We start from the raw sequence: 71246 nt of genomic DNA, 5'->3' as shown, positions 1-71246 counted from the left end.
TATTAATAAACCAACTAGTTCTTATGTAAGTGGTTTCCCTTAGGTGTTTTCGACACACCCCCACGTTACAATAGTTCTAGACCTGGGAGTGATGAATGAGTCACGGACAAATACCTCGGTCTCAACCGGCAATGCTTTTATTAAAGCTACCTCAACACAGCAAAACTACAAGTAAACACAGTGACGATGTAGTACTATCCAATACCCTGGCGTGTCTAAACTGCCCCTATCGCGAAGTACCCAACGTCTAAACCCTCTGCTCAATTCACAGTGTACCCCTGAATCTGTACCGACTGGCTGGGCGTACCCCTATGGTCCTTGCAGATAAACCTCCCCACTAAAACCCTGCTAAGGCTTGGTTGGGAGCACGCACGCCACCTCCTCACACAGTGGCTGTGGTCTTAAAGATGCGTGGGTGGGGATGATGCTCACCGATTTGTTGGCTTACTCGCCGCTTCTCCTGGTGAAAACGTGTCTCTTCTAGTTCCATACTGTCTATCCATCCCAGACGGAATGCTCGGTCCTTGTCGAGGTGGAGCAAGAGAGAGAGCTATGGCCACAAGGCCATCTTTTATCTCCCAAATCTGTTTGCCTTTTCTGGCCCAATAAAATTTTTCCTTGTTTCGAGGCTTCTGAGTAGCCCATGTGTTGGGGTTTTGCTTCCAACCGGTCTGGGCTTAATGGCTTTCTTTTGTTCTGGTTTCCCGCCTCTCAGGGTTATCTGATCCAGGTAATGGTTTGATCACTGACCAGATACATCTGATCTATCTCTGACGAGTTCACATTGTTTAACAATGGACCCTCCATCTTTGCTCATTACCTGTGATGAGTTGCCTTCTCCTGGCCATTGTAACTTCACTGCCCAGCCCCGCCCATCAGATGTGGAGTACAACAAGTACCTAGGCCCCTCCCACAACAGGTTTCCAGCTTTTTTCTGCAGTGGGAAATATTAAAACGCAATGTCCATATAATGTCCAACAATCCTTGGGGAGCTGATGCCTGCACTTAATAGCAATGTGTTGCTTTGAATTCTTAAGCGAAGAATCCCTGAAGTAAATACATTACAAGGTCTTCCCAGTGTGCTCGTCGATATTTGCTGTGTGTGGGATCTTGCTGTGCGCAAACTGGCTGCCACATTTCTTACATTACAACAGTGACTGCACTCCAAAAAGTACTTCATTGGCTGTAAAGTGCTTTGGGACATCTTGAGGTTGTGACCGATGCTATAAAAATGCAAGTCTTTTATTTTTGTTAAACATATCACCTTGAATAAAACTAGTCTAAGATAAAATTTCTTCCATTGATTTTCCCACAAGTGTTACAAACAGAACGCGCTGTGGTCAGTCGTGTATTAAAAGTATCCTGGGGGTCATTTCGCAAAGCTCTACCTTCGGCCTGGAGCCTCGCTGGATGAGAGCGGGGGGGGGGGGGTCCGCAGACTGGGCCTTAGAACCTCAGCTCCAAACCTCGCTCGAACGAGGCTCACTGGATTGTCCTTCCCTGCTCCTAAGGGAAGCATAGCCCACCCCTCCAGGACTGGCCTGGAGTCTCCAGGAATTGATGATTAACCTGCAGGGCACTGCAGTCAACAAAGGCTCAGGGAAAGAAAGCTATAGGGACATTAACAAATGTTTCCTCATTTTCTTTCAACACTTCCATTTATTAATTATAAAAATATTGGAGATGGGGTGGGGGGGGAAGGCTGTTTCACCTACAGTCAAGGTGGATCCAATTTGGTAACAATTAGGCTGTTCCACTTCCAATTGGTTGGGGGATGGACCAATGGCGGGCTCGAGGCGAGAGGTCACGTGATGAAACCTCCAGGAATAAGCCCAGAGTTGGCGACCCTGAACCCACGTGATTCAGTTAAGGTGATGCTCGTGACCTATCTTACGCGGTTTTGCATTAAAGGCCTTCTGTTCTTGCATTTACAGGGCCCTGTGTAACACGTGACGGAGTCACCAGTGATGCGACGATTTTGGAAAACGTTGCACACGGTCCAGCCGCCATTGAATTAAATCTCACGGCACTTCTTGCAATAAGAATAACTCATCTTCTTCATAAACTTGGGATTCCAAAACTGGCTTAGAGGCAGAGCCACCTCCTTCACTACAAGGGTTCCCTTTTTTCATCTACAGCCCTGTTTTTAATGTAACTTTTATAAAACTCAACAAGCAAGTACGGTTGTGATTTTTGTTTGTACAAACGGTTTAAAAGTTCATCAAGCTTGTAATAATAGAGCAGTTATCAATAAAGCACAGATACTGATGTCTTATTGAGGGGTGGCTTTATTTCATGTTTTGCTTTTATTGAAGGGTGTCGGAGCTGGATAAAGACATCAAAACACTCCCACATCACCAACGACTCCGCAAGATCCTGCAAATCCCCTGGGAGGACAGATGCACCAACGTTAGTGTCCTTGACCAGGCCAACATCCCCAGCATTGAAGCACTGACCACAGTCGACCAGCTCCGCTGGGCGGGCCACATTGTCCGCATGCCCCAGACATGAGACTCCCAAAGCAAGCGCTCTACTCGGAACTCCTTCACGGCAAATGAGCCAAAGGTGGGCAGAGGAAACGTTACAAGGACACCCTCAAAGCCTCCCTGATAAAGCGCAACATCCCCACTGACACCTGGGAGTCCCTGCCAGTTCACTGGATATATTCAAGAGGGAGTTAGATATGGCCCTTGCAGCTAAAGGGATCAAGAGGTATGGAGAGAAAGCAGGAATGGGATACTGAAGGAATGATCAGCCATGGTCTTATTGAATGGTGGTGCAGGCTCGAAGGGCCGGATGGCCTGCTCCTGCACCTATTTTCTATGTTTCTATGTTTCAAAGACTGCCCTAAGTGGAGGAAGTGCATCCGGGAGGGCGCTGAGCACCTTGAGTTTCATCGCCGAGAGCGTGCAGAAACCAAGCGCAGGCAGCGGAAGGAGCGTGCGGCAAACCAGTCCCACCCTCCCCTTCCCTCAACCACTGTCTGTCCCACCTGTGACAGGGACTGTGGTTCGCGTATTGGACTGTTCAGTCACCTCATTTTAAGAGTGGAAGCAAGTCTTTCTCGATTCCAAGTGACTGCCTATGATGGTGACAGCATAGGTTGTGTACGGTCATTCTGTGTATTGGTTAAAATAAGAATGTGCACCATCTACAAGATGCACTGCAGCAACTCGCCAAGGCTTCTTCGGCAGCACCTCCCAAACCCGCGACCTCTACCCCCTAGAAGGACAAGGGCAGCAGGCGCATGGGAACACCACCACCTCCACGTTCCCCTCATCCTTGCTGGATTAAATCCCTTCCTGACAGCACTGTGGGAGCACCTTCGCCACACGGTCTGCCGCGGTTCGAGAAGGCAGCTCACCACCACCTTCTCAAGGGGCAATTAGGGGGATGGGCAATAAATGCCGGCCTTGCCAGCAATGCCCACATCTCGTGAATTTTATTTTAAACTAGCAGGGCGCTCGTGGCATTGCTCATGAGGGACGAACAGACACATGGTACAGGGGCATCAAACCATGTAGCACACAATGGGGCTGGTAATTCACATTGGGCAAAGGCTCCCCATATAATCAGGCACAGGCGGCTGTGACCTTTTCTGTGCTCAGTGTCACCGGCCAGGGAACAGCACGCTGGGAACCTGAACACAAAGTATGCTCAAGGTTTATTAAGGGACCATCTCCCCATCTCTGTAATCTCCTTTAGCCCCACAGAGATGTCTGCGCTCCTCTAATTCTGCCCTCCTGACCATCCCTGATTATAATCGTTCCACCATCGGTGGCCGTGCCTTCTGTTGCCTGGGCCCCAAGCTCTGGAACTCCCTCCCTAAACCTCTCTTTCATCCTTCAAGACACTCCTTCAAACATTTAAAACATTCCTCTTTGACCCAGTTTTTGATCACCTGCGCCAATTTCTACTTATGCGGCTCGGTGTCAAATTTTTATCGCTTAACACTCCTGTGAAGCGCCTTGGGAAGTTTCACCACGTTAAAGGCGCTCTATAAATACAGGTTGTTGTTGTTTAGTTAAGCAGGCTCTCAGGTAAGCAGCACCCCCAGGGAGGGCCTGCAGAACTTGTTTCACTATTTTACCTGATTCCATACTCGGGCCGCCTAGCTTACCTTCAGCTTGACATTTTCGCTTCAGCGGGCTGATTTTCCTCGGGCACTATTCTTCTTAGTCCTCTCCCCTACCCCCTGCAATACTCTCCCCCCCTCCCCACAGAAGCTGCTTTCTTCTCCCACCTTCCATCCTCCAGTCATCTTAAGCTCCTCCAAAACTCTGTTGGCCGAACCCTAACTCGCACTGAGCCCCGTTCACCCATCACCCACTGTGCTCGCTCATCTACATTGGCTCCCGGTCTAGCAATGCCTCGATTTTAAAATCCTCATCCTTGTTTTCAAATCCCTCCGTGGCCCTCGCCCCTCCCTATCTCTGTAATCTCCTCCAGCCCCACAACCTCCGAGATCTCTGCGCTCCTCCAATTCTGGCCTCTCGCACATCCCTGATTCTCATAGCTCCACCACTAGCGGCCCTGCCTTCACCACCTGGGCCCTAAAGCTCTAGTATTACCTACCTAAACCTCCCTGCCTCTCTACCTATCTCTCCTCCTCGAAGATGCTCTTTGAAACCTACCTCTTTGACCAAGCTTTCGGTCACCTGTCCAGGCCCCTCGAGCATGCACCAGATTGCATTTGGCTTATATATAAATGCACAGACTGGAGATCCTAAAAGGTAAAGAAATGCCTCGACGTATCTACTCTAAACTTGCCCTCACAACCCTGAACCCGTGCCCATGTGTCCTGCTGGCCTGGTGTATCTGAACCTACTTCCCGGCCTGGCCAAGTATCTCATATCACCCTGTACGGCTATGTTGGAAATGTGAACATTAAATGTTGCCCAGCGCCCACAAGGTGCAGGAAATAACTCATCAACAAATTACAAAATGGTAACCTCTGTTGAAAGATATCGGATGAACCTCACTTTCTTCCAGCATTTCATTTCAGGCTATGTCCCGGCTTTCAAATACGATGCTTATATTCATCATAGGCAGTCCCTCGAAGCGAGGATGACTTGCTTCCACACCAAAAACGGATGAGTTCACAGCTATTTCAATGATATTCCGGATCCCGAACAACATCCTGAAGGGTGGAAGGTGCCTGTGGGTGGATTGTTTTAACGTGGGGTGACCGTTGTACACCAGCCACCACACGGGCTTGACAGAGCGAGGTCTTGGTCCAGGGGCAAGGGTTAACCAGGACGACTGGAGACCAGCTCTGCTGCACGGACCCAGTGCGCTCACATATCGCAGTGTGGGCTGGGCCCATGCTGCCCCTGGGCCCTGCCCAAACTGCAGTCAGCCCTCGCCCTCCTGCAGCAGCACGCGCTGCTCCCTGCAGTGGTATACCGCAGTACGCTGCTCCCTCTAATGGCCCCGGCCTGCCGATGGTCTTGCAGGCCGGGACTGCGTCTTTATTAGCTCACAATCCTACATAACCCAGTCCAAAACATGATCATATTCAGCCAAGTAGAGTCTGTCACAAGCAAGATCACAGAGTGAAATACAATTTAAATCTTCATCAGAGGCACCACAGTCAGACACAAAGCCGTCACGACCTTATTTAACAACTTTTATATGATGACCAGTATTATCACCTGGTTCAATACTAAGCACAATAAAAGTAAACATACTCAATAACCATGAATATCCATTGTGTGGTTCAGTGGGTAGCACCCTCGCCTCCGAGTCAAATGATTGTGGGTTCAAGTTCCACACCAGGCACAAAAATCTACATTGACACTCCAGTACAGTACTGAGGGAGTGCTGCACTGTCGGAGGGGCAGTACTGAGGGAGGGCCGCACTGTCGGAGGGGCAGTACTGAGGGAGCGCCGCACTGTCGGACGGGCAGTACTGAGGGAGCGCCGCACTGTCGGAGGGGCAGTACTGAGGGAGGGCCGCACTGTCGGAGGGGCAGTACTGAGGGAGCGCCACACTGTCGGAGGGGCAGTACTGAGGGAGCGCCGCACTTTCGGAGGGGCAGTACTGAGGGAGCGCCGCACTGTCGGAGGGGCAGTACTGAGGGAGGGCCGTACTGTCGGAGGGGCAGTACTGAGGGAGCGCCGCACTGTCGGAGGGGCAGTACTGAGGGAGCGCCGCACTGTCGGAGGGGCAGTACTGAGGGAGGGCCGTACTGTCGGAGGGGAAGTACTGAGGGAGCGCCGCACTGTCGGAGGGGCAGTACTGAGGGAGCGCCGCACTTTCGGAGGGGCAGTACTGAGGGAGCGCCGCACTGTCGGAGGGGCAGTACTGAGGGAGGGCCGTACTGTCGGAGGGGCAGTACTGAGGGAGCGCCGCACTGTCGGAGGGGCAGTACTGAGGGAGCGCCGCACTTTCGGAGGGGCAGTACTGAGGGAGCGCCGCACTGTCGGAGGGGCAGTACTGAGGGAGTGCCGCACTGTTGGAGGAGCAGTGCTGAGGGAGCGCCGCACTGTTTGAGGAGCAGTGCTGAGGGAGTGCCGCACTGTCGGAGGGGCAGTACTGAGGGAGTGTCGCACTGTCGGAGGGGCAATGCTGAGGGAGCGTCGCACTGTCGGAGGTGCCATCTTTCGGATGAGGCGTTAAATGTAAAAGATCCTATGGCCACTATTTCGAAGAAGGGGGAGTTCTCCCTGGGGCCAACAGTTATCCCTCAATCAACATCGCTAGAACAGATTACCTGCTCACCATCACATTGCTGTTTGTGGGAGCTTGCTGTGCGCAAATTGGCTGCTGCGTTTCCCACATTAAAACAGTGACTACACTCCAAAACAAAATGTACATCATTGGCTGTAATGCGTCCGGTGGTTGTGAAAGTCGCTATATCAATGCAAGTCTTTCTTTTAACAGAATCTGAATCATGCGTGTAATAGTATTTTAAGTGTGTGATGAAAATCTCACCAGTAGGTCTGCACTTTGCTCAGTAACACTGCACCGTGATTGCATTCGAAGTCCATGATTACAGTATAGATTTATCACGGTCGGGTTCACAGTCCCTACTCAATGCGTCACTGGTAGATTTACGGTGTGACAGGACCCTACAACCATGCAATCTCTTTTATTGGTAGCCTGGGCACGTCCAGCATTTGGGCAGATCCACTTTACCACCTGCGCCCTGGCTCCTCCTCTGGGAATGTCTGTAGCCATCTTCTTTCTCTGCTTTCTAGCTTGAGCACCCCTTCCACATACTGACTGGGGAGTGGGGGTGGCGTTCTCTGATTCTGTGGGTGTCTGCCCTCCCCATTCTCCATCCAATAAAACCTGAACGGATGCAAAGTCAGGGAGTGGCAGAAGTGGGAAATCCCAGGCACATGTTTCCTCTGTGACTATTATACTGCACTTTCTCTCTTGGGCGTAGAACTTACATTTACAGTCTCCACTTCTGTTTTTGATCTAGACAAGAATTAGGAGCAGGAGTCGGCCATAGGGAATGGAAGACCAGCAGGAAGAGTAGTGCAAGAAAGATAGTGCAGGGGTCCCCTGTGGTCATCCCCCTGCAAAACAGATACACTGCTTTGAGTACTGTTGGGGGAGATGACTCATCAGGGGAGGGCAGCAGCAGCCAAGTTCATGGCACCGTGGCTGGCTCTGCTGCACAGAAGGGCAGGAAAAAGATTGGGAGCGCGATAGTGATAGGGGATTCGATGGTGAGGGGAATAGATAGGCGTTTCTGCGGCCGCAACCGAGACTCTAGGATGGTATGTTGCCTCCCTGGTGCAAGGGTCAAGGATGTCTCAGAGCGGGTGCAGGACATTCTGAAATGGGAGGGAGAACAGCCAGTTGTCGTGGTGCACGTTGGTACCAACGATATAGGTAAAAAAAGGGATTTGGTCCTACGAAAAGAATTTAAGGAGCTAGGAGCTAAATTAAAAAGTAGGACCTCAAAAGTAGTAATCTCGGGATTGCTACCAGTGCCACGTGCTAGTCAGAGTAGGAATCGCAGGATAGCGCAGATGAATACGTGGCTTGAGCAGTGGTGCAGCAGGGAGGGATTCAAATTCCTGGGGCATTGGAACCGGTTCTGGGGGAGGTGGGACCAGTACAAACCGGACGGTCTGCACCTGGCCAGGACCAGAACCAATCTCCTAGGGGGAGTGTTTGCTAGTGCTGTTGGGGAGGAGTTAAACTAATATGGCAGGGGGATGGGAGCCTATGCAGGGAGACAGAGGGAGACAAAAATGAGGCAAAAGCAAAAGACAGAAAGGAGATGAGGAAAAGTGGAGGGCAGAGAAACCCAAGGCAAAGAACAAAAAGGGCCATTGTACAGCAAAATTCTAAAAGGACAAAGGGTGTTAAAAAAGCAAGTCTGAAGGCTTTGTGTCTTAATGCAAGGAGTATCCGCAATAAGGTGGATGAATTAAGTGTGCAAATAGATGTTAACAAATATGATGTGATTGGGATTACGGAGACGTGGCTCCAGGATGATCAGGGCTGGGAACTCAACATCCAGGGGTATTCAACATTCAGGAAGGATAGAATAAAAGGAAAAGGAGGTGGGGTAGCTTTGCTGGTTAAAGAGGAGATTAATGCAATAGTTAGGAAAGACATTAGCTTGGATGATGTGGAATCTATATGGGTAGAGCTGCAGAACACTAAAGGGCAAAAAACGTTAGTGGGAATTGTGTACAGACCTCCAAATAGTAGTAGTGATGTTGGGGAGGGCATCAAACAGGAAATTAGGAGTGCATGCAATAAAGGTGCAGCAGTTATAATGGGTGACTTTAATATGCACATAGATTGGGCTAGCCAAACTGGAAGCAATACGGTGGAGGAGGATTTCCTGGAGTGCATAAGGGATGGTTTTTTAGACCAATATGTCGAGGAACCAACTAGGGGGGAGGCCATCTTAGACTGGGTGTTGTGTAATGAGAGAGGATTAATTAACAATCTCATGATGCGAGGCCCCTTGGGGAAGAGTGACCATAATATGGTGGAATTCTGCATTAGGATGGAGAATGAAACAGTTAATTCAGAGACCATGGTCCAGAACTTAAAGAAGGGTAACTTTGAAGGTATGAGGCGTGATTGGCGAATGATACTGAAGGGGTTGACTGTGGATGGGCAATGGCAGACATTTAGAGACCGCATGGATGAATTACAACAATTGTACATTCCTGTCTGGCGTAAAAATAAAAAAGGGAAGGTGGCTCAACCGTGGCTATCAAGGGAAATCAGGGATAGTATTAAAGCCAAGGAAGTGGCATACAAATTGGCCAGAAATAGCAGCGAACCTGGGGACTGGGAGAAATTTAGAACTCAGCAGAGGAGGACAAAGGGTTTGATTAGGGCAGGGAAAATGGAGTACGAGAAGAAGCTTGCAGGGAACATTAAGGCGGATTGCAAAAGTTTCTATAGGTATGTAAAGAGAAAAAGATTAGTAAAGACAAACGTAGGTCCCCTGCAGTCAGAATCAGGGAAAGTCATAACGGGGAACAAAGAAATGGCAGACCAATTGAACAAGTACTTTGGTTCAGTATTCACTAAGGAGGACACAAACAACCTTCCGGATATAAAAGGGGTCAGAGGGTCTAGTAAGGAGGAGGAACTGAGGGAAATCTTTATTAGTTGGGAAATTGTGTTGGGGAAATTGATGGGATTGAAGGCCGATAAATCCCCAGGGCCTGATGGACTGCATCCCAGAGTACTTAAGGAGGTGGCCTTGGAAATAGCGGATGCATTGACAGTCATTTTCCAACATTCCATTGACTCTGGATCAGTTCCTATCGAGTGGAGGGTAGCCAATGGAACCCCACTTTTTAAAAAAGGAGGGAGAGAGAAAGCAGGGAATTATAGACCGGTCAGCCTGACCTCAGTAGTGGGTAAAATGATGGAATCAATTATTAAGGATGTCATAGCAGCCCATTTGGAAAATGGTGACATGATAGGTCCAAGTCAGCATGGATTTGTGAAAGGGAGATCATGCTTGACAAATCTTCTGGAATTTTTTGAGGATGTTTCCAATAAAGTGGACAAAGGAGAACCAGTTGATGTGGTATGTTTGGACTTTCAGAAGGCTTTCGACAAGGTCCCACACAGGAGATTAATGTGCAAAGTTAAAGCACATGGGATTGGGGGTAGTGTGCTGACGTGGATTGAGAACTGGTTGTCAGACAGGAAGCAAAGAGTAGGAGTAAATGGGTACTTTTCAGAATGGCAGGCAGTGACTAGTGGGGTACCGCAAGGTTCTGTGCTGGGGCCCCAGCTGTTTACATTGTACATTAATGATTTAGACGAGGGGATTAAATGTGGTATCTCCAAATTTGCGGATGACACTAAGTTGGGTGGCAGTGTGAGCTGCGAGGAGGATGCTATGAGGCTGCAGAGTGACTTGGATAGGTTAGGTGAGTGGGCAAATGTGTGGCAGATGAAGTATAATGTGGATAAATGTGAGGTTATCCACTTTGGTGGTAAAAACAGAGAGACAGACTACTATCTGAATGGTGACAGATTAGGAAGGGGGAAGGTGCAGCGAGACCTGGGTGTCATGGTACATCAGTCATTGAAGGTTGGCATGCAGGTACAGCAGGCGGTTAAGAAAGCAAATGGCATGTTGGCCTTCATAGCGAGGGGATTTGAGTACAGGGGCAGGGAGGTGTTGCTACAGTTGTATAGGGCCTTGGTGAGGCCACACCTGGAGTATTGTGTACAGTTTTGGTCTCCTAACTTGAGGAAGGACGTTCTTGCTATTGAGGGAGTGCAGCGAAGGTTCACCAGACTGATTCCCGGGATGGTGGGACTGACCTATCAAGAAAGACTGGATCAACTGGGCTTGTATTCACTGGAGTTCAGAAGAGTGAGAGGGGACCTCATAGAAACGTTTAAAATTCTGACGGGTTTGGACAGGTTGGATGCAGGAAGAATGTTCCCAATGTTGGGGAAGTCCAGAACCAGAGGTCACAGTCTAAGGATAAGGGGTAAGCCATTTAGGACTGAGATGAGGAGAAACTTCTTCACCCAGAGAGTGGTGAACCTGTGGAATTCTCTACCACAGAAAGTAGTTGAGGCCAATTCACTAAATATATTCAAAAGGGAGTTAGATGAAGTCCTTACTACTCGGGGGATCAAGGGGTATGGCGAGAAAGCAGGAAGGGGGTACTGAAGTTTCATGTTCAGCCATGAACTCATTGAATGGCGGTGCAGGCTAGAAGGGCTGAATGGCCTGCTCCTGCACCTATTTTCTATGTTTCTATGTTTCTATGTGGCCTCCTCGAGCCTGCTCTGCCATTCAATGAGATCATGGCTGATTTACCGCAGCTCCACTTTCCCGCCCAATCCTCAAATTCCTTGATTCGCTTGGTGTACAAAACATAACCTCCTTGAACTGTCTAATTTTACAATTGTAAACCTTCTCTCCGGTTTTGAAGACCTTCCCAAGCCTTCTGAAAATCTTCTTCAAAGGCTTCACAAAACCATTTAATATAATTAAACGATGTTTGACCTTAAATAATTAAAAAATATCCCAAAGAAAGTCCTATTTTAGGTGACATGACCAACCAAAGTGACCACGTTGGCCCAAATGGATCATTTTCAAAAATGTAATTCAACTAAATGGGCAGATTTTACAATTCATTTGTTTTACAAAAATGACTTCTAATTATTAATTTCACGTTTTTCTTCTCCTCGCATTTAGATCATGGGCTTGACTCCCGAAACAAGTGCTCTACCCCGAGCTATGTCACGGTAGGTGAGCCCCAGGAGGGCAAGAGAAAACACTTCAAGGACACCCTCAAAACCGCCTTGAAAAAATGTAACATCCCCACCGACTCTTGGGGGAATCCCCGGCCCAACACGGAATCCCCGGCCCAACACGGAATCCCCGGCCCAACACGGAATCCCCGGCCCAACACGGAATCCCCGGCCCAACACGGAATCCCCGGCCCAACACGGAATCCCCGGCCCAACACGGAATCCCCGGCCCAACACGGAATCCCCGGCCCAACACCGCTCAAAGTGAAGGAGGAGCATCCGGAAAAGCAGCGAACACTTCGAATCTCTTCGCGGGAGCACGCGGTAGCCAACCAGAAATAGCGGAAGGAGCGTACAACAAATCAAACACCCCACCCATCCGTCCCTTCAAACAGCGTCTGCCCCACCTGTGACAGGGTCTGTAGATCCCGCATTGGTCTCATCAGTCACCTGAGAACTCATTGCAGTGTGGGAGCAAGTCATCCTCGAGTCTGGGGGGCTGCCTAAGAAGGAGAGGAGATCATGGGCAGTGATAACATTAACAATCCAAAAAATCACAATATATTATTCTCGATCTAATACAAGGGTATTTATTTAGATGCACCTTGCTGTAAGTGTATGTTTGCAAGGACTAATCTTTTCATTTTAGAATGGCTTACCACCCCCTACTAACACTTGCTAACTTTTAGTCACCAATATCTCCTCCTTTGGTTTGGCGTCCACTTCTTCCTCTCATCGGCGAGGTTTTTCTACGTTAAGGCGTTATATAAATACCAATTCTTATTGTAAAATACAAGAATTCACGTAGACGATTAATTTGCAGTAATATGAAAACAAACAAAGATACATTTAGATGGAGAAAATGTCCAGATAAACTCGAGTTTCATTCAAAGGGATTTATTTTTCATGCACAAATCTCCTTTTACAAGTAAAATGTTGTTGAAATAAAATAGTCGAGACATACAGATCCTAGTGTTGGATCCACAGAGTAATCTGTTGCAATGGACAAGCAGATCTCCAGTGCAATTAAAGAAAGACTTGCATTTATTTTGCGCCATTCACGTCCCCCGGATGTCTCAAAGCGCTTTACAGCCAATGAAGTACTTTTGGAGTGTAGTCACTGTTGTAAACGCAGCAGCAAATTTGCGCACAGCAAGCTCCCACACACAGCAATGTGATAATGAGCAGATCATCTGTTTTTGTTACGTTGATTGAGGGATAAATATTAGCCCAGGACACCAGGGAGAACTTCCCTGCTCTTCTACGAAATAGTGCCGTGGGATCTTTTACGTCCACCTGAGAGGGCAGACGGGGCCTCGGTTTAACGACTCATCCAATTGCTCTCAGGTAGTCCAGAGATCTGTAATATGTGGCGTTTAGCTCTTGAGATGGAGCTGTTTAACCTGGCCTGACTTTAAGATCACAGCTCCTGTGGAGAAGTGGCCCATACAGGTACATCACAAGGCAGCTACTTTTACATCACCGCCTTTAAGGAGTGGCCAGATTGCCAAGGTCAGAAAAACCAGCAGGAAATAACCTGCTTTGCTTCTTTTCATATCTCTCAATGCCCTTACCTGTCAAGCAAATTCTTATTTAAATGGAGAGAGGCTACAGAATGCTGCGGTAAAGTGATCTGGGGTCCTTGTACATGAAGCACAAAAAGTTAGTACACAGGTACAGCAAGTGATCAGGAAGGCAAATGGAATGTTGGCCTTTATTGCAAGGGGGATGGAGTAGAAAAGCAGAGCAGTCCTGCTCCAACTGTACAGGTATTGGTGAGACCACACCTGGAGTACTGCGTACAGTTTTGGTCTCCGTATTTAAGAAAGGATATACTTGCATTGGAGGCTGTTCAGAGAAGGTTCACTCGGTTGATTCCTGAGATGAAGGGGTTGCCTTATGAGGAAAGGTTGAGCAGGTTGGGCCTGTACTCATTGGCGTTTAGAAGAATGAGAGGTGATCTTATTGAAACATATAAGATTCTGAGGGGGGTTTGACAGGGTAGATGCTGTGAGGATGTTTCCTCTGGCTGGAGAAGTCTAAGACTAGGGGTCACAGTCTCAGAATCAGGGATCTGGCATTTAGATATGAATTGATGAGCAATTTCTTCATTCAGAGGGTTGTGAATCTTTGGAATTCTCTGCCCCAAAGGGCTGTGGATGCTCAGTCGTTGAGTATATTCAAGGCCGAGATAGATTTTTGGACACTAAGGGAATCAAGGGATAGAGCGAGAAGGTGGATTTGAAGTAGAAGATCAGCCATGATCTTATTGAATGGCGGAACAGGTTCGAAGGGCCGATTTCCTGCTCCTATTTCTTATGCTCTTAATACAAAGGCAAAATACTGTGGATGCTGGAAGTCTGAAATAAAAACATAAAATGCTGGAAGTAGTCAGCGGGTCGGGCAGCATTAGCGGAGAGAGAAATAGAGTTAACGTTTCAGGTCGATGACCTTTCGTCAGAACTGGAAAAAGTTAAGAGATACAACAGGTTTTAAACAAGTGTGGAGGCAGGGAAAGCAGAGAGAGGAGGAACGAGCAAAGGGGGAGGTCTGTGATAGGGTGGAAGGCAAGCGAGATTACCATCTCCTTTTGCTTCAGACGTTTTGTTATTTAATCACAAAAGATGGGCCGAAGGGCCTGCTCCTGCTCCTATTTACGGTCTTATGCTCTCCAAACTTGGGGAGGGGGGTCGTAAGTACTATGTAACGAAGTAAAAGCTACAGTAAATCAGCTGTGGCTCAGTGGGTAGCCCCCTCCCCTCCGAGACAGAAGGTTGTGGGTTCAAGTCCCACTCCAGAGACTTGAGCACATAAATCGACACTGACACTCCAGTGCCGTACTGAGGGAGTGCTGCATCGCTGGAGGTGAGACGTTAAAAACCGAGGCCCTGTCCGCTCCCTCAGCTTGACAGAAAAGATCCCATGGCCACTATTTCGAAGAAAGAGCGGGCGGGGTTGTACCGGGTGTCCTGGGGCCAATATTTATCCCTCAATCAACATCACTGAAACAGATTATCCGTTCATTATCACATTGCTGTTTGTGGGAGCTTGCTGTGCGCAAAACTGGCTGCCGCGTTTCCTACATCAGGGCAGTGACGACACTTCAAAAAAAAAGTGCTTCGTTGGCTGTAAGCTGCTTTGGGTGGTCGTGAAAGACACTGTAAAAATGACAGTCTTTCTTTAAATGTATTCTTGTGGTTTTTCAAACAAACAAACCCCCCCCCACACACACACAGGAGTCCTGCAGCTCTGCTTGTCAAAAGCAGCCAAGAGGGGAGCAGAGCTGTGGGGCAGGGCCAGGGGCTGGAGGTCTTCTCCAAGGAAGGGAAGAGAGGGGGAGCCAGGTCCCAGACACACACACACACACACAGGGCAGGGGCAGGGGCAGGGGCTGGAGGTCTTCTCCAAGGAAGGGAAGAGAGGGGGAGCCAGGTCCCAGACACACACACACACACAGGGCAGGGGCAGGGGCTGGAGGTCTTCTCCAAGGAAGGGAAGAGAGGGGGAGCCAGGTCCCAGACACACACACACACACAGGGCAGGGGCTGGAGGTCTTCTCCAAGGAAGGGAAGAGAGGGGGAGCCAGGTCCCAGACACACACACACACACAGGGCAGGGGCTGGAGGTCTTCTCCAAGGAAGGGAAGAGAGGGGGAGCCAGATCCCAGACACACACACACAGGGCAGGGGCAGGGGCTGGAGGTCTTCTCCAAGGAAGGGAAGAGAGGGGGAGCCAGGTCCCAGACACACACACACACACAGGGCAGGGGCAGGGGCTGGGGGTCTTCTCCAAGGAAGGGAAGAGAGGGGGAGCCAGGTCCCAGACACACACACACACACACACAGGGCAGGGGCAGGGGCTGGAGGTCTTCTCCAAGGAAGGGAAGAGAGGGGGAGCCAGGTCCCAGACACACACACACACACAGGGCAGGGGCAGGGCAGGGGCTGGGGGTCTTCTCCAAGGAAGGGAAGAGAGGGGGAGCCAGGTCCCAGACACACACACACACACAGGGCAGGGGCAGGGCAGGGGCTGGGGGTCTTCTCCAAGGAAGGGAAGAGAGGGGGAGCCAGGTCCCAGACACACACAGGGCAGGGCCAGGGGCAGAGCATGTGTCCCAGAGAGTGTGCCGGATGCATCGCGGTTTCACTCTTCCCCGTCATCTTCTTCTGCGTGGTGGCCAATCTTCTGCTTTTCTTCCCAAACTGGAGCCTGGTGTACATCCAGGAGCAGCACCTGACGGTGGAGGTGCTGTACCTGGGTGGAGCGGTGGGAGGAGGCTTCCTGGTGAGAGCGGGACGGGACGGGACGCCCTCCCCTCCCCATGGGACGGACGGACGGACCGGGGACGGGGACGGGGACGGGGACGGGACCCCCTCCCCTCCCCGTGGGACGGACGGACGGACCGGGGACGGGGACGGGACCCCCTCCCCTCCCCGTGGGACGGACGGACGGACCGGGGACGGGGACGGGGACGGGACCCCCTCCCCTCCCCGTGGGACGGACGGGACCCCCCCTCCCCGTGTCCATGTTGTTTCTCGAGCCACATCTTGTCCGGCGGCTGAGGGCGGGAGGCGCCCAACAATGTCACTTTTATATCTCCCTCCCTCCCTCCCTCCCCAAAATCTCCCTTTCATCACAACTTCTACTTTTAATCTTATGTTCAAGTCTAAACTCTTACTGCTTTCATTTGGCTTTTTAAAAAAAAACAGTTAATTTTCCCCATATTTGTATTTCTTGACAATTTTATCGTTAGTTTGGCGATTATAAAGTTTAATTTGAATTTCTTGACGTTTTTATCCAGTTAATTTATCTTATTTATATGTTTCATTTAACTTTTTTTATCCCGTTAGTCTTCCTTTATTAATGTTTACATTTGTAATTCTTGGCATTTTGAATCCAGTTTAGTTCATCTCATTTACTTTTCATTTGTAATTATTGTCTTTTTTAAATCCAGTTTTCCTCATTTATGTTTAATTTGAATTTCTTGAATAATATAAATTGACGGGATAAAAATGTTTATTTTTGTATTGCTTGACATTTATCTCCAGTTAATTTTCCCAAAGTTATATTTTTGGACGGTTACTCCCATTTATCTTTATTAATGTTTAATTGGAATTATTGACAGTTTTTATCCAGTTAGTTTATCATTAATAATGTTTAATAAGCATTTTAAAGTTGGTTTATAGTTATTAATGTTTAACTTGAATGAATTGAGCATTGTGTTATTTTGACTGGTGTGACAGGCTTTGTGTCTCACTCACGGCCTGTTGTTGTCGAGAGACTTTGATTTTCCGATGTGATGGCGGCGGCCCGGTGAGCCGACCGTCTCCCCGAGGGGATTTATTGTGTCCCCCAGGGGGAGGCCGCCCTTTGCTGAGGTGATTGCCGGCCTCGTTCCCCCGCCATTGCCGGGCCCCGGGCGGCCTCCCCTCCCCTCCCCTCCCGCCCGCCGCCATTTTGTTCCCAGCCTCCCTGGGCCTCCATCACTTGACATCTTTTTCCTAGCTCACCCATCTGGCTCTCACCGCCAAGGATTTACAAAGGAAGGCCTCGCATTCCTACAGCGCCTTTCACACCCTCGGGACCGGCCCAAAGCGCTTTGGAAAGAAACAAATTTCATTTCTATAGCGCCTTTCACGCCTTCATTTTGTTGCAAAGTGCTTTTAGATACAAAGAAATTGCATTTCTATAGCGCCTTTCATGTCCTTGACGTCTCAAAGCATTTTAGAAAAAAAAGACATTGCATTACAATAGAGCCTTTCACGTCCTCAGGTCGTCACAAAGCACTTCAGAAAGACTTGCATTTAGATAGCGCCGTTCACGCCCTCATGACATCCCAAAGCGCTTTACAGCCAATGAAGTACTTTTTGGGGTGTAGTCACTGTCATAATGTGGGAAACGCGGCAGCCAATTTGTGCACAGCAAGCTCCCACACACAGCGGTGTGATAATGACCAGATCAGCTGTTTTTGTTTTGTTGATTGAGGGGTAAATATCGGCCCCAGGACACCGGGGAGAACTCCCCTGCTCACCTTCCAAGAGTATCCGTGGGATCTTTTACATTTGCCCGAGAGAGCAGACAGCGCCCTGGTTTAACGTCCTGTCTGAAAGTCGGCACCTCCGACAGTGCGGCGCTCCCTCAGTACTGCCCCTCCGACCACTCCCTCAGTACTGCCCCTCCGACAGTGCGGCACTCCCTCAGTACTGCCCCTCCGACCACTCCCTCAGTACTGCCCCTCCGACCACTCCCTCAGTACTGCCCCTCCGACAGTGCGGCGCTCCCTCAGTACCGCTCCTCCGACAGTGCGGTGCTCCCTCAGTACTGCCCCTCCAACCACTCCCTCAGTACTGCCCCTCCGACTGCGCGGCCCTCCCTCATTACTGCCCCTCCGACAGTGCAGCACTCCCTCAGTACCGTCCCTCCGACAGTGCAGCACTCCCTCAGTACCGCCCCTCCAACAGTACGGTGCTCCCTCAGTATCACCCCTCCGACAGTGCAGCACTCCCTCAGTGCTGCCCCTCCGACAGTGCGGCGCTCCCTCAGTACTGCCCCTCCGACAGTGCGGCGCTCCCTCAGTACTGCCCCTCCGACAGTGCGGTGCTCCCTCAGTACTGCCCCTCCGACAGTGCGGTGCTCCCTCAGTACTGCTCCTCCGACAGTGCGGTGCTCCCTCAGTACTGACCCTCCGACAGTGCGGCACTCCCTCAGTACTGCTCCTCCGACAGTGCGGTGCTCCCTCAGTACTGCCCCTCCGACAGTGCGGTGCTCCCTCAGTACTGACCCTCCGACAGTGCGGTGCTCCCTCAGTACTGACCCTCCGACAGTGCGGTGCTCCCTCAGTACTGACCCTCCGACAGTGCGGCGCTCCCTCAGTACTGCCCCGCCGTCAGTGCGGCACTCCCTCAGTACTGCCCCTCCGACAGTGCGGCGCTCCCTCAGTACTGCACTGGGAATGTCAGCCTAGATTTTTATACTCAAGTCCCTAGAATGGGCGCTTGAACCCACGACCTTCGGACTCAGGTGAGCCACAGCTGACACGACAGCCAATGACGCAGTTTTGAAGTGCCGTCGCTGTCGTAACGTAGGAAGTCCGGTAGAAAATGCGGCAGCCAATTTGTGCACAGCAAGCTCCCGCAGCCATGTGATAATTACACCGGATATACGGCACAGAAACAGGCCGTTCGGCCCAGCCAGTCCATGCCCGCGTTTATGACCCACTCGAGCCTCCTCCCCTCTTTCCCCATCTAACTCTATCAGCTTAACCCTCGATTCCCTTCTCCCCCATATACTTGTCCAGCCTCCCCTTAAATACATCGATACTATTCGCCTCAACCCCTCCCTGTAGCAGCGAGTTCCACATTCTCACCGCTCTCTGGGTAAAGAAGTTTCTCCTGAATTCCCCGTGGGATTTCTGGATGACTATCTGATATTGATGGCCTCTAGTTATGCTCTTCCCCACAAGTGGGAACATTCTCTCTGTATCCACTCCATCAAAACCTTTCATAATTTTATAGACCTCTATTAGCTCACCCCTCAGCCTTCGTTTTTCAAGCGAGAAGATCGGTATACCCAGATAATGACCAGATAATCTGTTTTAACGATGTTGGTTTCCTTTCTTGTGATTTTATGTCAATGCTCTTATGTTTCAATCACTCCAAAGTACACATTCTCGCCAATCACCTGTATAAAGGAATCCCTCCAAATCCTTTCTTTAATCTGTTAGTGGGTGACTTACATTGATAACCCCTTATCCAGACTCGCCCACAAGTACACACAGTTGCTCTGCATCCACCCTATCGAACCCTTCATCATTTTCACCACCTCTATCAGTCAGAGCAAAAACACCCCTTCCTTATCGTGTTTTTCTGGATATGTACATGAGGAGTCCACACTTAAAGATTGTTGCATAATCCATGTTGTGCAAGTTTATAATATGATAAACTATTGATCACCATGCAGCGCAATCGATAAATGTACAGTGCTAATCGATTTATACCTCTTAATAAGCTACCCATTTGCTGTCACTTACTTATTTTTATTTCCTGCTTTGTTTTTGCACAGGTTTTGTTCCCGGCCATGCATTTCTTAGCAATAAGCAAAAAGCAATATTGTGGAGAAAGATGTGGGGTGAGTTGGCAGCTAGCTTTACAACTGTGCACTGCCGTAATAAATACATTACATTTGTCTTTGCTTCTGTCACATTAAGAATATCGAGTAAAGTTCTAAACTTCTGTTTATAAAAAGGTACGTATAAATCAGGGTGATTTTAGTCAAAATTAGTTTTGGTGTTCTAGAAGGCCAACAGGCTACACTTAGAAAGTTTTGAGAGAGTAATGTCTCCATGCTAAATCGTTCTTCCCACCACTCTACACACTCAGCGCATAATCCAGGCCGATACTCCCAGTGCAGTGCTGAGGGAATGCCGCACTGTCGGAGGGGCAGTACTGAGGAAGCGCCGCACTGTCGGAGGGGCAGTACTGAGGGAGCACCGCACTGTCGGAGGGGCAGTACTGAGGGAGCGATGCACTGTCGGAGGGGCAGTACTGAGGGAGCGCCGCACTGTCGGAGGGGCAGTACTGAGGGAGCGATGCACTGTCGGAGTACAGTGCCGAGGAAGTGCCGCACTGTCGGAGGGGCAGTACTGAGGGAGTGCCGCACTGTCGGAGGGGCAGTACTGAGGGAGCGCCGCACTGTCGGAGGGGCGGTACTGAGGGAGCGCCGCACTGTCGGAGGGGCAGTACTGAGGGAGCGCCGCAGTGTCGGAGGGGCAGTACTGAGGGAGCGCCGCACTGTCGGAGGGGCAGTACTGAGGGAGCGATGCACTGTCGGAGTACAGTGCCGAGGAAGCGCGCACTGTCGGAGGGGCAGTACTGAGGGAGTGCCGCACTGTCGGAGGGGCAGTACTGAGGGAGTGCCACACTGTCGGAGGGGCAGTACTGAGGGAGTGCCGCACTGTCGGAGGGGCAGTACTGAGGGAGCGCCGCACTGTCGGAGGGGCAGTACTGAGGGAGTGCCACACTGTCGGAGGGGCAGTACTGAGGGAGCCTTGCACTGTCGGAGGGGCAGTACTGAGGGAGTGCCACACTGTCGGAGGGGCAGTACTGAGGGAGCGCCGCACTGTCGGAGAGGCAGTACTGAGGGAGCCTTGCACTGTCGGAGGGGCAGTACTGAGGGAGTGCCGCACTGTCGGAGGGGCAGTACTGAGGGAGTGCCACACTGTCGGAGGGGCAGTACTGAGGGAGCCTTGCACTGTCGGAGGGGCAGTACTGAGGGAGTGCCGCACTGTCGGAGGGGCAGTACTGAGGGAGTGCCACACTGTCGGAGGGGCAGTACTGAGGGAGCCTTGCACTGTCGGAGGGGCAGTACTGAGGGAGTGCCACACTGTCGGAGGGACTGTACTGAGGGAGCGCCGCACTGTCGGAGGGGCAGTACTGAGGGAGTGCCGCACTGTCGGAGGGGCAGTACTGAGGGAGCGCCGCACTGTCGGAGAGGCAGTACTGAGGGAGTGCCGCACTGTCAGAGGGGCAGTACTGAGGGAGCCCTGCACTGTCGGAGGGGCAGTACTGAGGGAGTGTCACACTGTCGGAGGGGCAGTACTGAGGGAGCCTTGCACTGTCAGAGGGGCTGTACTGAGGGAGCGCCGCACTGTCGGAGAGGCAGTACTGAGGGAGTGCCGCACTGTCGGAGCAGCAGTACTGAAGGAACCCTGCACTGTCGGAGGGGCAGTACTGAGGGAGTGCCGCACTGTCGGAGAGGCAGTACTGAGGGAGCCTTGCACTGTCGGAGGGGCAGTACTAAGGGAGTGCCGCACTGTCGGAGGGGCAGTACTGAGGGAGTGCCACACTGTCGGAGGGGCAGTACTGAGGGAGCCTTGCACTGTCGGAGGGGCAGTACTGAGGGAGTGCCACACTGTCGGAGGGGCAGTACTGAGGGAGCCTTGCACTGTCGGAGGGGCTGTACTGAGGGAGCGCCGCACTGTCGGAGGGGCAGTACTGAGGGAGTGCCGCACTGTCGGAGGGGCAGTACTGAGGGAGCGCCGCACTGTCGGAGAGGCAGTACTGAGGGAGTGCCGCACTGTCAGAGGGGCAGTACTGAGGGAGCCCTGCACTGTCGGAGGGGCAGTACTGAGGGAGTGTCACACTGTCGGAGGGGCAGTACTGAGGGAGCCTTGCACTGTCAGAGGGGCTGTACTGAGGGAGCGCCGCACTGTCGGAGAGGCAGTACTGAGGGAGTGCCGCACTGTCGGAGGGGCAGTACTGAAGGAGCCCTGCACTGTCGGAGGGGCAGTACTGAGGGAGTGCCGCACTGTCGGAGGGGCAGTACTGAGGGATTGCCGCACTGTCGGAGGGGCAGTATTGAGGGAGCGCCGCACTGTCGGAGGGGCAGTACTGAGGGAGTGCTGCACCATCGGAGGAGCAGTACTGAAGGACTGCCGCTCTGTCGGAGGGGCAGTACTGAAGGACTGCCGTACTGTCGGAGGGGCAGTACTGAGGGAGTGCCGCACTGTCGGAGGGGCAGTACTGAGGGAGTGCCGCACTGTCGGAGGGGCGGTACTGAGGGAGTGCTGCACTGTCAGAAGGGCAATACTAAGGGAGACATCATCATTGGCGATCCCTCGAAGCGAGTGTGACTTGCTTCCACACCAAAAAGGATGAGTTCACAGGTGTTTCAATGAAGGACCTAATATTCCGGATCCCGAACTACATCCTGAAGGGTGGAAGATGCCTGTGGGTGGATTGTTTTAACGTGGGGTGACCGTTGCACACCAGCCACCACACGGGCTTGACAGAGTGAGGTCTGGGTCCAGTGACAAGGGTTAACCAGGACGACTGGAGACCTGCTCTGCTGCACGGACCCAGTGAGCACACATATCGCACAGTGTGGGCTGGGTCCGTGCTGCCCCTGGGCCCTCGCCTCTCCTGGGCCCCTGGATATTTACATGCATCCTAACACCTGGAGGGCAATAGGCAAATTCTAAAAAGCTACATTTTTTTCTGCATCTCTCCTGCCTTCCCTCTTTAAGATCTTCCTGTCGTTGGCTCCCAGTCGAGGACAATCAGACAACCTGCTTAGAGGTCAGGAGCTGCCCAGGAGGATTGCAGGGTCCGGGAGAAACCTGCTCCAGGCAGCAATCGAGAACTCACCCAGTGGGGTAACAGGGGGTAACATTGCCAACTCCCCCATTGTTATTTTAGGTATGGGAGCTCAATAACCATCAGCCCTGTAGAATTTACCAATATCTCGCAAAGATTCCAGGTACCTTTCCCCTACAGAGGAGAAGAATCCCTTTCTGGGTTTTTAAAATGAGTTTAAAGGGGCAGACGCAGCCTGCGGGGGATAAAAGGGGATGCATTCATGGAGACCCCCCCCCCCCCCAGTGTTTGGGCTCATAGGAAAGGGAATTCAAAATGGAGCTAAATTACAGAAGTTTGAGATCCCCTAAACATCTATGGGAAGGAGCATATCAATTTTAAGATTCTACAACATTTTGGCTGCAAAAAAAAAAGTTACCAAATACAGGAGGTGGGGCCAAATTCGTGTATTAAAGACCCCAGACTGTCTGGGGGAACTATTCACCCTCTAAGAGATAATCGAATTACCCAATCAAGCACAATGGAAATCATGGTCAAGAAACTGGACAATTCTAAAATAATGCAAAACCAGTGATAGCACACTCTCACATACTGCTGACAAAGGAGACATTTGAAAATCAGTGGACAGAACAGTTCAAACAGAGCCCAAGAGATTTGATGGAAGATAACGGAGCCTTTTTTTTGGAATATATCTATCCCCCAGTTTTTACAAGGAAAGAGCAGCAAGGAGCAGCACGCAGACTAGCAGAACACAGAAACTAGCAGAAGATAGGAGAGAAGCAGAGCACAGACTGGAACACAGACACAAGCAGCCGGAGCTGGGGAGTGAAGAAATGGAGCAATGAAGGAAACTACTAGAACTCATCTCGAACTGACTGAGCACGAGGCCCACGAAATGGAAGGTTGTCAGCAGCCAAATTGACAAACCCGGGCTACTACAACCAGCGAAACGACCAACCGAAACCAAATCAGCAAAACCTGAAGAATCGACCTTTATTTCCACTCTACAATCTACTTCGGAACGACCAACGGATGAGAAATTACCAAAAGGGACTAACTAAACTATTCCTAACCAAAGAAAGTGGGTATTTACCCCATACATCCAAAACGCAACTTACCGCATCAACGGATGCACCCCAACCGAAGACTACGCAGTCCGAAGTCCTCTCCTCCGTCCGGGGTACGGCTCGCCTAGAAGGCCAAGTGCAGCGAACCCCGAAACCACGATTCACCGGCAACTGTCTAAAGGGATTGGTGAACATAGCCCCTGAACCCTCAGAGCTATAACTTAGTTAGTTAGGGGAATTGGGAGCGGGGAGGCTGGGATAACTTGTGTAAATGTATCTGCATTCTCCTCTTTACCCCATTTAGAGTTTAAGCTGTATTCTTTTCCCCACAGACTGTAATTGGACAATTTATTCAATGTGTTGTACCCTTCAGTGTGTATTGGTCTGTGTGTGTGTTATTAAAGGTGTGCCTTTTTACTTCTTTTTAAACACAATAAAGCCATACCTGCTTCCTACCTTGAAACCGATTGTCTGTCCAAGTCTGTCACAGTCCCTTCATAATTCCAGTGTCTAGAACCAAGGGTGTGGGAGCGATTCGGAACCACTCATATAAGGTCAGAAGGGAAAGCTGACCCCCTGAAAACCACCCCTTACAGCCCGCTGAACTTAATATATTCTAAGAAAACTGAAGAGATAATTTCTAACATGTGTGCGACAAGTAAATGGGCATCATCAGTCAGAGACCAAGGACAATATCCTTGGGCAACAACCATGTATTGCAGCTAACTCCCTGAGACCTTTTGTGCGATTTTAGTGACACAATACACATTTATAGTAGCAGAAGCTGCATTCCCTCAATAGCATCAATGCACATCTTAGCAATCACACAAAAAAATCTGAGGGAGCGCCGCACTGTCGGAGGGGCAGTACTGAGGGAGTGCCGCACTGTCGGAGGGGCAGTACTGAGGGAGTGCCGCACTGTCGGAGGGACAGTGCTGAGGGAGCCCCGCACTGTCGGAGGTGCAGTACTGAGGGAGTGCCGCACTGTCGGAGGGGCAGTACTGAGGGAGTGCCGCACTGTCGGAGGGACAGTGCTGAGGGAGCGCCGCACTGTCGGAGGGGCAGTACTGAGGGAGCGCCGCACTGTCGGAGGGGCAGTACTGAGGGAGCCCCGCACTGTCGGAGGGGCAGTACTGAGGGAGTGCCGCACTGTCGGAGGGGCAGTACTGAGGGAGTGCCGGTCGGAGGGACAGTGCTGAGGGAGCCCCGCACTGTCGGAGGGGCAGTACTGAGGGAGTGCCGCACTGTCGGAGGGGCAGTACTGAGGGAGTGCCGCACTATCGGAGGGACAGTGCTGAGGGAACCCCGCACTGTCGGAGGGGCAGTACTGAGGGAGCGCCGCACTGTCGGAGGGGCAGTACTGAGGGAGCCCCGCACTGTCGGAGGGGCAGTACTGAGGGAGCCCCGCACTGTCGGAGGGGCAGTACTGAGGGAGCCCCGCACTGTCGGAGGGACAGTGCTGAGGGAGTGCCGCACTGTCGGAGGGGCAGTACTGAGGGAGCCCCGCACTGTCGGAGGGGCAGTACTGAGGGAGTGCCGCACTGTCGGAGGGACAGTGCTGAGGGAGCCCCGCACTGTCGGAGGGGCAGTACTGAGGGAGTGCCGCACTGTCGGAGGGACAGTGCTGAGGGAGCACCGCACTGTCGGAGGGGCAGTACTGAGGGAGTGCCGCACTGTCGGAGGGACAGTGCTGAGGGAGCCCCGCACTGTCGGAGGGGCAGTACTGAGGGAGCCCCGCACTGTCGGAGGGGCAGTACTGAGGGAGTGCCGCACTGTCGGAGGGGCAGTACTGAGGGAGTGCCGCACTGTCGGAGGGACAGTGCTGAGGGAGCCCCGCACTGTCGGAGGGGCAGTACTGAGGGAGCGCCGCACTGTCGGAGGGGCAGTACTGAGGGAGCCCCGCACTGTCGGAGGGGCAGTACTGAGGGAGCCCCGCACTGTCGGAGGGACAGTGCTGAGGGAGTGCCGCACTGTCGGAGGGGCAGTACTGAGGGAGCGCTGCACTGTCGGAGGGGCAGTACTGAGGGAGCCCCGCACTGTCGGAGGGGCAGTACTGAGGGAGTGCCGCACTGTCGGAGGGACAGTGCTGAGGGAGCCCCGCACTGTCGGAGGGGCAGTACTGAGGGAATGCCGCACTGTCGGAGGGACAGTGCTGAGGGAGCCCCGCACTGTCGGAGGGGCAGTACTGAGGGAGCCCCGCACTGTCGGAGGGGCAGTGCTGTGCGCAAATTTGCTGCTGCGTTTCCCACATTACAACAGTGACTACACTCCAAAAGTACTTCAATGGGTCTAAAGCACTTTGAGACCTCAGGTGGTCGTGAAAGGCGCAATATAAATGCAAATCTTTCTTTGGGCCTCACTTTAATGGTATTTCAATGTAAAAGTTGGGATTTTGTTTAACAATGTCGTGTACTTACTGTCTTGCAGATGTGTCTCTCAGTGCTGTTTGCCCTCATTAGTGTTCTGGGTGCAACCTACTGCTTTGGTATCTCTGCGTTGGGCTTGATTTACGGACCCTTCTGTCAGCATTCCCAAGGTTCCCGCGACTTAAAATGGGGAAGACCCTTTGAAGATAACCTCACGGAATTCGGGTAGGAGTGGGGAATGGTTTGAACGAACGGTCTCCTGGCTTAGCTTGCGTTTCTTCTTCTTTGATTATAAATCATCTTCTACTTTTCCCTTTGGCGATCTTCCCCTGGCGAGCTGCCAAAGGATGTAGCCACGAGGGGGACCTGTTGCCTGTCCTCTCTGCTAATGCCAACCTTGAGTTTCGGAGGAAAGATGGCTTACTACAATTATACAGGGCCCTGGTGAGACCACACCTGGAGTATTGTGCACAGTTTGGGTCTCCTTACCTAAGGAAGGATATACTTGCCATAGAGGGAGTGCTGCGAAGGTTCACCAGACTGATTCCTGGGATGGGGGGATTGTCCTATGAGGAGAGATTGAGCAGACTAGGCCGATATTCTCTAGAGTTTAGAAGAATGAGAGGTGATCTCATTGAAACATACAACATTCTTACAGGGCTTGACAGGGTAGATGCAGGGAGGATGTTTCCCCCCGGGCTGGGGAGTCTAGAACCAGGGGTCACAGTCTCAGGATAAGGGGTCGGCCATTTAGGACTGAGATGAGGAGAAACTTCTTCACTCAGAGGGTTATGAATCTTTGGAATTCTCTGCCCCAGAGGGCTGTGGAGGCTGAGTCTTTGAGTATATTCAAGGCTGAGATCGATAGATTTTTGAATATTACGGGAATCGCGGGATATGGGGACAGTGCAGGGAAGTGGAGTTGAGGTCGAAGATCAGCCATGATCTCACTGAGTGGCAGAGCATGCTCGAGGTGCCGAATGGCTGACTCCTGCTCCTAATTCTTGTGTTCTTAACCTTGAGATGGTCGCCCTCGGAGGTGACCCTCTTGTTTTTCTCTGGGAAGCAACTCGCGTATACTTAACATAGAAAATAGGTGCAGGAGTAGGCCATTCGGCCCTTCGAGCCTGCACCACCATTCAATGAGTTCATGGCTGAACATGCAACTTCAGTACCCCATTCCTGCTTTCTCGCCATACCCGTCTCTGCACAACAAGAAGGCAGAGGTGGAGAGGGCAGTGTAACCAGAGATACCACTCTGGATTCCGTCACATGTAATGCAGCTCACTACCATATCTACCACTGCTTCAGAACGAGGTCGTCACAAAAACCACACACACTCCCATCCCCCGTGTCCAGGATTAGTACAGATGAGTATTTGGTACAACGTGTGGCTCTCCTCTTGGTTTCTTCCTGAATGGCCAGCACCACCGGGTGTCGATGAAGTCTATATTTGTACCGTCATGGACAGGTTGCTCATTTGAGTAACTATTGCACCGCGAGGAGGGGCTAATGATCATTGTGCTCCGTCTTTCTGATTCTGACGTGTCAACTGTTGAAATATCACAACCAGCTCAATCTTTCCACGTCTCCGGTTTTGGTTGGCTGGAAAACTTTACCGATGAAAATCTGTTTTCTTTCCCTAAATTGGCTCCAAATTTCACTTCCAAAATGGAATTTAGAAATCAGAAGGAAAGATCCAGACAAAAGCTTTAAAATCTGATTTATCTTTTTCACAAAATAATCGATGGTCGTGTTCTCTTGCACCGGTTATTGTTCTGCTACAGTGGAACGGGCTAAAAGTCTTAAAGTTAGAAAGGCTAATTGCTGTAAGTCTGATGTCCCTCAGAATTTAACTGCACGTTGGTTGGGGAACTCCCTAAATTGTAAAATGCTTTGGACTGCTTTGGACCTTAAAGGGATAGCACAGAGTACTTTTCTAAATGGTGAAAGGCTAAAAACAGAAGGTCCAAAGGGACTTGGGGGGGGGTCCAGGTACATCGATCATTAAAAGCCTTTATAGCTCGAGGGCTAGAATACAAGGGGGTAGAAGTTATGCTACAGTTGTACAAAGCCCTGGTTAGACCACACCTGGAGCACTGTGAGCAGTTCTGGGCCCCACACCTCAGGGAGGGTATATTGGCCTCTGAGGGAGTGTGGCGTAGGTTTACCAGAACTGTACCCGGACTGCAAGGGTTAAGCTACAAGGAGAGATTACACAAATTAGAGTTGTATTCCCCGGACTATAGAAGGTTAAGGGGTGATTTGATCGAAGTTTTCAAGACATTAAGGGGAGCAAATTGGGTAGCTAGAGAGAAACGATTCCCGCTGGTTGGGGAGTCTGGGACTAGGGGCACAGTCTAAAGATTAGAGCCAGACCCTTCAGGAGTGAAATTAGGAAACACTCCTACACACACAGGACGGGAGAAGGTTGGAACTTTGAAAACGGCAATTGGTGCTGGGTAGTTGTTTATTTTAAATAAGGGATTGACAGATTTTCGTTAACCAAAGGTATTAAGTGATATGGGGCAAAGGCGGGTTTATGGAGTTAGGTCGCAGATCCCATTAAATGGCGGAGCAGGCTCAAGGGGCTGAATGGCGGCCTGTTTCTATGTCTGGCTGCGTGTTTTGGCACAGTTCAGATTCACCAGCACTAAGTAACTGGCTCATTCTAAAGATTATTTTGTGCATCTGTAACCAAGCGTGGCTGTGATATTTGTCTATGATTGTAAAAGCATGTATCTAAGTACACAGTGTTTTATGTAATTTCACACCATCCTTTCTAATCTGTTCTGTCCAGGCCTGGCAGCTACCTGTTCAATCAAACGCTATGGAGTCAATGCATCGAGCCAAAGAACATTGTCCTCTTCAATCTGGTGTTGTTCACCGTACAGCTGGGTTCCAGTGCCATTGAAGTCTTCTTGTGTTTCATCCAGATGATCAACGGTCTGGTTGGATGCATCTGTGGGGAGCGCAGGTAGAGGACCAGTTCTTCTTTTGATTTGTTCCTGGGATGTAGGCGTCGCTGGCAAGGCCAGCATTCTATTGCCCGTCCCCAATTGCTCTTGAGAAGGTGGAAGTGAGCTGCCTTCTTCAGCCTGTGCCGTCCGTGTGGTACAACGTCTGCAATCCAGCAACCTCGGGACCGAGACCGTTCCGGTTTTCCGGATTCTGTCAGATTTCGGACCTCGCTGTTGGTGCTCGTCGCCGCCGCTGATTCTCGGCACCCCAGCGCTGCATTTTCTGCCGGTTTCCTCGTCCCTCGATGTCACCATCTTGGCCGCCTCAAAAATGTCCGGTTTTTGGGGCAGCTGGATTAAAGATGTTGTACCTGTACTTCTTTGTGGCAGTTTGGGACAACGGAGTGTCTCGCTGGGCCATTTCAGAGGGGCAGTTAAGGGTCAACCACATTGCTGTGGGTCTGGAGTCACATATCGGCCAGACCAGGTAAGGACGGCAGATTTCCCTCCCTAAAGGGGCATTAGTGAACCAGATGGGTTTTTACGACAATCCGTGGGTTTCATGGTCACTATTACTGACACTGGCTTTTTATTCCAGATTTATTTAATTAACTGAATTTAAATTCCCCGGCTGCCACGGTGGGATATGAACTCGGGTCTCTGGATCATTAGTCCCGGTCTCTGGATTACTAGTCCAGTAACATCACCTAGCCTACCGTACCCTGTAAAATGGGGTATATTTAGTGTCATGCAGGCAGAATAATATATTTAGCATGGATTAAATGACATTAAATTGTCCAGTGTTGTCACTTGGCTTAGTTAATGAGTCGATACCAATTCCCTGCAGAATAAATAAAATCAGACTCGGTGTTGAGCCAATATGTTGCGTGTGCAATATACTTAATGTGTCACTGTGTAGTACACCCCACCCCACCCCACCCCACCCCACCCAATGGAAGCCCTGTATCTACCAGTACTTTCATCCTAGTGTCATACAGCTCAAAATACTTGCTCCGTGCATGTTGGAAGGACAGAATCGATAATTGTTGCAGTAAATTTCAAGCATCTGCCCACTATGTTTTACAGAAATCCTGGAGATGGCACGGCTGCATAGGGACGGGAGGAGTCCATTCAGCCCCCTCGAGCCTGGTTCCCCCATTCAATTAGATCATGGCTGATCTGTATCTCAACTCCATTTGCCCGCTTTGGTTCCATAACCCTTAGCACCCCATGCCAAACAAAAATCTGTCTATTGCGGCTTTGAAATTTTCACTGACATTCAAAGGCGATGTGAGAAGATAAGTTTTTACGTAGCGACTGGTTATGATCTGGAATACGCTGCCTGAGAGGGTGGTGGAGGCAGACTCAATCGTGGCTTTCAAAAGGGAGTTGGATAAGTAGCTGAAGGATCAATATCTGCGGGGAAAGGGCAGGCGGGTGGGACGGGCTCAATCGACTGAATGGCCTCCTTCCGTGCTGTAACCATTCCGTGATTCTGTGACCCCTCCCCAGCCTCGACAGAGTTTGAGTTCCACCACCCTGTTTGTGAAGAAGTGCTTTCTCACATCGCCCCGTGAACGGCCTGGCTCTGATATTAAGGTTACGCTCCCTTGTTCTGGACTCATAAGAGCATAAGAAATAGGAGCAGGAGTAGGCCATACGGCCCCTCGAGCCTGCTCCGCCATTTAATACGATCATGGCTGATCTGATCATGGACTCAGCTCCACTTCCCTGCCTGCTCCCGACTTCCCCCACCAGAGGGAATAATTTCTCTCCATCTACCTTATCAAATCTTTTAATCACTTTAATACCTTTACCTAACAAAAATCTATCAATCTCACTGTTATAATGAACTGATTATATTGTATTGTAACCTATTTAATGGTCTATGTGTAAATGGTGAATAGATCAGACACAGAACACATGTCAAAGCATGAGTAGATGCTTGCCTTTAATGATTCATTTTGTTTTATGATTTTTTTTGATTCTGAATCTACTTTATCTTCTCTCCCTTTCCACATCGTTTCCTGTTATTCTCCCTCAAGTTCCCTTCCCCACTCTCGATGCTTTCTCTGTTGAGCCAGGCAGCCCACATCTCTCTTTCCTCGCTCATCTTCATTGCTCTCTGCTTCCCTTCCCGTGTTTGATTAGGTAGCTGCCAAAACTCACTTTCACAGCCACCTCTCTTTCCTCAGCCACTGCCTCCGACTTAGTCCAGGTGGATTCCACCCTTTCTCTCTCGGATCCACCCACGATTGGAGATCTCTGCCATGTTCCTCGAACCACCGCTCTGGCCGGTTCCTGGGATCCACGCTACGCGCCGCCGCACGCACGCACGCTCCCTCCGTCCGTCTCTCTTCAGCAGCAGCGACTCACTCTGTCTCCGAGCTGTCCTGGTCGGCAGTTCCTCGCCCCACAACCCCACCTTCCCTGCCTCTGTACTTGCTTAATAACCTGCTGCGTCTCGAACCATTGCCGGTTCTGACCAAGGGTCAGCGACCTGGAACGTTAACTCTTGTTTCTCTCTCCGGAGACGCTGAGTGTCCCCGGCGTTTTCTCTCATTTATTTTCGCCCTGATACTAATTTGTTCTGTTGCTGCAGATCCTTTGCCAGTCCAGTGAGCGGAGCACTCGGCGATTGCAGATTTAAACTCCTCACTCTACAATCGATCTATAATCACCTCACTCTATAATCAAACTGAGGAAACTGCACACCTTTTCATCAGGAGACATTGGGTTGCCACAGTGTCATCAGACACTAACAAAAATGCCGCCCTTTTTAAGTGGGGCATAACTAATAAAAAGCTACGGCAAAAAACAAAGGAAACATATACAATTCAATAATATCAGCAGTGTTCACTGTACCCTTCAGTCACTGCGCTGCCCGTCGGTCGCAGAAAGCCTCAAGCGTCCCAAAGGACGCCCCACGCTCCTTCTCCAGGGCCACGGGCAGGTTCGCAGAAGATCTGCAGGCAGTCGCCACCACACTGACGCTCCAGCTAAGCCGTGTGGCGATCCATAATCATAGATTGGTTACAGCACGGAAGGAGACCGTTCGGCCCGTCAAGCCCGTGCCGAATTAGAAACATTTCATTCACATTATAAACACCCACCCAAAAAAAAACAACTGGAGATTCCTATCCAATCACCAAAAAGGAAAATCAGCCCAAAAATCAACTCGATGATAGAAGCATTATCGATGACTAAAAACACCGACAACAGCCAGTCACAATCAGTCAGTCAGCACAGAATCCCGGGTTGCTTCTGAACAGATGCGCCCAGCGACACAGCAAGTCCCGATTCTAGTCCCAGTGAACCTCGCTTCGGGATCAGCCTCAGGCCGGGGCTGATGAGTGCGAGGATGGTTCTCCTCCTGCAGCAGGGTTTGTCGGGCTATAACCAGATTTCTTCTCTCCTCTTCCACATAACCCCGCCGATGACCAGAGCAATCCGGGCGATGGAGAACCCACGCCTGCACAGGGGAAAAAATCGCGCGCCCGCCTGAAAATTTGAACAGGGCCGCACAGCCAGTTTAAAAAAAAAACACAATTGAGAGGGAACATTGTTCCATGGGCTGTGGGCGGCCACCTTAGCCAGGCCCGCGAACAGGTCCTTCGACTTGCCTCCGCACCGCTTGACCAAAGGTCAGAGGCGGGGCTAGGGGGTGGGGCGGTGGGGGGGGGACTGAGGTGGAGCCAGAAGTTGAGGAGCAGTCCAGGAAGTTCTGTCTGCAAGCTGGGATTTATGAAGTTCACTACGGTACCTACAATCACGTCCGTTTGCTTTCTCTCCTTACAGAAGACCACAAAGGTGAATAGATGAGCCGAGAAGATATGCTGCAACCAACGTTCGATTAATAGACTGTTCCTTCCTCGCCCACCACCAAATATGTTAACATTTCTGTACAGTTAAATGCGTTGTCACACCACATAAAACTACTAGGGAAAAAAAATCTTGTCCCAGTACCTGTGTAAATGTTCCATTAAACAGCGAGACACGATCTAGTTAATGGTCTTGATTTCATTTTAGTTTTCGGAATGCCTACTTTAGTTAGTTCTCCATTTCCCATAATCATCGTCGCCTCTTCAGGTTGCCTTCTCTGGCTCTGAGCTGAGCTGCCCTGAGGCTGTTGGCGCAGTTCACCTGCCCGTCCGGCAGGAGGCGCCCTTCAGCACATAGAGCGATTATTATTTTGGACGCGACTGCCGCCCATGAGATGAAGTAAAGATAGACGCGTATTTATATAGCGCCTTTCACGACCACAGGATGTCTCAAAGTGCTTTACAGCCAATGAAGTGCTTTTTGAAGTGAAGACACTGTTGGAATGTGGGAAACACGGCAGCCAATTTGCGCACAGCAAGCTCCCACACACAGCAATGTGATAATGACCAGATAATCTGTTTTAGTGATGTTGATTGAGGGATAAATATTGACCCCAGGACACCCGGGAGAACTCCCCCTGCTCCTCTTCGAAATAGTGCCGTGGGATCTTTTATGTCCACCTGAGGGAGCAGACGGGGCCTCGGTTTAACGTCTCATCTGAAAGACGGCACCTCCGACAGTGCAGCGCTCCCTCAATACTGCCCCTCTTGTCAGTGCAGCGCTCCCTCAGTACTGCCCCTCCGACAGTGCGGCGCTCCCTCAGTACTGCCCCTCCGACAGTGCGGGGCTCCCTCATTACTGCCCCTCCGACAGTGCGGGGCTCCCTCACTACTGCCTCTCCGACAGTGCGGCGCTCCCTCAGTAATGCCCCTCCGACAGTGCGGCGCTCCCTCAGTAATGCCCCTCCGACAGTGCGGCGTCCCTCAGTACTGCCCCTCCGACAGTGCGGCGCTCCCTCAGTAATGCCCCTCCGACAGTGCGGCGCTCCCTCAGTAATGCCCCTCCGACAGTGCGGCGCTCCCTCAGTAATGCCCCTCCGACTGTGCGGCGTCCCTCAGTACTGCCCCTCCGACAGTGCGGCACTCCCTCAGTACTGCCCCTCCGACAGTGCGGCCCTCCCTCAGTACTGCTCCTCCGACAGTGCGGCGCTCCCTCAGTACTGCCCCTCCGACAGTGCGGCGCTCCATCAGTACTGCCCCTCCGACAGTGCGGAGGTCCCTCAGTACTGCCCCTCCGACAGTGCGGCGCTCCCTCAGTACTGCCCCTCCGACAGTGCGGAGCTCCCTCAGTACTGCCCCTCCGACAGTGCGGGGCTCGCTCAGTACTGCCCCTCCGACAGTGCGTCACTCCCTCAGTACTGCCCCTCCGACAGTGCGGCACTCCCTCAGTACTGTCCCTCCGACAGTGCGGCACTCCCTCAGTACTGCCCCTCCGACAGTGCGGGGCTCCCTCAGTACTGCCTCTCCGACAGTGCGGCGATCCCTCAGTACTGCCCCTCCGACAGTGCGGCACTCCCTCAGTACTGCCCCTCCGACAGTGCGGCGATCCCTCAGTACTGCCCCCCGACAGTGCGGCGATCCCTCAGTACTGCCCCTCCGACAGTGCGGCACTCCCTCAGTACTGCCCCTCCGACAGTGCGGCGATCCCTCAGTACTGCCCCTCCGACAGTGCGGGGCTCGCTCAGTACTGCACTGGGAGTTTCAGCCTGGATTTTGATGCTCAAGTCTCTGGAGCGGGGTTTGACCCTGCAAGTGACTCAGAGACGAGATTGCTACCAACTGTTTCACAGCTGACACCTTGGTGAGGGGAACCAGCAGATCCAAAGGTCCAGGTCTAGTTATTGGTCTGCACTGAGTTTCCTGATGTCGAACGGGTAGGGGTTGGGGCGCCACAATTCAGCTCAGGGTCCCTGGGCCAGGAGAGGGACAAGTGTTGGGGTTTCTGCCCACTGCTCGCCATTCTCCCGCTGGATGTGTGAGCCTCTCAGTGTGGAGGGAGCGGGCTTTAGAATCAAGGAACCCTGTGCCAAACCAGTCGGGGCCCCCGAACGGATCCGGTGATAAGTTGAAGGACCGAGGTAAATGCGATCTTTTTATAGTAACGATCACAGGATGGCATGTGTGAGGATTTGACAGCAGGTTAAGTAGGTAGCATTTGGTACTGTTAGCGAGGAAAACCTAGGGGACCCCAAATTGAGCCAATATTTATCCCTCCACCAACCTGACTTGAAGAAAACATTATCTAGTCATTATTACACTGTTGTTTGTGGGAGCTTACTGTGCGCAAATTGGCATTTCCTGCATTACACTTCAAAAAACTTGCTGGGCTGTAAAGCGCTTTGGGACGTCCTGAGGTGGTGAAAGGAACGGCAGAAATGCAAGTTCTCTCAACACGCCAATCACTTTTGTAAACTTTCCCAAACTTTTTCCTTCTCCTCTCGGGACGTGGGCGACACTAGCAAACAGACAGGTTAGTAATCTCGGTGGGATGGCTTACTGCTTGACAATAACCAGTGCTGTTTAAACTGCTTTTTGAGCCCCACAGTTGTGTGTGGATCGTAGGCAGACTGAACCCTGTCAATAACACTTCCATCCAGCGCCGCACTCGTCTCAATTTCGCCAGCGTCGCATGTTACGCCCCTCCACCGACCAATCACAGAACACGTCGCGAACAATTGAAGTCCAGTTGCCAGGGACGACGAGTTAAAAAAAAAACTTTCATTGAAAAAAATGAACAAACAATTCTTTTTCACGGATAGGATGAGCAATGGTTACTTATGGCTACCTTACGCGAGGTCGAAGGTGAGTAAAAAGGTGGCCCTTTGTCACAAACATGCCCCAGGGGGGCAGAAAGTGACTTGATCAAGAATCGGAGTAAGTCAGTGCAGCTCAGATTGCCACGTGTTAGTTAAAACCCACGCTGCAGCTCAGAATGGCTTGAGTGGAATGTTTTGTCCTGAGAATTGGAAATCTTAATAGTTCCACCCTCCATAAACTTGAGGTCATCCAAACCTCTGCCATCCGTGCCCCTACTCACACCAAGCCCCAATCTCTCCTGTGCTCGCTGACCTACATTGACTCCCACTTGGGAGCACTGCGTGCAGTTCTGGCCACCATATTATAAAGAGGATATAGAGGCACTGGAGAGGGTGCAGAGAAGATTTCATAGAATCCTAGAAATTTACAGCACGGAAGGAGACCATTTCGGCCCATCGTGTCCACGACGGCCGACCAAGAACTACCCAGCCTAATCCCACTTTCCCGCTCTTGGTCCTTAGCCCTGTAGGTTACGGCACTCTTAAGTGCACATCCAAGTACTTTTTAAATGTGGTGGAAGTTTTTGCCTCTACCACCCTTTCAGGCTGTGAGTTCCAGACCCCCACTACCCTCTGGGTGAAGACATTTCCCCCCCCCCAATTACTTCAAATTTTACAAGGATGATACCACAAATGCGAGGTTATACACAATCAGGAATGGATGAACAGGCTGGGTCTCTTCTCTTCAAACAAGAAGGCTGAGGGGTGAGCTAATAGAGGTCTTTAAAATGATGAAAGGTTTTGATGGAGTGGATACAGAGAGAATGTTCCCACTTGTGGGGAAGAGCATAACTAGAGGCCATCAATATAAGATAGTCACCCAGAAATCCAATAGGGAATTCAGAAGAAACCTCTTTACCCAAAGAGTGGTGAGAATGTGGGACTCGCTACCACAGGGAGTGCTTGAAGCGAATTATGCATTTAAGAAAGAAAGAAAGACTTGGATTTATAGAACACCTTTCACGACCACCGGACGTCTCAAGGCACTTTGCAGCCAGTGAAATACTTTTGAAGTGTAGTCACTGTTGTAAGGTAGGAAACGCGGCAGCCAATTTGTGCACAAGCAAGTTCGCACAAACAGCAATGTGATAATGACCAGATAATCTGTTTTTGTTATGTTGATTGAGGGATAAATATTGACCAGGACAACGGGGATAACTCCCCTGCTTCGAAATAGTGCCATGGGATCTTTTACGTCCACTTGAGAGACCAGTTGGGGCCTCGGTTTAACGTCTCATTCGAAAGGCGGAAGGGGAAGCTAGACAAGCATATGAGGGAGAAGGGAATAGAGGGTTATGCTGATAGATTTAGATGAGGAAAGACGGGAGGAGGCTCGAGTGGAGCATAAACAGCAGCATGGTCTGGTTGGGCTGAACGGCCTGTTTCTGTGCCGTATATCCAATGTAATCCTATGTATTTCAGCAGTGCCACCATTTGAACATTTTCATCCTTATTTTCAAATCGCTCCATGACCTCGCCCCCTCGCCCTCTCCCTACCTCTGTAATCTCCTCCAGCCCTATAATCCCCCTACATCTCCGCGCTCCACCTATTTTGGCTTTTTGAACATCCCCATTTTTAATCGCTCCACTATTGACAGCCGTGCCTTTAGCTATCTATATCTGCGTTCATCTGAATTCTGACGTCTTGAGCAGTCCTGATTATATCTGCTCAGCCATTGGTGGCCGTGCCTTCAGCTGCCTGGGCCCTAAGCTCTGGAATTCCCTCTCTAAACCGCTCCGCCTCTCTACATCTCTTTTCTCCTTAAAACCTACCTCTTTAACCAAGCTTTTGGTCGTCTGCCGTAATTTCTTCTTATGTGGCTCGGTGTCAAATTTATCTGTTTTGTCTTAGACAGATTATCTGGTGATTATCACATTGCTGTGTGGGAGCTTGCTGTGCGCAAATTGGCTGCTGCGTTTCCCACATTACAACAGTGACTTCATTGGCTGTAAAGCATTTTGAGATGTATGGTAGTCGTCAAAGGCGCTCTATAAATCCACGTCTTTCTTTCTCCTGGATGCTATAATGCCCCATATGGAGAATAGCCTGCCAGCACTCGATATTGAGGCACGCACATGAAGAGTGGTCACTTGTGCGGAGGAGTCAGGAAGCACCTTGCTCCCAAGGAACTGTACCACAGCAAGTGCCCCAAGTCATTAGGAAAGAGCAGGTGAAGGAATAGATCATTGCAGCTTGGCCCCTTCAAAACCTGGACCGTCTGGTCTAACACTATATGGGTGGAAAATGATGGCCTGCTCTGTGAAAGCCAAGCACCATTGCAATCTTGCAATACACGTTCTGAAGAGATGTAATAGCGTGAGGAGGGCTTGAAAGAAGTGCTTGTGTTTCATTTGTTCTCGGGATGTGTGCAGCACCAACAAGAGCAACTTTAGTGCTTATCCCGTTTGCCCCAAGGAGATGGTGCCTTTCTGATTCATAGGGGTTTTATTTACAAATAGGCCTCTTCAGAGAGGGTCAAGGGTCAACCGCATGGATTGGGAGTGGGACTGGAATCACCTGTAGACCAAACCGAGGGGGGTAGGCAGATGAAGGACATTTGTCAACCAGCTTGGTTTTCAACACCAGTCTTTCACACTGCCAGCCAACAAATAGCAGATTTATTGAATTCAGCTTCTGGCCATGTTGGGATTTGAAGTTGCATCCTTTGGATTCACTAGTCGCATAACATAACCACTGCACTAACATAACCCTATTACTACACTAATTGTACCTGTAGGATTATTACGAGAGAGTACTCTACATCCACATACAGTATTAGGAACATGAATGGGCGATTCAGCCTCTCCACCCTGCTGCTCCATTCAATTAGATCTGTACCTCAACTCCATTTACCCACCTTGGCTCCATATACCTTGATGCCCATATCCCTTGTTTTCCCAGCATCAGCTAACGCAATTCTGGTAGTCAGCGTAAAGCAACATGTACAAAATGGACGAAATATGAAAAGTAGTTAAGTTAGCACCCCTCGTCCTCCAGTTTTCTCCTCTTCTGCCTTCTCTTGTCCTGAAGATGTTGGGATACTGTTCCACTGCTTCCAACAGTCCTCGCCTTGTTCAATTGTCCATACTCATGTGTGAGCCAAGATGTTTGATAAACCTAAAAATCTGATAGGATAGACATAGAGAAGATGTTTCCACTTGTGGGGAAGATCAAAACTAAGGGACCATAAATATAAGATAGTTATTAATAAATTCAATAAGGAATTCAGGAGAAACCTCTATACCCAGTGGGTGGTGAGAATGTGGAACTCGCTACCACAGGGAGTGGTTGAGGCGAATAGCATAGATGCATTTCATAGAAACATAGAAAATAGGTGCAGGAGCAGGCCATTCGGCCCTTCTAGCCTGCACCGCCATTCAATGAGTTCATGGCTGAACATTCAACTTCAGTACCCCATTCCTGCTTTCTCGCCATACCCCTTGATCCCCCTAGTAGTAAGGACCTCATCTAACTCCTTTTTGAATATATTTAGTGAATTGGCCTCAACAACTTTCTGTGGTAGAGAATTCCACAGGTTCACCACTCTCTGGGTGAAGAAGTTCCTCCGCATCTCGGTCCTAAATGGCTTACCCCTTATCCTTAGACTGTGACCTCTGGTTCTGGACTCCCCAACATTGGGAACATTCTTCCTGCATCTAACCTGTCTAACCCCGTCAGAATTTTAAACGTTTCTATGAGGTCCCCTCTCATTCTTCTGAACTCCAGTGAATACAAGCCCAGTTGATCCAGTCTTTCTTGATAGGTCAGTCCCGCCATCCCGGGAATCAGTCTGGTGAACCTTCGCTGCACTCCCTCAATAGCAAGAATGTCCTTCCTCAGGTTAGGAGACCAAAACTGTACACAATACTCCAGGTGTGGCCTCACCAATGCCCTGTACAACTGTAGCAACACCTCCCTGCCCCTGTACTCAAATCCCCTTGCTATGAAGGCCAACATGCCATTTGCTTTCTTAACCGCCTGCTGCACCTGCATGCCAACCTTCAATGACTGATGTACCATGACACCCAGGTCTCTTTGCACCTCCCCTTTTCCTAATCTGTCACCATTCAGATAATAGTCTGTCTCTCTGTTTTTACCACCAAAGTGGATAACCTCACATTTATCCACATTATACTTCATCTGCCATGCATTTGCCCACTCACCTAACCTATCCAAGTCGCTCTGCAGCCTCACAGCATCCTCCTCGCAGCTCACACTGCCACCCAACTTAGTGTCATCCGCAAATTTGGAGATACTACATTTAATCCCCTCATCTAAATCATTAATGTACAGTGTAAACAGCTGGGGCCCCAGCACAGAACCTTGCGGTACCCCACTAGTCACTGCCTGCCATTCTGAAAAGTACCCATTTACTCCTACTCTTTGCTTCCTGTCTGACAACCAGTTCTCAATCCATGTCAGTACACTACCCCCAATCCCATGTGCTCTAACTTTGCACATCAATCTCTTGTGTGGGACCTTGTCGAACGCCTTCTGAAAGTCCAAATATACCACATCAACTGGTTCTCCCTTATCCACTCTACTGGAAACATCCTCACAAAATTCCAGAAGATTTGTCAAGCATGACTTCCCCTTCACAAATCCATGCTGACTTGGACCTATCATGTCACCTCTTTCCAAATGCACTGCTATGACATCCTTAATAATTGATTCCATCATTTTACCCACTACCGATGTCAGGCTGACCAGTCTATAATTCCCTGTTTTCTCTCTCCCTCCTTTTTTAAAAAGTGGGGTTACATTGGCTACCCTCCACTCCATAGGAACTGATCCAGAGTCAATGGAATGTTGGAAAATGACTGTCAACGCATCCACTATTTCCAAGGCCACCTCCTTAAGTACTCTGGGATGCAGTCCATCAGGCCCTGGGGATTTATCGGCCTTCAATCCCATCAATTTCCCCAACACAATTTCCCGGCTAATAAGGATTTCCCTCAGTTCCTCCTCCTTACTAGACCCCCCGACCCCTTTTATAACCGGAAGGTTGTTCGTGTCCTCCTTCGTGAATAATGAACCAAAGTACTTGTTCAATTGGTCCGCCATTTCTTTGTTCCCCGTTATGACTTCCCCTGATTCTGACTGCAGGGGACCTACGTTTGTCTTTACTAACCTTTTTCTCTTTACATATCTATAGAAACTTTTGCAATCCGTCTTAATGTTCCCTGCAAGCTTCTTCTCATACTCCATTTTCCCTGCCCTAATCAAACCCTTTGTCCTCCTCTGCTGAGTTCTAAATTTCTCCCAGTCCCCAGGTTCGCTGCTATTTCTGGCCAATTTGTATGCCACTTCCTTGGCTTTAATACTATCCCTGATTTCCCTTGATAGCCATGGTTGAGCCACCTTCCCTTTTTTATTTTTATGCCAGACAGGAATGTACAATTGTTGTAGTTCATCCATGCGGTCTCTAAATGTCTGCCATTGCCCATCCACAGTCAACCCCTTAAGTATCATTTGCCAATCCATCCCAGCCAATTCACGCCTCATACCTTCAAAGTTAGCCTTCTTTAAGTTCTGGACCATGGTCTCTGAATTAACTGTTTCATTCTCCATCCCAATGCAGAATTCCACCATATTATGGTCACTCTTCCCCAAGGGGCCTCGCACAACGAGATTGTTAATTAATCCTCTCTCATTACATAACACCCAGTCTAAGATGGCCTCCCCCCTAGTTGGTTCCTCGACATATTGGTCTAAAAAACCATCCCTTATGCACTCCAGAAAATCCTCCTCCACCGTATTGCTTCCAGTTTGGTTAGCCCAATCTATGTGCATATTAAAGTCACCCATTATAACTGCTGCACCTTTATTGCACGCACCCCTAATTTCATGTTTGATGCCCTCCCCAACATCACTACTACTGTTTGGAGGTCTGTACACAACTCCCACTAACGTTTTTTGCCCTTTGGTGTTCTGCAGCTCTACCCATATAGATTCCACATCATCCAAGCTAATGTCCTTCCTAACTATTGCCTTAATCTCCTCCTTAACCAGCAATGCTACCCCACCTCCTTTTCCTTTTATTCTATCCTTCCTGAATGTTGAATACCCCTGGATGTTGAGTTCCCAGCCCTGATCATCCTGGAGCCACGTCTCTGTAATCCCAATCACATCATATTTGTTAACATCTATTTGCACAGTTAATTCATCCACCTTATTGCGGATACTCCTTGCATTAAGACACAAAGCCTTTAGGCTTGTTTTTTTAACACCCTCTGTCCTTTTAGAATTTTGCTGTACAATGGCCCTTTTTGTTCTTTGCCTTGGGTTTCTCTGCCTTCCACTTTTCCTCATCTCCTTTCTGTCTTTTGTTTTTGCCTCCTTTTTGTTTCCCTCTATCTCCCTGCATTGGTTCCAATCCCCCTGCCATATTTGTTTAACTCCTCCCCAACAGCACTAGCAAACACTCCCCCGAGGACATTGGTTCCGATTCTGCCCAGGTGCAGACCGTCCGGATTGTACTGGTCCCACCTCCCCCAGAACCGGTTCCAATGCCCCAGGAATTTGAATCCCTCCCTGCTGCACCATTGCTCAAGCCACGTATTCATCTGAGCTATCCTGCGATTCCTACTCTGACTATCACGTGGCACTGGTAGCAATCCCGAGATTACTACTTTTGAGGTCCTACTTTTTAATTTAGCTCCTAGCTCCTTAAATTCATTTCGTAGGAACTCATCCCTTTTTTTACCTATTTCAGGGGAAGCTAGACAAGCATATGAGATGAAGAGGGGTGGGAGGAGGCTGGTGTGGAGCATAAAGCATGGACCAGTTGGGCTGAATGGCCTGTACATTCTGTGTAATCTATGTAATAGACGATTATCGGGATCGTGGAGAGTCCCCCAGCCAAACTTGATCCTCTTTAGACCTGAGATCCTCTCTCAAGTTGCTTGACCTAACATAGAAACATAGAAAATAGGTGCAGGAGTAGGCCATTTGGCCCCTCGAGCCTGCACTGCCATTCAATAAGATCATGGCTGATCATTCCCCCAGCACCCCTCTCCTGCCCTCCCTCCAAACCCCCCGATTACCGCCCAGCCACAAGGGCCATATCTAACTCCCTCTCGAATACATCCAATGAACTGGCATCAACAACTCCCCGCGGCAGGCAATTCCACAGGTCAACAACTCTCCGAGTGAAGAAGTCTCTCCCCACCCCAGTCCCAAACGGCCCACCCCCCATCCCAAGATCATGTCCCCCGGCCCCGGACCTCCCCAACATCGGGAACATCCCTCCCACATCCAACCTGTCCAGTCCCGCCAGAATCCTACACGTTTCCACGAGATCCCCTCCCATCCCTCCAAATGCCAGCGAATAAAGGGCCAATTGATCCAGTCTCTCCTCACATGACAATCCAGCCATCCCTGGAATCAGTCCGGTGAACCTTCGCTGCACCCCCCCAACAGCAAGAACGCCCCATCTCAGATCAGGAGACCAAAACTGAACACAATATTCCAGGAGGCCTCACTAAGGCCTTGTACAACTGCAGTAAGACATCCCCGCTCCTCTACTCAAATCGCCCAGCTATGAAGACCAACATACCACCCGCCCTACCCACCGCCCGCTGTACCTGCACACCCACTCTCAATGACTGATGCATCACGACACCCAGGCCCCGCCGCACCCCACCCCCCCCCCAATCCGCCGCCACCCAGACAATACCCCGCCCTCGTGTTTCTGCCCCAAAATGGATAACCTCACATTTATCCACATTATACTGCATCTGCCATGCATTTGCCCATCCACCCAACCCGTCCAAGTCACCCTGCAGCCCCTCAGCATTGCCCCCACAGCTCACACCGCCACCCAGTTTAATGTCATCCTCAAACTTGGAGATATCACACTCAATTCCCTCATCCAAATCATTCATGTATATTGTAAATAGCTGAGGTCGCAGCACCGAGCCCCACCAGCCACTGCCCGCCACTCCGAAAAGGACCCACCCATCCCGACTCTCTTGCTTCCTGCCTGCCAACCAGCCCTCCATCCACGTCAGCACACCACCCTCAACACCATGCGCCTCGATCTTGCACACCAATCTCCTGTGCGGGACCCCGTCAAAAGCCTTTTGAAAGTCCAAATACACCACATCCACCTATCATAGACTCATAGAATAGTGCAGCACAGAAGGAGGCCATTCGGCCCGTCGAGTCTGTATCAGCTCTATCAAAGAGCAATCCTGTTACTCCCATTCCCCGCTCTTTCCCCACATCCCTGCAGTCATTTCTCCTTCAAGTATTTATCCAATTCCCTTTTGAAGGCTACGATTGAATCTGTATTCACCGCCCTATCAGGCAGTGCGTTCCAAATCCTAACCTCTTGTTGCTTAAATGAGTTTTTCCTCATGTCACCCCTGGTTCTTTTGCCGATCACTTTAAACCTGTGCCCTCTGGTTATCCACCCACCAGCCATTGGTAACTGTTTCTCTTTATTTACTCTATCTAAACCTTTCAGGATTTCAAACACCTTGATCAAATCTCCTCTTAGCCTTCTCTGCTCCAAGGAGAACAACCCCAGCTTCTCCCGTCCATCCATGTAACTGTAATCCCTCATCCCTGGAACCATTCTCGTAAATCCCTTCTGCACCCTCTCTAAGGCCTTCACGTCCTGCCTAAAGTGCGGTACCCAGAATTGGACACAGCATTCCAGCTGGGGCAGTAGTAGTGTTTTATGCAGGTTTAGCATAACTTCCTGGCTTTTTATTTAAAAATCATTTAATCTATAGTTTATTGAAGGTTTTTTTGGTGCCTATTTTCTCCCTCTCCTGAGGTTGCTGATTGGTGGTGAGATATAAGCTCCCCAAGTGGTAAAAGCTGATTTTTTCCATTGCGAGAGGGATGGAGTACAAAAGCAGGGAGGTCCTGCTGCAACTGTACAGGGTATTGGTGAGGCCGCACCTGGAGTACTGCGTGCAGTTTTGGTCACCTTACTTAAGGAAGAATATACTAGCTTTGGAGGGGGTACAGAGACGATTCACTCGGCTGATTCCGGAGATGAGGGGGTTACCTTATGATGATAGATTGAGTAGACTGGGTCTTTACTCCTTGGAGTTCAGAAGGATGAGGGGTGATCTTATAGAAACATTTAAAATAATGAAAGGGATAGACAAGATAGAGGCGGAGAGGTTGTTTCCACTGGTCGGGGAGACTAGAACTAGGGGGCACAGCCTCAAAATATGGGGGAGCCAATTTAAAACCGAGTTGAGAAGGAATTTCTTCTCCCAGAGGGTTGTGAATCTGTGGAATTCTCTGTCCAAGGAAGCAGTTGAGGCTAGCTCATTGAATGTATTCAAATCACAGATAGATAGATTTTTAACCAATAAGGGAATTAAGGGTTATGGGGAGCGGGCGTGTAAGTGGAGCTGAGTCCACGGCCAGATCAGCCATGATCTTGTTGAATGGCGGAGCAGGCTCGAGGGGCTAGATGGCCTACTCCTGTTCCTAATTCTTATGTAGGAGCTCACCAGTACCTCATTCGAATGTCAGCCGAAATTGGCATTTCCCAAAATAGAGGACATCATAGCATAAGAAGATAAGAATTAGGAGCAGGAGTCGGCCATACGGCCCCGCGAGCCTGCTCCGCCATTCAATAAGATCATGGCTGATCTTCGACCTCAACTCCACTTTCCTGCACTATCCCCATATCCCGCGATTCTCCTAGAGTTCAAAAACCTATCGATCTCACCCTTGAATATCCACAGCCCTCTGGAGTAGAGAATTCCAAAGATTCACAACCCTCCTAGTGAAGAAATTCCTCCTCATCTGAGTCTTAAATGGCCGACCCCTAATTCTGAGACTATGCCCCCTAGTTCTAGACTCCCCAGCCAGAGGTAAACAACCTCTCCGCATCTACCCTGTCAATCCCCCTCAGAATCTCAGATGATTCAATGAGATCACCTCTCAATCTTCTGAACTCCAGATTATAGGCCCAATCTACTCAATATCTCTTCATAGGACAGCCCCAGGAATCAATCATAGGATCATAGAATCATTGAATGGTTACAGCACAGAAGGAGGCCATTCGGCCCATCGAGCCTGTGCTTGCTCTCTGCAGGAGCACTTCAGCTGGTTCTGCTCCCCTGCCCTTTCCCCGTGGCCCTGCAATTTTTTTTCCTTCAGGTACATATCCAATTCTCGTCCAACACACGCCCCAACACGCCCACTTGCTTTCCAGCAACAGTCACTGGACAGCAACCTGGAGCGGGAACTTTGGCTGATATTCTTCTTTCCCTTCTCGAGCCCCGGGGGTTGCTGTGACCCCAGCTGAGAGTGGCGGCTGAGCACCGACTGGGAATATAAGTCCCGTGATTGCACTGGCCTCTGGGGTCCTCGTTCATCACTTAAGGTTCAGGCTGTTATCTCAGTTGATCTGTTCCTGCCCTCTAACATGCTGCATCTTACCCGCTGCACGGGACATTATTCGGCAAAATGCAAAAGTGGACATCAAATCATATTCTTTAGATATAAAGTTAATCACTCATTTATTTTCACAGGCTTTTTCGTTGTTATTTTTTCGCTGGTGGATTTTACATATCTCTTAATCGGTAAGTTAAGAAAAAAATCTTAGTTATATACAGATGGATTTACATTTTGTGCCCTGTGTTTTACATGTGATCCCTAACGTAGATCTCAAGTCATCCTACATAATCCAACGCAATTTAAAACCAAAACCATCGCAGTTCAGCCATTAGCTGGAATACAGCTTAATGTTGGATGAAGTGCCATTTCATCCAGGTCCCCAACAAAGACATCAAGCTCCCATTTGGTTTATTGCTAACTGTGACTATTTTGCAGCAATACAATTGTCGATGTGATTATCACAGCAATAGAATAACTTACACAGGATTACATCGATATACGGCACAGAAACAGGCCATTTGGACAAACCAGTCTGTGCCAGCGTTTATGCTACACTCGAGCCTCCTTCCGTCTTTCCTCATCTAACCCGATTTGCATAACCCTCTATCCCTTCTTCCCCCATATTCTTGTCCAGCCTCCCCTTAAATGCATCGATACTATTCGCCTCAACCACTCCCTGTGGCAGCGAGTTCCACATTCTCACCACTCTCTGGTGTGATATATTCACAGAGCACAGCACACACAGCTTCCTACATGGCAGGCAGCTCTCTCTCGGAAGCCTCTGGAATCTGCCTGATTCTGTTTATTATTAACCCTGCACTTGCAGTACACAATACGTCCACATCCACAGTATGAAGCTACAAACATTACAAGCTTACAGACATTACACTTCTCCCTCCTAAATGAAGAAGTTTTTATAACAAACATCATACATAACTTTCATGTTTATACATAACACAGGATATAAACTTTATTTTTTCCATATTTACAAATTTAACTTGACCACTTGTTTTCTGTTTTGAAGAGGATACCTTCGCTCTCAAACAGAACCTTCCAAACATGGTGTCGATTTCACACTCATTCGAGGCTCATCCTGAGGAACGTTTTCCTCCACAGAATTTCCTCGATTTTCATTTGAACTCACTCTAACTTCAGGCTCTTTGTTTTCCTGACTCGGACTCAGACTTTCATTCTGATTCGCTCCTGGAATTGTTTCCAGGACATTGGATTTAGGATTTGCTACTGGTGTATCAAAACTATCTGATGAGTCAGAAATAATTGAACCATTCCCACCTTCAACTCCTCCCATGTCTGTAGGTAAAATATGATCAATATGAACAAACCTAACCTGTCCATTATCAAACATCTTTACCAAATATGTGCGAGGACCACATATCTTCACCATTCTTCCTGGTAACCACTTTAACCATTTATGGTGATGGTTCTTCACTCTCACCCTTCTGGTTTAATTTCACACTTCTCTCCTTTACTCTACCTCTATCATGATTCTCTTTCTGTCTTAATTGTGTCTCTTCTACAGACTGCACCAAATTTGGCTTTAACAACGAGAATCTGGTTCGTGGATGTCGTTTGAGAAACAACTCTGCTGGAGTTCTACCAGTAGTTGTATGATGAGTATTTCGATATGTAATCAAAAAATTAGCCAATTTGTGATCCAATGACAACTGTCGTTTCCTTGGATTTGGATCTAATATTTGTTTTATGAGGGCAGGTTTTACAATTTGTACAGTGCGCTCTGCTGCACCATTCGAAGCAGGGTGATATGGTGGAACCTTGGTATGTTTCACACCATTTTACTCGTGAATTGTGCAAATTCTTCTGAACAAAATTGTGGTCCATTATCCAAAACAATCTCTTCAGGGAGGCCAAATGAAGAAAATAATTTTCGCAAAATGTCCAATGTTTTACTTGTTGTTATTTTCCACATTGAAAACACCTCAACCCACTTCGAATGGCTATCAATCACAATGAACAATTATTGTCCTTCTAACTCAGCAAAATCAATATGTAGCCTTTGCCACACCCTGGGAGGCCATTTCCATGGCTGTAATGGTACTGGTGGTGGTTGCTTGCTTACCGATTGACATGTCGTACACTGACTCACGATGTACTCTATATCTTTATCAAGACCTGGCCACCATAAATAACTGCGTGCAAAACTCTTGGTCAAGCACATTCCCAGGTGCTGGTCATGGAGGTCTCCTAATAATTTGGACCTGAATTTATTTGGTATAACCACTCTTGCACCCCACATGATACAATCTTTATCGACTGATAATTCATTCCTACGAATGAAGAATGGATGTGTATCTTTGTCTGTTACCTGGTTTGGCCCTCCATTTGCAATATGCTCATACACCTTTGACATCACTGGGTCACGTTTGTTGCTCTACCAATCTCTTCAGCTCTGACTGGCAGTTCATCAATGTATGAAAAATAAAACACTTCTTCCCTATTGGGTGTAACTTGTGATGGGGAAGGCAATCTAGACATTGCATCAGCATTACTGTGATCAGCTGATCGTCTGTATTCAATATCATATGTATATGCTGACAAAATCAAAGCCCATCTCTGCATTCGGGCTGCAGCTAATGTTGGAACTGGGGACTTTGGATGGAGGATTGCTGTTCGGGGCTTATGGTCCGTAACGATGGTAAACTTACGACCATACAAGTATTTGTGAAACTTCTTGACCCCAAAAATGAATGCCAAAGCTTCCCTTTCAATTTGTGCATAATTACTCTCACTGGCACTGAGAGTGCGTGAAGCAAAAACAATTGGTCTCTCCTCCCCACTACGTGATACATGAGAGATCACTGCCCCAACTCCATACGGAGAGTCATCACATGCTAGCTTAATCTCCTTAGATATATCATAGTGAACTAACATGGTGCTCTCTACCAATTTACTTTTACACTCCTTGAATGCTATATCGCATTCTTTTGACCACTTCCAATGGACCTGTTTTTTCAAAAGTTCATTCACTGGATGTAATACTGTAGCCAAATTTGGTAGGAATTTCCCATAATAGTTCAAAAGACCCAAGAATGAACGAAGTTCAGTGACATTCCTGGGAGTGGGTGCATTTCTAATTGCATCCAATTTTTCCATGGTTGGATGTAAATCTTCTTTGTCTACTCTGTACCCTAAGTACTCCACTGAGTTTTTAAATAACTCACACTTACAAGCAGACACTCGTACTCTGTGCTTCTCTAGCCGTTTGAGGACTTCATTCAATATGTTCTTATGAATTTGCCTATTTGGTGCTAAAATTAGTATGTCATCCAAATAACATACTACCCCTTCAATACCTTGCAAAACCTGGTTCATCACCCCTTGGAATATGGCAGGGGCAGAAGACACTCCAAACGGTAGCCTATTAAATTGATATAGGCCTAGATGAGTATTTATAGTCAAACATGACTTGGACTCCTCATCTAGTTCAAGCTGTAAGTAGGCATTCGTAAGATCCAGTTTTGAGAAGATCTGACCACCTGTCAGTGTTGTGAACAAATCTTCTATATTCGGCAATGTATTGGGGACATTACTCTCTAGAACCTGGTTTACGGTTACTTTATAATCACCACACAATCTTACCTTACCATCGGACTTAGGTACAACAACAATGGGTGTAGTCCAATTACATTGATCTATCTTTCAAATAATGTTCTCAGTCTCTAGTCTTTTGAGTTCTTGCTCAACTTTCTCCTTGAGTGCACATGGTATGGAACGTGGCTTGTAGTAAACCGATCTAGTGTCCTTCTGTACCCTGACACTCGCCTTGAAGCCTTGGATCGGATTGTCCGTTTCACAGAACACCTTCGGATACTTCTTGCTAACCTCATCCGTTGATAGAAACATAGAAACATAGAAAATAGGTGCAGGAGCAGGCCATTCAGCCCTTCTAGCCTGCACCGCCATTCAACGAGTTCATGGCTGAACATGAAACTTCAGTACCCACTTCCTGCTTTCACGCCATACCCCTTGATCCCCCGAGTAGTAAGGACTTCATCTAACTCCCTTTTGAATATATTTAGTGAATTGGCCTCAACTACTTCCTGTGGTAGAGAATTCCACAGGTTCACCACTCTCTGGGTGAAGAAGTTTCTCCTTATCTCGGTCCTAAATGGCTTACCCCTTATCCTTAGACTGTGACCCCTGGTTCTGGACTTCCCCAACATTGGGAACATTCTTCCTGCATCCAACCTGTCCAAACCCGTCAGAATCTTAAACGTTTCTATGAGGTCCCCTCTCACTCTTCTGAACTCCAGTGAATACAAGCCCAGTTGATTCAGTCTTTCTTGATAGGTCAGTCCCACCATCCCGGGAATCAGTCTGGTGAATCTTCGCTGCACTCCCTCAACAGCAAGTATGTCCTTCCTCAAGTTAGGAGACCAAAACTGTACACAATACTCCAGGTGTGGCCTCACCAAGGCCCTGTACAACTGTAGCAACACCTCCCTGCCCCTGTACTCAAATCCCCTCGCTATGAAGGCCAACATGCCATTTGCTTTCTTAACCGCCTGCTGTACCTGCATGCCAACCTTCAATGACTGATGTACCATGACACCCAGGTCTCGTTGCACCTTCCCTTTTCCTAATCTGTCACCATTCAGATAATAGTCTGTCTCTCTGTTTTTACCACCAAAGTGGATAACCTCACATTTATCCACATTATACTTCATCTGCCACGCATTTGCCCACTCACCTAACCTATCCAAGTCACTCTGTAGCCTCATAGCATCCTCCTCGCAGCTCACACTGCCACCCAACTTAGTGTCATCCGCAAATTTGGAGATACTACATTTAATCCCTTCGTCTAAATCATTAATGTATAATGTAAACAGCTGGGGCCCCAGCACAGAACCCTGCGGTACCCCACTAGTCACTGCCTGCCATTCCGAAAAGTACCCATTTACTCCTACTCTTTGCTTCCTGTCTGACAACCAGTTCTCAATCCACGTCAGCACACTACCCCCAATCCCATGTGCTTTAACTTTGCACATTAATCTCCTGTGTGGGACCTTGTCGAAAGCCTTCTGAAAGTCCAAATATACCACATCAACTGGTACTCCTTTGTCCACTTTATTGGAAACATCCTCAAAAAATTCCAGAAGATTTGTCAAGCATGATCTCCCTTTTACAAATCCATGCTGACTTGGACCTATCATGTCACCATTTTCCAAATGCGCTGCTATGACATCCTTAATAATTGATTCCATCATTTTACCCACTACTGAGGTCAGGCTGACCGGTCTATAATTCCCTGCTTTCTCTCTCCCTCCTTTTTTAAAAAGTGGGGTTACATTGGCTACCCTCCACTCGATAGGAACTGATCCAGAGTCAATGGAATGTTGGAAAATGACTGTCAATGCATCCGCTATTTCCAAGGCCACCTCCTTAAGTACTCTGGGATGCAGTCCATCAGGCCCTGGGGATTTATCGGCCTTCAATCCCATCAATTTCCCCAACACAATTTCCCGACTAATAAAGATTTCCCTCAGTTCCTCCTCCTTAATAGACCCTCTGACCACTTTTATATCCGGAAGGTTGTTTGTGTCCTCCTTAGTGAATACTGAACCAAAGTACTTGTTCAATTGGTCTGCCATTTCTTTGTTCCCCGTTATGACTTCCCCTGATTCTGACTGCAGGGGACCTACGTTTGTCTTTACTAACCTCTTTCTCTTTACATACCTATAGAAACTTTTGCAATCCGCCTTAATGTTCCCTGCAAGCTTCTTCTCGTACTCCATTTTCCCTACCCTAATCAAACCCTTTGTCCTCCTCTGCTGAGTTCTAAATTTCTCCCAGTCCCCAGGTTCGCTGCTATTTCTGGCCAATTTGTATGCCACTTCCTTGGCTTTAATACTATCCCTGATTTCCCTAGATAGCCACGGTTGAGCCACCTTCCCTTTTTTATTTTTACGCCAGACAGGAATGTACAATTGTTGTAATTCATCCATGCGTTCTCTAAATGTCTGCCATTGCCCATCCACAGTCAACCCCTTAAGTATCATTAGCCAATCTATCTTAGCCAATTCATGCCTCATACCTTCAAAGTTACCCTTCTTTAAGTTCTGGACCATGGTCTCTGAATTAACTGTTTCATTCTCCATCCTAATGCAGAATTCCACCATATTATGGTCACTCTTCCCCAAGGGGCCTCGCACAATGAGGTTGCTAATTAATCCTCTCTCATTACACAACACCCAGTCTAAGATGGCCTCCCCCCTAGTTGGTTCCTCGACATATTGGTCTAGAAAACCATCCCTTATGCATTCCAGGAAATCCTCCTCCACCGTATTGCTTCCAGTTTGGCTAGCCCAATCTATGTGCATATTAAAGTCACCCATTATAACTGCTGCACCTTTATTGCATGCACTCCTAATTTCCTGTTTGATGCCCTCCCCAACATCACTACTACTGTTTGGAGGTCTGTACACAACTCCCACTAACGATTTTTGCCCTTTAGTGTTCTGCAGCTCTACCCATATAGATTCCACATCATCCAAGCTAATGTCTTTCCTAACTATTGCATTAATCTCCTCTTTAACCAGCAATGCTACCCCACCTCCTTTTCCTTTTATTCTATCCTTCCTGAATGTTGAATACCCCTGGATGTTGAGTTCCCAGCCCTGATCATCCTGGAGCCACGTCTCTGTAATCCCAATCACATCATATTTGTTAACATCTATTTGCACAATTAATTCATCCACCTTATTGCGGATACTCCTTGCATTAAGACACAAAGCCTTCAGGCTTGTTTTTTTAACACCCTTTGTCCTTTTAGAATTTTGCTGTACAGTGGCCCTTTTTGTTCTTTGCCTTGGGTTTCTCTGCCCTCCATTTTTCCTCATCTCCTTTCTGTCTTTTGCTTTTGCCTCCTTTTTGTCTCCCTCTGTCTCCCTGTATAGGTTCCCATCCCCCTGCAATATTAGTTTAACTCCTCCCCAACAGCACTAGCAAACACTCCCCCTAGGACATTGGTTCCGGACCTGCCCAGGTGCAGACCGTCCGGTTTGTACTGGTCCCACCTCCCCCAGAACCGGTTACAATGCCCCAAGAATTTGAATCCCTCCCTGCTGCACCACTGCTCAAGCCATGTATTCATCTGCGCTATCCTGCGATTCCTACTCTGACTAGCACGTGGCACTGGTAGCAATCCCGAGATTACTACTTTTGAGGTCCTACTTTTTAATTTAGCTCCTAGCTCCTTAAATTCTTTTCGTAGGACCTCATCCCTTTTTTTACCTATGTCGTTGGTACCAATGTGCACCACGACAACTGGCTGTTCTCCCTCCCATTTCAGAATGTCCTGCACCCGCTCCGAGACATCCTTGACCCTTGCACCAGGGAGGCAACATACCATCCTGGAGTCTCAGTTGCGTCCGCAGAAACGCCTATCTATTCCCCTCACCATCGAATCCCCTATCACTATCGCGCTCCCACTCTTTTTCTGCCCTCCTTTGCAGCAGAGCCACCTACGGTGCCATGAACTTGGCTGCTGCTGCCCTCCCCTGATGAGTCATCCTCCCCAACAGTACTCAAAGCAGTGTATCTGTTTTGCAGGGGGATGACCACAGGGGACCCCTGCACTATCTTTCTTGCACTGCTCTTCCTGTTGGTCTTCCATTCCCTATCTGGCTGTGGACCCTTCTCCTGCGGTAAGACCAACTCACTACACGTGATACTCACGTCATTCTCAGCATCGTGGATGCTCCAGAGTGAATCCACCTTCAGCTCCAATTCCGCAACGCGGACCGTCAAGAGCTCGAGGCGGATACACTTCCCACACACGTAGTCGTCAGGGACACCGGAAGTGTCCCCGAGTTCCCACATGGTACAGGAGGAGCATATCACATGACCGAGCTCTCCTGCCATGTCTTAACCTTAGATACCCTTAAATTGGTAATAACAATGTTATAGTTCACTTACTGATATAAAAAATAAAAGAAAAGCTACTCACCAATCACCAGCCAATCACTTACCCCATTGGCTGTGACGTCACTTTTTGATTACTTTCTACTTCTATTTTGCTTTCTCTCCCGCTGTAGCTGCACCGGTACGCTGGCTCTCGATCTCCCGCTGGGCTTTTGATAGGTCGCTCCCCTCTCACCAACTGCTGCTGGCTCTCGATCTCCCGCTGGGCTTTTGATAGGTCGCTCCCCTCTCACCAACTGCTGCTGGCTCTCGATCTCCCGCTGGGCTTTTGATAGGTCGCTCCCCTCTCACCAACTGCTGCTGGCTCTCGATCTCCCGCTGGGCTTTTGATAGGTCGCTCCCCTCTCACCAACTGCTGCTGGCTCTCGATCTCCCGCTGGGCTTTTGACAGGTAGCTCCCCTCTCACCAACTGCTGCTGGCTCTCGATCTCCCGCTGGGCTTTTGACAGGTCGCTCCCCTCTCACCAACTGCCGCTGGCTCTCGATCTCCCGCTGGGCTTTTGATAGGTCGCTCCCCTCTCACCAACTGCTGCTGGCTCTCGATCTCCCGCTGGGCTTTTGATAGGTCGCTCCCCTCTCACCAACTGCCGCTGGCTCTCGATCTCCCGCTGGGCTTTTGACAGGTCGCTCCCCTCTCACCAAAAATGAAAATCTTGCTTCCACACAGAAAATCTTACTCCAATCCAGCTTCAGTGAGCTCAACCAATTTCTTCCTAGTAAGGCAGACTTGTCTCCTTTCACTACTATTAGAGGCAAGTTCTGAAATTGATCTTTATATTTCATCGGTACGGTGATACGACCTACCACAGGAATTTTCTCTCCCATGTAGCCTCGCAGCTCTATCTTGGATTTCTCCAGTTGGAAATCACACAATTTGTCAAGGTACAGTGACTCCGGTATTACACTCATGGATGCACCCGTGTCAATTTCCTTTGGTATCTTGAATCCCGCAACATCTATGTGGATTTTGATGCTTTCCGAATCGCTGTCCGTTAACCTCGTGCTCCTGATGATGTGTAACTCTAACATCTCCTCGTCCTGTTGTTGTTCTTCCATGCTATGTAGTCTCTTGGAATTTCTACTCATAGCTTTGAACGCTGGACTCATAGCTTTAAAAACTGGTTTACCCTTCAGTCGGCATGCCTTCGCAAGATGCCCAGTCTTTCTGCAGAAGAAACACTCTGCCTTCACTTACACACAACTTTGAGCAATGTGTTGTTCCAGGCACCTATAGCACGGCTTCGACGCTGTGTTAGAATTTGCAGTTTCTGAGACTTTGGGCCCCCACCATCTTTTACTTTGAACCTGCAGGTGATTTACCTCGGTTGACTGACGACCGTAATTATTACTTAATTCTCGGGAATATTGTTCGGCAATGACCATCGACCTCGCTATCTGATAAGCAATCTCAAAAGTCAAGTCATCCGTCGTCAATAACTTCCTTCTGATCGCATCATTTTTCACCCCACAAACAAAACGATCCCGTAATGCTCGGTTTTGAAAGCTTCCAAAATTACAGTGCATTGATAGCTTTTTTAATGCTACGATGTAATCACTGATACTTTCATCAGCCTTTTGATTCCGAATCCCGAAACGATAGCTTTCAGCAATTTCTAACGGTTTGGGGTTATAGTGCTGCTCCAGCTTCGTTAAAATCTCTTTAAGCGCCATGTCCTTTGGCTCATCAGACACAAGCAGATTTACAAGGGTTTCGTACAATGCTGGACCCGCCTCCGATAAGAAGATCGCTTTCTTACGTTCCAACACAGCCTGGTTCTGGACTGCATTGTCTGGAACTTCGATTATGTTATTTGCAATGAAATACATTTCTCGCTGATCCACATACGCTTTAAAACATTCCCGGTCGTGTCTATATTCCCCCAAATGTCTGATTACACCTGCCATTTTAATCTCTAGCTGTTCACACCGTGTGCTGTATTTTACCTCAGATTTTGTAGCTTTTTTCCAAAGATAGAAACTTCCAAAGTCTCTCTGTCGACTGGCTGAATCCTTCCCCAACAAAATTTAAGCTTTAAATCATCCGAAAAATCCCATCTCATCGCCAAATGTGATATATTCACAGAGCACAAGCACACACAGCTTCCTACATGGCAGGCAGCTCTCTCTCGGAAACCTCCGGAATCTGCCTGGTTTTGTTTATTATTAACTCTGCAGTTGCAGTACACAATACGTCCACATCACAGTGTGGGGCTACAAACATTACAAGCTTACAGACATTATATCTGGGTAAAGAAGTTTCTTCTGAATTCCCTATTTGGTTTTGTGGTGATTATCTGATATTGATGGCTTCTAGTTTTGCTCTTCCCCACAAGTGGAAACACTCTCTCGGAGTCTGCTCGATCAAAACCTCTCATCATTTGAAAGGTCACCCCTCAGCCTTCTCTATTCAAGAGAAGAGAGACCTGGTTTTAGAATTGCAACAGCATAGCAATAGCTGGATTCAGCTTAACATGAATAGAATGCAGTTACAGAATCATACAACACAGAGGAGGATTCGGCCCATCGGGCCTGTGCTGCTTTCTGAAAGAGAAATCCATTTAATCCCCCTCCGCACTGCTCTCCCCACAGCCCCGCAAAGTTTTCCTTTTCAAGTATTTATCCAATTCCCGGTTTCAACATTACTGTTGAATCTGCTTCCACCGCCCTTTCAGGCAGCACGTTCCCGATCATGACAGCTCACTGCGTTACAGAATTCTCGTTCTTTTGCCAATTATCTTAAATCTGTGTCCTCTGGTTACTGACCCTCCACCAGTGGAGACAAATTCTCCTCATTTACTGTCAAAACCCTTCACAATATTGAACAGCTCTAAAAACAAAGTTGTAATGTGTTTGTTCACGGGCTCTTTGCTGAAGAATTGACAGCAACACATCGCTATTAAGAACTAGTTGGTTTATTAGCAAAGGTGTAACAATCACACGACACATTACCAGTTCATCCACCAGGCTCACAACCGCCTGCCCCATCGTGGATCCCCCGGATCCAACTGGCTGGATCCCAAGCTTCGAGGCAGAATTCCAAGCAAGATTTCGGAGGTAACTCTGCGCTGGCACCCAAATACTCACTTTTGTTAGAGTTTTTGATTTGGTTTCAGGATACAATGATTGTGAACCTTAATCTAAATCAGGCATCCAGCTAGAAAGTCACCTTTCAGAATCAAGGCTGTTACAGCTTGGGCTCCCTCCCCCCCCCACCAACAACCCTTCAATGACCCATAATAGGGCTCACTGGTGAATCTGTGGGATGCCCACTCTGTCCTCCAGTCCTGCCTGAAAGGCTGAAAATAAGGTGTCGTCAGACCCACATATAACAGGCTAAAGCTACTGAGTCGGATTTATTTGCAGGTTAGCTACTACACAGAAGCCACACATCAAATCAAGACATAATACTGAAACAACTAATGAAATCAGGCCATGAGCTAATGTATAACAAAGCACTCTGATTTTTTTTAAAAAGAGCCCAAATTCCTACTGTCATAAATTTTAGTAAAAATGTTGGCGGTGCATAAACCAAATGCATAAAATAGTCATTATAGCTGGGTTATTTCTATTGTATTCGTAATAAGGTGAACGAATTAACGGCACAGGCAGCAATGAATGAATATGATATAATTGGCATCACGGAGACATGGCTCCAGGGTGACCAAGGTTAGGAACTCAACATCCAGAGGTATTCAACATTCAGGAAGGATAGACCGAAAGGAAAATAAGGTGGGGTAGCGTTGCTGTTTAAAGAGGAAATTAACACAATAGTAAGGAAGGACATTAGCTTGGATGATGTGGAATCTATATGGGTGGAGCTGCAGAATACCAAAGGGCAGAAAACACTAGTGGGAGTTGTGTTGGGGACAGCATCAAACAAGAAATGAGGGATGCGTGCAGTAAAAGTATAGCAGTTATCATGGGCGACTTTAATCTACATATAGATTGGGCTAACCAAACTGGTAGCAATATGGTGGAGGAGGATTTCCTGGAGTGTATTAGGGATGGTTTTCTAGACCAATATGTCGAGGAACCAACTAGAGGGCTGGCGATCCTAGACTGGATGATATGTAACGAGAAGGGACTAATTAGCAATCTTGTTGTGTGAGGCCCCTTGGGGAAGAGTGACCATAATATGGTAGAATTCTTTATTAAGATGGAGAGTGACACAGTTAATTCAGAGACTAGGGTCCTGAACTTAAGGAAAGATAACTTTGATGGTATGAGACGTGAATTGGCTAGAATAGACTGGCAATTGATACTTAAAGGGTTGACGGTAGATAGGCAATGGCAAACATGCATGAACTTCAACAAATGTACATCCATGTCTGGAGTAAAAATAAAACAGGGAAGGTGGCTCAACCGTGGCTAACAAGGGAAATTAAAGACAGTGTTAAATCCAAGGAAGAGGCATATAAATTGGCCAGAAAAAGCAGCAAACCTGAGGACTGGGAGAAATTTAGAACTTAGCAGAGGAGGACAAAGGGTTTAATTAGGAGGGGGAAAATAGAGTTTGAGAGCTACCCTCCAGTCCATAGGAACTGATCCAGAGTCGATAGACTGTTGGAAAATGATCACCAATTTTTTGAGGATGTAACTAGTAGAGTGGACAAGGGAGAACCAGTGGATGTGGTGTATTTGGACTTTCAAAAGGCTTTTGACAAGGTCCCACATAAGAGATTGGTGTGTAAAATTAAAGCACATGGTATTGGGGGTAATGTACTGACGTAGATAGAGAATTGGTTGGCAGACAGGAAGCAGACAGTCGGGATAAACGGGTCCTTTACAGAATGGCAGGCAGTGACTAGTAGGGTGCTGCAGGGCTCAGTGTTGGGAGCCAAGCTATTCGCAATATACATTAATGATTTAGATGAAGGAATGGAGTGTAATATCTCTAAGTTTGCAGATGACATTAAACTGGGTGGCGGTGTGAGCCATGAGGAGGATGCTAAGAGACTGCAGGGTGTCTTGGACAGGTTAGGTGAGTGGGCAAATGCATGGCAGATGCAGTATAATGTGGATAAATGTGAGGTTATCCACTTTGGGGGCAAAAACACGAAGGCAGAATATTATCTGAATGGCGGCAGATTAGGAAAAGGGGAGGTGCAACAAGACCTGGGTGTCATGGTACATCAGTCATTGAAAGTTGGCATGCAGGTACAGCAGGCGGTGAGGAAGGCAAATGGTATGTTGGCCTTCATAGCGAGGGGATTTGAGTATAGGAGCAGGGAGGTCTTACTACAGTTGTACAGGGCCTTGGTGAGGCCTCACCTGGAATATTGTGTTCAGTTTTGGTCTCCTAATCTGAGGAAGGACGTTCTTGCTATTGAGGGAGTGCAGCAAAGGTTCACCAGACTGATTCCCGGGATGGCTGGACTGACATATGAAGAGAGACTGGATCAAGTGGGCCTTTATTTACTGGAGTTTAGAAGGATGAGAGGGGATCTCATAGAAACATGTAAAATTCTGACGGGACTGGACAGGTTAGATGCAGGAAGAATGTTCCCGATGTTGGGGAAGTCCAGAACCAGGGGACCCAGTCCAAGGATGAGGGGTAGGCCATTTGAGACTGAGATGAGGAGAAACTTCTTCACTCAGAAAGTTGTTAACCTGAGGAATTCCCTACCACAGAGAGTTGTTGATACCTGTCCGTTAGATATATTCAAAAGGGAGTTAGATGTGGCCCTTACGGCTAAAGGGATCAGGGGTTATGGAGAGAAAGCAGGAAAGAGGTACAGAGGTGAATGATCAGACATGATTATATTGAATGGTGGTGCAGGCTCGAAGGGCCGAATGGCCTACTCCTGCATCTATTTTCTATGTTTCTATGTTTCTATGTGACGTATTTTTTTAATTCTGTCTTTCAGCTGTCCGCTTTCTGCATTCTTGCCCCAAAGGACACTTAATTCCCATTTATAATATTGTTTCTGGGTTATTAAATATTTCAATAATGTCGCTGGAGTTTTTCGGAGCATCATATGCCGAATCTTGTATGAAGAACTGGCTGATGCTGTGCAAGATAATTGAGGGTGCCTGGCTTGCTGCAGGTAATTTGAAGTACTGTGGGATAAGAACACCATGGCTCCCATTTGCTCTAAATAAAACTGTTGGTATGATTCTGCTATGGCCCTTTACATCTCCTCTGGAGTCCAGATCCAGCTATTGTTTCTTTCACTGTCCCCTCTTACCTCGCACCATCATGTCTTTTGTCACTTACTCTCTCCTCCCTTCCACCCTATCGCACACCTTCCCTTTGACTCTTTTCTCCCCTTCCCCCCTTCCCCTGCCTCCGTAGTTGTGTAAAACCTTTTCCATCTCTAACTTTTTTCAGTTCTGACGGAAGGCCATCGACCTGAAACGTTAACTCTGTTTCTCTCTCCATAGATCCTGCCTGACCCGTTGAGTATTGCCAGCATTTTGCCTCCATATTCTGGTCACCATATTACAAAAAAATATAGGGGCACTGGAGGGGAAGCAAAAAAGCCTAACCCGCACCAAGCCCCACTCACCAATCTCCCCATGTGCTCACTGACTTACACTGGCTCCCACTCGGAGCATGGCGTAAAGTTCTGGCCGCCATATTATAAAAAGGATATGGGGGCACTGGAGAGGGTGCAGAGAAGATTTACAAGCGAGGGTAACATGCGAGGGTATATCTTTCAGGAAAGGATGAACAGACTGAATCTCTTTTCTCTTGAAAAGAAAAGGCTGAGGGGTGACCTAATAGAGGTCTTTAAAATTATGAAAGGTTTTGATAGAGTAGACACCGAGAGAGTATTTCCACTTTTGGGGGGAGAGCATAACTAGTGGCCATCAATATAAGAAAATCATCAAGAAATCCAACAGGGAATTCAGGAGAATCTTCTTTACCCAGAGAGCGGTGAGAATGTGGAACTCGCTGCCACAGGGAGGGGTTGAGGCGAATAGTATTGATGCATTTAAGGGGCGGTTAGATAGCATATCATCATCATAGGCGGTCCCTCGAACGAGGATGACTTGCTTCCACGAGTTCACAGATGTTTCAATGAAGGACCCGATGTTCCAGTGCTGAACTCCAGTTGAAGGGTGGAAGATGCCTGTGCGTGGATTTTTTTAGCGTGTGGTGACCGTTGCACATCAGCCACCACACGGGCTTGACAGAGCTGGGCCTTAATCCAGTGGCAAGGGTTAACCAGGAGGACTGGAATCGTACTCTGCTGCACGGACCTAGTGTGCACACATATCGCAGTGTGGTCTGGCCCTTGCTAGCCCTGGGCCCTCGGCTCTTCTGGGCCCCGTACCCTCATTCGCCGACCTCTGACACGATCTCTCGCCGCTCCTCCGCCACGATCTCTCGCCGCTCCTCCGCCACAAACATTTGCCTCGCCTTCGCCACGATCCCTCACCGCTCCTCCACCACGAACATTCGGCGCACCTCCGCCACAATCCCTCACCGCTTCCCACCAAAAAAACCACTCGCCGAACCTCCGCCGCGATCTCCCACCGCACCTCTGCACCAAACATTCGCCGAACCTCTGTCATGATCACCCACCAAATCTCAGCCACGATCCCTCATCACACCTCCACCCCGATCACTCATCGCAAATCCGCCACGACCTTCCTGCTGCGCTACTTTACCAGGGCCCCGCCGATGCTCCTGCCCACACTCCAATCGGCGACCTGGGTCCCTTTGACGTCACCCAGTCGCCCACTTCGAAGCCATCGCACATTTGTGTCGGCTCGTGCTGGAAGCTGCAGTGGACGTTCCAGCCCTTTTTATAGCCCCGGCCTGTGGCGATGTTCTCTCGCAGGTCAGGGTGGCCCATGATGTCCCAGGGCCCGGCATCCAGCTCTTTTTATAGCCCCAGCCTGTGACGATGCTCTCGCAGGTCAGGGTGGCCCATGATGTCCCAGGGCCCGGCGTCCAGCTCTTTTTGCGGATAGATTTAGGTGAGGAAAGACAGAAGGAGGCTCGAGTGGAGCATAAACGCTGGCATGGACTGGTTGGGCTGAATGGCCTGTTTCTGTGCTGTACCACCTATGTAATCCTATGGTTGGCACTGGTAGATTAGCACAGTGTGTAATCAGGGAACTGGTTAGAACAGTGGGTTAACATAGTGCCCCATTGCCTTTAGGGTTTGTGTTCGAATCCAGCTTGCCTATAAAATTCTAATAGGAACAGGAATAGGCCACTCAGCCCTTGAGCCTGTCCACCATTCAATGAGATCACGGCTGCCCTGTGGCTTAACTCCATTGACCCGCCTTGATTCCGTAACCCTGAATACCCTTACCCAACAAAAATCGATCAATTCAGTTTTGAAATTATCAATTGACCTCCAGCCTCAACAGCTCCTTATGGGACGGAGTTCCAGATTTCCACCGCCCTTTGTGTGAAGAAGTGCTTTTTGACATCACCACTGAACGGCCTTGCTCTAACTTAGAGGTCCATGTACATAGATTGTTAAAATGTCATGGACGGGTACAGAAAATAATGAAAAAGGCTAAATGGGATGCTGACCTTTCTATTGAGAGGACCAGAATACAAGAGGGTAGAAGTTATGCTGCAGCTGTACAAAACCCTGGTTAGCCCACACCTGGAGCACTGTGAGCAGTTCTGGGTCCCACACGTCAGGGAGGGTATATTGGCCTCGGTTTAGGTTTACCAGAACTGTACCCGGACTGCAAGGGTTAAGTTACTAGGAGAGATTACACAAACTAGGGCTGTATTCCTTGGAATTTAGAAGGTTAAGGGGTGATCGGATCTAAGTTTTCAAGATATGAAAGGGAACAGATAGGTAGATAGAGAGAGACTATTTTTGCTGGTTGGGGCATCTAGATCCAGGAAACGTAGCCTAAATGTTTGAGCCAGGAGTGAAATTAGGAAACAATTCCACACACAAAGGATGGTAGAAGCTTAAAAATCTTTTCCGCAAATGGCAGTTGATGCTGGGTCAATTGTTAATGTTAAATCTGAGATTGTTGATTTTTGTTAACCAAAGGTATTAAGGAAAAGGGAGTAAAGGCGGGTATATGGAGTTTGGTCATCAACCATGACCTCATTTAATGGTGGAACAGGCTTGAGGGACTAAATGACCTCCTCCGGTTCCTACGTCATCTTGTTCCGGACTCCTCCCCCCAGAGGAAATAGTTTTTCTTTACCTACCCTATCAAATCCTTTAATCAACTTAATTTGATCACCCCTTAATCTTCCAAACACAATAGAATACAGTAAAACCTATTCTATGCAACCTGTCCTTGTAATGGAACCCTTTTAGCCCCGGTATCGTTCTGGTGAATCCGCGCTGCTCCCGCTCGAAGGCCGATATATCCTTCCTGAAGGTGGGTGCCCAGAACTGCACGCAGTTACTCCAGATGGGGAGAGAAGATCGAAAACTTTCCTAATGGGCATGCTACTAATTCAGCACTAAGGCGGTACGGTGGCACCATGATCATGTCACTGGACCAGTAACCCAGAGGGCGGGACTAATGATCCCGAGACATGAGTTCAAATCCCACCACGGCAGCTGGGGAATTTAAATTCAGTTAATTAAATAAAGCTGTAATGGTGACCATGAAACTACCAGATTGTCAGAAAAGCCTGTTTGGTTCACTATCGTCCGTTAGGGAAGGAAAATCTGCTGCCCTGGCCTGTATGTGACTCCAGACCCACAACTACGTTTAAAAAATTTTTTTGGTTAGTTCCTGGGATGTGGGCGTCGCTGGCAAGGCCGGCATTTATTGCCCTTCCCTAATTGCCCCTTGAGAAGGTGGTGGTGAGCCGCCTTCTTGAACCGCTGCAGTCCGTGTGGTGAAGGTGCTCCCACAGTGCTGTTAGGGAGGGAGTGCCAGGATTTTGACCCAGCAACGATGAAGGAACAGCCGATATATTTCCCAGTCGGGATGGTGTGTGACTGGGAGGGGAACGTGGAGGTGGTGGTGTTCCCATGGGCCTGCTGCCCTTGTCCTTCTAGGCGGTAGAGGTCGCGGGTTTGGGAGGTGCTGCCGAAGAAGCCTTGGCGAGTTGCTGCAGTGCATCTTGTAGATGGTGCACACTGCAGCCAGGGGGCGCCGGTGGTGGAGGGAGTGAGTGTTGAAGGTGGTGGAGGGAGTGAGTGTTGAAGGTGGTGGAGGGAGTGAGTGTTGAAGGTGGTGGATGGGCTGTCAATCAAGCGGGCTGCTTTGTCCTGGATGGTGTCGAGCTTCTCGAGTGTTGTTGGAGCTGCAACTCATCCAGGCAAGTGGCGAGTGTTCCATCACACTCCTGACTTGTGTCTTGTAGATGGTGGAAAGGCTTTGGGGAGTCAGGAGGTGAGACACTCACCGCAGAATACCCAGCCTCTGACCCGCTCTTGTTGCCACGGTATTTATGTGGCTGGTCCAGTTAAATTTCTGGTCAATGGTGACCCCCAGGATGTTGATGGTGGGGGATTCGGTGAAGGTAATGCCGTTGAATGTCAAGGGGCGGTGGTTAGACTCTCGCTTGTTGGAGATAGTCATTGCCTGGCAAATGTTACTTGCCACTTATCAGCCCAAGCCTGAATATTGTCCAGGTCTTGCTGCATGCGGGCACGGACTGCTTCATTATCTGAGTGGTTGACCCTTAACTGCCCTCTGAAATGGTCCAGCAACCCACTACAAAGAACTACCATGGGACCATGTTCGTTAAATTTGTTTCTAAAATGCCGGGAAGGGAGATGGTTTGTTGAGAAAGCCGGGAAAATTTTAAGAGCCGTAAAAGAGAGTGGGCTGGTGAGAAAGCCGGGAGTTTTTTCAAAAAGCCGGGAAGGGAGCGGACTGGTGAGACAGCTGGGCAGACGGAGTACTTTTCAGATCCTCTGTCTGTTGTGGTGAAGGTTATTTTATAAATTTGAGATCTGACAGTTATGCGCTGTACGCTTTCTGTGCAGCTTGTTGACAGCAGTCGCTCAGTTAAAGAAAAGTATAGATTTTTTTTGTTGAACTCTTTTGTTTGCTGGTTGTAAATATAGTGGAGTTGGGGGTTAAAAAAAAGGCTGAGAGTCAAAAAGCTTCCAAGAATTCCGGAGAAACATCTTTACCCAGAGAGGGGTGAGAATGTGGAACTCGCTGTGACAGGGAGGGGTCGAGGCGAATAGTTTCAATGTATTTAAGGGGAGGCTGGACAAGCCAATGGGGGAGAAGGGAATAGAGGGTTATGCTGATAGATTTAGAGGAGGAAAGATGGGAGGAGGCTCGAGTGGGGCATAAACGCCGGCATGTGCTGGTTGGGCTGAATGGCCTGTTTCTATGCCGTATATCCGATGTAATCCTGTGTAAAAATGGATAGCGCAAAGCGTATTTGTTTCCCAGTTCGTGTGGGAAGGCGGTGGGCCACAAAGGTGAACATGTTGGGCGACCGATAGTGGGGATGCGGGAGGGCAATGCGTGCGACCACAAGTGGCAGCCGTATGAGCACAAGAAGCGGACCAAAATTGCTCCCCGCCGAAAACGCAGCCCATCTAATGTGTGAGCAACAGGAATTAAAGGAAATGATTATTAGTAAGAAAATAGTGCTGGAGAAACTAATGGGACTGAAGGCAGATAAATCCCCAGGGCCTGATGATCTGCATCCCAGAGTACTAAAAGAGGTAGCCATGGGAATAGTGGATGCATTGGTTGTTATCTTCCAAAATTCTATAGATTATGGAACAGTTCCTGCAGATTGGAGGATGGCAAATGTAACCCCACTATTTAAAAAAGGAGGAAGAGAGAAAACAGGGAACTACAGGCCGGTTAGCCTAACATCAGTGGTAGAGAAAATGCTAGAGTCTATTATAAAGGATGTGATAACGACACACTTAGATAATATCAACGGGAATAAACAAAGTCAACATGGATTTATGAAAGGAAAATCACGTCTGACAAACCTACTGGAGTTTTTTGAAGTTGTAACTGATAGAATAGATAAGGGAGAACCAGTGGATGTAGTGTATTTGGATTTTCAGAAGGACTTTGATGAAGTCCCACATAAGAGGTTAGTGCGCAAAATTAAAGCACATAGGATTGGGGGTAATGTATTGGCATGGATTGAAAATTGGTTAACTGACAGGAAACAGAGAGTAGGAATAAACGGGTCTTTTTCGGGGTGGCGGGCAGTGACTAGTGGGGTACCATAGGGATCAGTGCTGGGGCCCCAGCTATTCACAATATATATAAATAATTTGGATGAGGGAACCAAATGTAATATTTCCAAGTTTGCTGATGACACAAAACTAGGTGGATTGTGAGTTGTGAGGAGGATGCCAATATGCTGCAAGGCGATTTAGATAGGTTGAGTGAGTGGGCAAACACATGGCAGATGCAGTATAACGTGGATAAATGTGAAGTTATCCACTTTGGTAGGAAAAACATAAGGACAAAGTATTATTTAAATGGTGATGGCTTGGAAGTGTCGATATACAGAGGGACCCGGGTGTCCTTGTACACCAGTCATTGGAAGCAAACATGGTGCAGCAAGCAGTTAGGAAGGCAAATGGTATGTTGGCCTTCATTGCGAGAGGATTTGAGAACAGGAGCAAGGATGTCTTACTGCAGTTATACAGGGCCCTGGTGAGACTGCACCTGGAGTATTGTGTGCAGTTTTGGTCTCCTTACCTAAGGAAGGATATACTTGCCACAAGAGGGAGTGCAGCGAAGGTTCACCAGACTGATTCCTGGGATGGCAGGACTGTCGTATGAGGAGAGATTGGGTCGACTGGGCCTGTATTCACTAGAGTTTGGAAGAATGAGAGGGGATCTCATTGAAAGGTATAAAATTCTGACAGGGTTGGACAGACTGGATGCGTGGAGGATGTTTCCCCGGGGCTGGGAAGTCTAGAACAAGGGGTCACAGTCTCAGGATACGGGGTAGGAAATTTAGGACTGAGATGAGGAGAAATGTTTTCACTCAGAGGGTGGTGAACCTGTGGAATTCTCTACCACAGAAGGCTGTGGAGGCCTAGTCACTGAATATATTTAAGAGGGAGACAGATAGATTTCTAGACACAAAAGGCATCAAGGGGTATGGGGAGAAAGCGGGAATATGGTGTTGAGATAGAGGATCAGCCATGATCATATTGAATGGCTGAGCAGGCTCGAGGGGCCGAATGGCCCACTACTGCTCCTATTTTCTATGTTTCTATGTTAAGACTGTTTTTACTGCAGGGGTGGATGTGGTGGCCTCTTGCGCGAAATTCCGCTCTTTGGCTTTTTTTTCCAGGGGCCCGGAGGTCGGTCACAATGGGGGTGGAAGTGGGGTGGTGAGCAGAAATTCGCACATTCGAAGGGCAGGAGTGACCACTGCTGTCAGCCATCAGCGTAGCGCTGATGACTTCATCACGCTGGCGCGTCATCACGCTCTCCCCTTCACTTAAAGGGGAGAGCTGCTGCGATTCTTTAAGTTCGGTCCACTGGGCCACCAGAGAGGGTTTCGGCCGGGCCAAGGGAGGGGTGCCAGGCTGCCTGTTGGCGGCCCGGCCGAACCCGGGGGCGTAATTGTCGGCCCGACATGGCATCGCAACAAAAAAAATAAGATGGCGGCCGCAGCAGTAAGTCCTCCCCTTTAATGGCAGCCGTACCACCATTTTTTTAATTTTTTTATTCGTAGCCAATCTTTCCAATTCTTTGTCAAATCACAAACGCCAGAGGTCACCTTGCACACATCAAGGATCACTCTGCGCCAATGCTCTTAGCCAAAAGGCCGAGAGCCACTGCACCGTTCCTGGAAGTACTGCAATACCAGGTTCGTGCCATGGAGGTGGATGGGTCAAGCCCCCCCACCCACCTCCTATTTCCAAAAAGCATAGGAGAACCAGCTTCCTGATCCAGGGAGAACCACTTTGGGGTCATGGTTACTCCCCTGTCAGGTCAGTTACGCATGATCTTAGCCAAAAGGCCGTACCACCATTTTACGCCAAGTCCAGTGCACCGACGGAAAAAGCTCGGCAGCAGTGGGGCGGAGGTAAGGGGAGCCGGGATACCTCAGGAGCAGAACTTTTAAGAATGGCGGCCATTCCACTCCGCAGTGTGGCCCCGGTGGTAACAGGCCTTAAGGGAAGGGGCAACTTCGGCCCCTGTCCTACAGGCGGGACGGGCAGCTCCTTCATGGGGAAAATCCAGTAATGTTTTAGAGGCATCACAGCATAAGTTGTGTGCAACACACCCAGCAAATTATCGATGCCGTTTTCAATTTTAAACAAATTATTCAGAACTCATGTTGTGTTCATGTCGGTGTCTTTGACGTCTTTTCTTTTTGACACAGGTTTTTATTGGACGTATCAAATCTATCCACCAGACTATACCAGTGAAAGCTCACCACAGTACTGCCACAAAGGATTTTATACCTTTGCCATTGTGAGTGTCACTATTTCTTGTGTGGTCTATATAACCATAGTGTGTATGGAAGTATATCTAAAGTTTTGTGTGGAACTTCCGCCTGAGGAGGAGGAGAAAACCACTTTACAACCAGACGTGGGACCCGAGACACTGCCTGCTCCCGAGGAGGAGCAGGAGGAGGAAGAGGAGGAGGAGGCACAATCCTCCACTTTGTCTGTTTCATCCTCACACAGAAGAAGCATGTTAAGGCGGAGCTTGATGAAACTGCAGCTCAAGAGTAAAGTTTTGTGAGAGTATTCCATACACTGTTCCTTTAAAAATAAACTGAAGATTTCTTACCATGCGTTCTTTCTGAGATGACCTTTGCGCTGATGATAGTGGCAAACTTTGCATCGGATTCCACGCAGTAACCCGTCCCTTCTGACTTTCACAGCATTTTCTTCTTAATAGCACCATCGCTTGGGAATGACATGTTGCAGTGGCATCATACAAAGGGCTCAATGCTCTCCTATCAATTGATCCACTCGGCTCATTTACTGCAAGGGCTAGCCTACATACTGAATTGGAAAGGGTTTATTCACCCACATTAAAACAAAGGACTTTGGTACGAATGGCAAATCAATAAAGCGACAGTCTAAACCCCAGGTTCATATATATATATTATTTTTCTGTGTGGTAAATGTCTCTTTATTAAACGTTTTGAAGGAATTAAACAGCGTCCCCTCCCCCCACACACACACATGCCAAAAAGCTGCTTGTTGCAAGAAAAAAAAAATGCATTTATATAGTGCAATATCACGCCTCTCCTGGAGTGCTTGATGTGCAGTAAGTTTTTTGAAGTGGAGCGACTATGGTCATGTAGGCAGGCACAGCACATGAGGATTAGGACCAGGAGTCGGCCACATGGCCCCTCGAGCCTGCTCCGCCATTCAATAAGATCATGGCTGATCTTTGACCTCAACTCCACCTTCCCGCCCGATCCCCAGATCCCTCCATTCCCCTCGAGTCCGAAAATCTATCGATCTCAGCCTGCACTGCCCGCTGAGGTAGAGAATTCCAAAGATTCACCACCCTCTGAGTGAAGGACTCGTTGCGGAATGGCCGCCGATTTTTTGCGGAATGGCTGCCGATTGCGCAATTGCCCTCGAGCGTTTTTCATGCGGTGACCATATCCGCCCCACTCCCCCCGCTGCTGCCAAAGCCTCCACTGCCACGGCCACCATCTTATTGTCTTGTGTCGGACGACTGCCAGGTCGGCCCGACGAATATGCCCCCGAGTTTGGTCGGGCCGACCTGGCAGATTGGCACCCCCTTGCTGTGTGCCAGACCGCTGGTCCAGGCCGCAACCCTCCCCGGTGGCCCAATGGACCGAACTGAAATAAACGCAGACTTCTCAGCGGCTCGCCCCTTTAAATGAAGGGGAGCGACGTGGTCACGTGCCAGCGCACTGACCTCACCAGCCCGGCGCTGATGACTGACAGCGGCGGAGACTCCGTTCCGCCCGCCACTTGCGCCCCACTTATGACCGACCTCTCTGCTCCGCCCCCACTTCCATTCCCATTATGATCGACTTCCGCCCCGCTCGAAAAATAACCGACAAAGAACTGAATTTCTGAGCAAGATAGGCCGCCGCATCCATCGCGATGGCCAAAGCACACCAAAAATGGTAGGTGCGCCCCATTTCCGGCGGTGGTGAATTTCGGCCCCCTAGTGTCAGTAATGGTGACCGTGAAACTACCGGATTGTTGTAAAAACCCATCTGGTTCACCAATGTCCTTTGGGGAAGGAAATCTGCCGCCCTTACCCGGTCTGGCCTATATGTGACTCCAGACCCACATCAATGTGATTGATTCGTAGCTGCCCTCTGAAATGGCCTAGCGAGCCTCAGTTGTACCAAACAGCTACAAAGAAGTATAATGGACTGCAGCGGTTCAAGAAGGTAGCTCAAGGCAATTAGGGATGGGCAATAAATGCTGGCCATGCCAGCGATGCCCACATCCCATGAACAAACTTTTTAAAAAGCGAGAGCTGAGATGTGGGCCAGGTTGATCATTCCATTTAGATACTTTCTACTGTATCATTTCAACACCAGCTTCAAGGGAGGGCTGCAATGACCATCTAACTTCTCTTCCTGGATAGCGCTCTCTTCCAAAGCGTTTATTGCTGCACTCCCTGACGGTTGGCCCCCAGTAGATGCCCCAAGGATCTGCAGCCCCCAGAAACTGCCTCAGCCTGAAGGACGGCCATCTCTTTAATAGACGCGAGCACACAATAATCTGGTCCCTGACCTCCCGACCCACCAGGATGCTGCATGGGGCCCACGTTAACTGCCCCCACATCGTAAATGTATCGTAGTTAGAAATTTGAAAACCCACTTTTACACATTAGTCAACCAGCAGTGATGTGTACAGATATTTAACCATTCAAGTACCACGCCCCACTGATGTCACAATCTAATTTGCATGCAAACTCTTGATTGGTCTGATGTACAATTGAAATGAAAAATGACATGGAAAGACTGCATAAAGTTGTCCTTCCACAGTGAAAAATAGTTCTGAAAAAAAAGCAACAGAGGTCAGGATGGCAGAGATTTTGTATGAAACAAGTGAGTAGATCCTGATTGAACTCAGTTTTGATCACAGCATTAAGGCGAGGAGAAAAAAAGGAACTCAAAAATCTACAAATACATTTTGA

General features: G+C 48.9%; 3 protein-coding genes and 1 pseudogene across 3 annotated transcripts in view; 3 read left to right on the top strand and 1 right to left on the bottom strand.

The window, feature by feature from the left end:
* The window catches only part of LOC139232730 (metallo-beta-lactamase domain-containing protein 1-like), a 33869-nt gene extending 31613 nt beyond the window's left edge, over window positions 1–2256 (top strand). Inside the window, exon 5 of the mRNA XM_070863238.1 lies at window positions 1935–2256. Coding sequence (XP_070719339.1) covers window positions 1935–1946 — 12 coding nt within the window. The 3' untranslated portion in view covers window positions 1947–2256. The remainder of the gene's footprint in view (window positions 1–1934) is intronic.
* Window positions 2257–15766: 13510 nt separating this feature from the next.
* LOC139232729 (transmembrane 4 L6 family member 1-like) lies at window positions 15767–33208 on the top strand. Its single transcript, XM_070863236.1, has 5 exons — window positions 15767–16006; window positions 19784–19849; window positions 26310–26473; window positions 29049–29225; window positions 33007–33208. The coding sequence occupies exons 1-5, from the start codon at window positions 15830–15832 to the stop codon at window positions 33020–33022; spliced, it is 600 nt and encodes a 199-aa protein (XP_070719337.1). The 5' UTR covers window positions 15767–15829; the 3' UTR covers window positions 33023–33208.
* A 2603-nt stretch (window positions 33209–35811) lies between these two features.
* Window positions 35812–69127, top strand: LOC139233032 (transmembrane protein 272-like). The gene is made up of 4 exons (XM_070863549.1): window positions 35812–35891; window positions 46415–46465; window positions 60110–60289; window positions 68479–69127. Exons 1-4 carry the CDS (start codon window positions 35867–35869, stop codon window positions 68841–68843), a joined length of 621 nt encoding a protein of 206 aa, XP_070719650.1. The 5' UTR covers window positions 35812–35866; the 3' UTR covers window positions 68844–69127.
* LOC139233243 (U2 spliceosomal RNA) lies at window positions 67923–68124 on the bottom strand (annotated as a pseudogene).
* Window positions 69128–71246: the final 2119 nt, after the last annotated feature.

This window comes from Pristiophorus japonicus, chromosome 20 (assembly GCF_044704955.1).
Source record: "Pristiophorus japonicus isolate sPriJap1 chromosome 20, sPriJap1.hap1, whole genome shotgun sequence".
NCBI lineage: Eukaryota > Metazoa > Chordata > Chondrichthyes > Pristiophoridae > Pristiophorus > Pristiophorus japonicus.
The sequence above is the reverse complement of the archived record's forward strand: the minus strand, read 5'-3'. Positions and strand labels throughout refer to the sequence as shown.

What these genes read in the sequence shown, in the direction of transcription:
- LOC139232729 (XM_070863236.1), top strand. Translation starts at nt 15,830, where the DNA reads ATGTGTCCCAGAGAGTGTGCCGGATGCATCGCGGTTTCACTCTTCCCC. An exon ending in CGGTGGGAGGAGGCTTCCTG is followed by an intron (nt 16,007 to 19,783) that starts GTGAGAGCGGGA and finishes GTTTTTGCACAG; the next exon opens with GTTTTGTTCCCGGCCATGCA. An exon ending in ATTGTGGAGAAAGATGTGGG is followed by an intron (nt 19,850 to 26,309) that starts GTGAGTTGGCAG and finishes ACTGTCTTGCAG; the next exon opens with ATGTGTCTCTCAGTGCTGTT.
- LOC139233032 (XM_070863549.1), top strand. Translation starts at nt 35,867, where the DNA reads ATGGCTACCTTACGCGAGGTCGAAG. An exon ending in TTTTACATATCTCTTAATCG is followed by an intron (nt 46,466 to 60,109) that starts GTAAGTTAAGAA and finishes TCTGTCTTTCAG; the next exon opens with CTGTCCGCTTTCTGCATTCT. An exon ending in GGGTGCCTGGCTTGCTGCAG is followed by an intron (nt 60,290 to 68,478) that starts GTAATTTGAAGT and finishes TTTTTGACACAG; the next exon opens with GTTTTTATTGGACGTATCAA.